Source organism: Condylura cristata, unplaced genomic scaffold, assembly GCF_000260355.1.
Source record: "Condylura cristata isolate star-nosed mole 26May11 unplaced genomic scaffold, ConCri1.0 scaffold00018, whole genome shotgun sequence".
NCBI classification, from domain to species: Eukaryota; Metazoa; Chordata; class Mammalia; order Eulipotyphla; family Talpidae; genus Condylura; species Condylura cristata.
This window is the reverse complement of record NW_004567119.1, coordinates 13,289,334-13,348,021: the sequence shown is the minus strand read 5'-3', so window position 1 is coordinate 13,348,021 and position 58,688 is coordinate 13,289,334. Positions and strand designations below refer to the sequence as shown.

Here is a 58,688-nt window from a genome sequence, read left to right as displayed (position 1 = left end):
ATAATTCTATGCTCCCCTTTGCACACTCACTGACTCCATTAAAGTATTTCCCATTTCACCTGCTGCTCCATTCATTACTTCCTCTGTGTGGTACTCCCCATTTTCATAGACTCCACACCTTACATTCATACTGTCTTCACTCCAGACATATACAGGTTAATCCAACTTCTAATTGACATGTTGAATGTTTGAAGTAGTTGTTAGTTCCTGGTTATTGTCTCTGCACAAGACCTCACTGCTCTACCAAACTGTGACCTTCTGGACCACAGCGACTATCTGTGGTCCTCACTGTATATCCCCAACTCTATTCACTTGGAAAATTTAAATAATAGTAAAGTGCATCATATGTTTCCCTCATTGGAGATGTGGTCTCATTCTGACATGGCCATGGGAACTATGGTGGAGATTTAACAGGGATCAACATCATGAGAGTAGTGTGGTAGAATCTAATTCCAGAAAACTGAAAAGCAATGTCCAAAGTGATAAACGAGCTATTTGATGGGAATCTGAATCCTATTCAAAAACTACTGAAGTCTTTGCATGTGAGTTGTATGCATGCAACACTAGTCTAACCATGAAACCATACAAAGATGTCCTCATCAAAAATAAAGTGTACAGTGATGCAACAAGTTAGGATGCAGCACTGCAGCTGCAGCTGTTTCAGGGCGAGTTGGCTCCAACCAGAGTGACCCACATGGTGCAGCAGACCTCCCCTGACACGCCCGCTGCTCCCCTCAACAGTGTACTTCGTTGTTCTGCCTGTTCCGCTCCCCACTCTGTCTCTGGTGAATCCTCGCACCAGAGGATTGAAATTTAAGTATAATAAAGGTGAGGAATAAAACTGAATAAATCATAGCAGAAATTCAAAATTATAGGTCACAGTAAAATACATGATTAATTTAAAAGTATAGGTTACATTAAATGCATGCATTAATTTCTAAGGCATCATTCAATTACTCCTTTCTTTGACACTTATGATTTTGATACAGTGTCCTAGGTTCCAGCACATTATGTGACTATTGAAACTATTAACACATTAGCATTTAGAAACTGGAAATTGCTGCTAAAGGACAAGAGAACCAAATCCAAGTAGCCCGGATAGTGCTTCTGCCACTGTGTGAAATGGTGAAACGTGCAATTGATGAATATGAAAGCATTATTAAGTATTTTATGTAACTTCAAAGATACTACATTTACCCAATGGTGGATTCAATTTTTGGTATTTTATATACTACTTTAGCCAAACTAAGATAAAAAAATGTTCTATTCTGGAAGTTTCTTAACCTTAAAATGAACTTGTGTGATTCCTGCATAAATATATAAGTTGATGCTTTTACTTCTCCAAAGGGAGAGAAAATGATGGCACAGAACTAGATTCATGTCTCTAAAACTACACATTGCCACATCGGAAATAGCAAGGGCACACTGCATTGACCCTGGTAAGAAAGGCATCCACGAATGTGACTCAATTACATCCTAAGGATACCTTTGCAGTAATAACTTGTATGCACAAATGCCAACTAAATAAACTTGTTAAATTTAAGGTTAACGTGGAAGTAAAAACATAGTATGCTGGATGGCAAGATAGGCTTCTACAGCATGAAAGAGATGTTCCAACCCAGGCAATCGTATTTAACATGTTAATACATCAAAGTTTACATTCAAGTTCAACCTCGTGGCACCTAGAAATCAGGCTGGTTGATTACAAGAGTCTACAAAGTCTAAAACAGGAACCAAGAGTGGAAGTCGTTTCCTGGAAAATATTTTAAGCTCAAACCATATTAGCAGTTTTCAAACCTTAAAAAGAGAATGCTCACCAAAAAAAAAAAAAAAAAAAAGCTCAAACCATATTAGCAGTTTTCAAACCTTAAAAAGAGAATGCTCACCAAAAAAAAAACAAAAAGTGCTATTGTGCACAGGTTACATCTTATATATCAATGATTCTGTTTACCTTTAGACACTCTTGAAGGACAAAAAATAAACTATGTTGTCAAGAAGAGAACGACCTTCCTGATGATATGTTTTGAAGCTGTGAGAAACATCAGTAAAAGAAAGTAATAAAGAGGGCGTATACAAAATCTATTCCAAGTTGAAATTTTGTCATGTAAAAGGATTTGATTTATTGTCTATAATTCCGCAGAATAGAACTGGGATCATTGTATATTGGGGGGGGAGGATCTTGATTAATTATGCAGAATAGTCATAGTACTTACAGCTGCCCAATAATGGAACACTGATGTGTTCAATCTCTTTGACTGGAAGTGTTCAAACAGATGTTTTTACATACGATTTTCAAGGGGATTCATGTTACAAGAATTATAGCATTTCTTTGGTGCTCTGGCATCTAACTGCCTTCTCACAGAAGTAGCACAGCTTCAACTAGACAGCAGAGCTCTCTAAATGAGACCTAATGTTCTTAAACTGCTCTGTCTACAGGAAAGTCGTCTAAAACACACTTGAATTTATATTTTAAAATTGATACTCATAAGTCAAATGCAAAATCATGAACCATTCCAACACTCTCTCACTTCATCTAAAGCACTGAAATTTTATTTTCAAAAGAGTGAGTTCATACTTTCAAAAGATTTAGATTTTGCACTAGGAGTACTCTGGGGAAAAAAAAATCAGCCTGTAATATCTAAAAACTAACATCATACTTTTGAGATGTCAGGAATTTTAGCCAACTCCTACACACACCCCAGACACCCAAAACTCTGAACTTGAAAAAAACTCAAACACAACAAAAACAGGAACAAAATCCAGTTTATAGGAAACATTTGTCTAATCTAAAGGATGTAGTATTGGCTTCAAAAAGGCTTAATACAGGAAGAAAAGAAACATTGTCATTTTTAATGCTGGGTAAAGAAGTCTGAGGTTTTAGAGGATAAATTCCTTATTCTTTTTTCCATAATAGAAAAAAAAATACATTAGCTCTGGGATGCAAGAACATGCTATTTTAAAAGGAAAACATGATAGCTGGACGCAGGCCAAGAAGTAAAAGCATCAACATATATTTACACTGGAATCACACAAGTTCACTTTAAGGTTAAGAAACTTCCAGAATAGAAAAATAGAAAAGTTTACTCTAAGTTTTGCTAAAGTAGTTGTATATAAAATACCTAAAATTGAACCCACAATTGGGTAAATGTAGTGTCTTTGAAATTACATAAAAGATTTAGTAATGCTTTCACATTCATCATTGCATATTTGCAAATGAAAGGACTTTAATTTACATTATTTTAATATAATATATTAACCTAATGGATTTAAGAGAGCCATATTAAATAGGATCTTCCTAATGCTAGTAATAATTTATAGAATTAAGGAAATTTGAAATGTTTTATTTTTACCCACAGAAGAATATCATCAGTTACATTTAAATAATTGCTCTTACTCTTAGCCTTATCTCCTTTAAAAATTGAAATGTGTTTTTATTTAATATCTAGTATTTAATTTTGACATATAAGAAATTGTTTTAAATGGATACAATAAATACAGCTGCACAGAATAATAAAGAATAAAGAATATAGAAAACAAAATCGCATTTTGTAAGGGTGCAATAAGGGTATCTAACGAATAAATTAAGTGAAAACTAATCTTATGTCCATGGGAGTGTATCCTGTAAACACTTTTCAACAGGCATTGTGGCAATAAACATGAAGTCAATTAATGTTCATGTATTTTGATTCAATGATTCCATCCATTAACAAAATGAGGAAATGTGCTGCAAAAGTTAGTCACAGTTGCTCATTAAAATTGTAAGCAGGGCCCTCCCTGGTGGCGCAGCGGGTTAAAGCACAGCATTGAGAAGCTGAAGCCACTTCTGCATGAGTTAGATCCCCACCTGCCCCGGAGGTGACCACATGGTGTGGCAGACCTCTCCTGGCCCCGTCCGCTGCTCCCCTCAGCAGTGTACTTCGTCGATCTGCCTGTTCTGCTCCCTGCTCTGTATCTGGTGAAGCCTCTCCGCTCTGTATCTGTACCCCTGAGCCTCTGACCTGTACCCCAGTTCTGTATGCATAAATAAATAAATCTTAAAAAAAAAAAGGTAAGCAAGCTCAAGGACCATCAATAACAGTTTCAAAACATGAATAATAATGCAAGCATATAATAATGCACACACCACTTTTGATTAGCATGAAAAGATTTTCAAGTGAAAAGACCAGGTTATAGACAAATATGAAAACAGTCTAAGTGCCCAACAACCTGAGCACCCAACAACAAATGAATGGATATGGAAAATGAGGTATAAATACGCAATGGAATATTACGCAGATGAAAAAAAATCAATAAAATATGGCTTCTTGCCCTTTAAGAAAATGTAGGTGGAAATGAAAGGGATGATGATGTTAGACAAAGGAAAGAAGGAAAATTACTATGTGATTGCACTCGTGTCGAATAAGAGGGGAGAAAAGCAAAGGAACACACAAAACCAAAGCAAAACAAACCCTAGAAATCTCACTGCTAAATTAAGGTTACCAAATGGTGAGGGTGTGGGTGGGAGGCACATTGGGGAGGAGGTCCCCTGGACTATGGTGGATTTCTGTGGGTGCCTAGGTAGTGGGCACACTGTAGTTGCCTATGCCTGTAAGACCTGTACAATATTATAAACCAACAAACCACAATTAAAACGTTAAGTTCTAAAGGAAAGACCAAATTATATAATAATGCATGTAATATGAACATTTGTGCATAGAAAAAAATATATGAAAAAAATCTTTAAAATGATGATGGTTCAGTTTGGGAGAATAGGAAAAGGACTGGAGGAGAGTAGCTTATAGAAAGTCTTTGAAAATATTTATTAAAAGCATTATCTTCTCATATTAAGTGACTTTCTAATATAACGAAAAAGCTGATAATTGAGAAAAGATGAAATGATTTTTTTAAGTGGTGTATTCTTTTTTATCATTGTTGTAACTAGGTTAAATTTTTTCACCAAGTGCAACATTTTTTGTTCTATTTCCCTAATACGTTTTGCTATTTATATTCCACAGCTATGTGCAAAATCCAGCATCTGCCTTTCATTCCCCACGTTATTTCACTTAGCATAACAACATCGAGGTCCTTCCACTTTGTCCCAGTGGAATGTTTTCAGCCTTTCAGTAGCTATATAGTATTCCATCAAGCTCATAATCTGCAATATCTTTATCTGCTTGTCCGTCAGTGGGTACCTTGGTTGGCTCTATGATTTGGTTATTGTGGATATTCCTGTTATGAACATAGGAGTATAGAAGTCTTTTTACATCAGCATTACCACTTTGGGGGAGGGATATTTAATAGCAGGGGCCACATGGGATTTCCATTTTCATTGTCTAAAGAAATCTCATACTTATCATTTTCCATAAACTCTACCCCAATTTGCATTTCTACCAACAGCGAATGGGAGTTCCATTTTATCCACATGCTGGCCAACATTTATTATTTCCATTTTTTGGGGTAAAGATCATCTTAACAGCAAGGGGATATTTCGTGTAGTTTTGACATGCAGTGCCTTTATATTAATTGCTATTGAACAAGTTTTCATGTTCTATAAGCCATTTTTCAATGCAAGTTTTAATTATGCTGAGCAAAAGCAACAGAAAATATTATGCTTGAGCTCTATTCCCAGGTATTAAGTTCTTTGTTGCCATCTTGTGGAAGTTGGTTACTAATGCATGCCATGGAATTTCTTGCCCCTTCTGAAAAAGACTTTTCCAGAGAAGGAAATGACAGTTGCATTCTTACAGGACTGCTATTCTAAACCAGAATTAGTTTATATATAAAATGTGGAAGATTTTGTTCCATCTCATCACCTATCACCATGGAGCTCTTTCCTTGAAAATTCTAAAAGGCCCATTTCTATAAGGAAATGCCCACTCAGTGATGTCTCGGATTTTGTCAACACTGCATTTATTCTTTTTAATTGTATTGATTTACCATTCATTACAAAACCATATAACCTAGGGGGTCCAGATTCACACCCCGCTATGTGTATATGATTCACTAACCACCATCAAACTCTGGTACTGTCACCCTATCAAAATGACCCTCTGCCCACTGAACCCCTTTCTTTCCCCTAGGATAACATCACATTTTTCATAGTTTACCAGCTATTTTTTTTTCGTTTTTCCAACATTTTGTTCACACACACACACATACAAAATCATAAAATGTAAAAACAAATACATGTTTATTTTCTTTTTCAAGTCTGAGACCAGATTTGTCTTAAAGAAAAAGGAACACAAAGCAAGAAGGTGAGAGCAGTTCCAGGACAGACGAAAGGTGGGACCACGCAGGGAAATAAATACTTTATGGGGTGGGGTGCTCGACTGCTAGGCCAGTGCCAGTTCTCCTCCCTCATAAAAAGCTGATAAGCGCTTTCAGCCAGGTACTTAGTGGGGCGTGGGTGGCTTTCCTCACAATCCTGACATTTCCCTCTAATAAATCTCTTGTGGGGCCCTCCCTGGTGGCGCAGCGGGTTAAAGCACAGCACAAAGAAGCTAAAGTCACTTCCACATGAGTTCTATTCCTGCCTGTCCCAGAAGTGACCACATGGCGCGGCAGACCTCTCCTGACCCGCCCACTGCTCCCCTCAGCAGTGTACTTCGTCGATCTGCCTGTTCTGCTCCCCACTCTTTCCCTGGTGAATCCTCTCACCGCCCTTGCATCTCTGGCATGTACCCCAGTTCTGTACACATAAATAAATAAATATTTTTTAAAAATCTCTTGTGGTTTCTACCCCACAAGTCGGCCTCAGTTGTGATAAATGTACAGTCACACAGCATTCACTCCCCTTCACTTCTGACAATGCTTCATGTAAGCGCAGTCTTTATCGTTGACCCCCCGTGGAGGTTCACTTTTAGTGCCCTTCTCGAAGTGCTGGACAAGTTTTATTCAAATGGACAAAAGGACAAGATCCTTTGTCCCTAGCTTGTACGGCACGATTTGCCTGCCCAGGTGATGTCTCTTCTCACTTGCTTCTAATTGGAAATGGATCTTCCCACTCCCTGTCACCCAACAGGGAGCACTTTCTGAACACAGCACCGTGGCTCTCCGTTCACCCACTTAATCCCACAGTGCAATGGGTGCCATGTCCTCTGTTTATAACAGAGTTCTGATCCTTCCTTATAATCTAAACTTTTAATCAACTCAGTCATCTTGTGACTTTCTAGGGACGCCAGGGAGAACTCGCTGCTCTCTTGAGAGATTCCCACTTTGTTCTTCTACAGGTAATCATAATATGGGGTCATTGTGTGCTAACTCTCCTGGCTCTTCTGATCTGTATTTTCCATAGACAGGAATCTATACAGTTTACTTCTGAACTCCGGGAGTCTGACCAAGAATGTTATTGATATAGAATGAATGAATGAGTAAATGAGTGAGTGAAGCTATTGTTCAGAAATGAAAGGGTATTAAACTGAAAAAAAAAAAAGTTTGCTAGAAAATGTAATATAAGTTAGTGAGATTTTGTGTATTGAAATGTTTTCTATTTTTAAGGCAATATCTCATAAGTTAATTCACTAAGAAATATATTTACTGCAAACTATGCATTTAAATAACGTACTACTCATTCAAGTTTTATTTAATATTGTGAACACATTATGCTGAAACAACCTGAAAATATTAATAAAGTGAAAAATATTCTGTTGTTTAAGAAAAAAGAATAGTAGAAAGACACTATGCTTTAGGTTTTATGGACACAGTAACCATACGAAGATCAGAACTTCACCTTAAAGAAGCAGAACAGGCTTTCACTCCAGTGAAGTTATCCCTTATGTCCCAGTCCTTTGTGAAGGAATTATATAAAGTGTATCTAATATCGACTGAATGCAATCCCAGACACTCCTGCAAGTATTTTACCTGCATTATCTCATTCAAGAGTCGCAGCAACCCTTTAAAGCAACTATTATTATTATTGTCCCCCCACCTTTTTTTTTTTTTTTTTCAGAAAAAGAAACTGAAGCCCAGAAACTTTAATTTGCACAATATCACGCCATCTGGGACGGGCACAGGTAGGCAAGCTAGGATTCAAATGAGCACTTTGAGCCCTGAACTTGCACCATCTTACAACTGTCCTCCTTTATGAATTCACGATTCGAATTCACAGAACTGCACGTCGGAGATGGCAAAAAGATGAATGGAATGCGCTTTGGCTCGCGCAGCATCTGCAGATAAACACCATCCCGCCACTTGACAGCTTGAATTCCTGGCGTCAGCGTGGAAGCTGGGCGGGTCCTGTCTCTGAATCAACGGCTGAAGCACCCGCAAAGGGTATGCCAACCTCTCCCGAGACTCGGGGGTCGACGTCACTTCCTCCATCTGGGCAGTTGCCCCAGCGACGCCTGGTGCCGAAAAGCGGTGTTGGGTACCCGGGAGTCCCAGAGGTAGAGAAGTCACTTCCTCCCGAAGACGCTGTTTCCTAGCAACCTCCTCCCACCTCCGCCTTTAGCCCCGCCCCCTTGCTCAGCCCTACGCCGGGTGTCGGGAGCTGCCAGGCCCGGACCATCCGGGCCCTGGGGTCTTCCCAGTGGCCAGCCGCCAGAATTCAGGGCCGTGGAGAGACCGCCGCGGGAGTAGCAGGGGTAGGTAAGTACAGAATCGCGATTGGGGTGGCGAAGGAAGGGCCGCGATGGCGCTAGGTGTGCAGCGGCCTGGCGAGAGCACGGTGCTGGGCGGGGCCCGGGCGCCACCTGGCCGGGCTGGGAGGGTCCCTCTGGCCTGCTCCGCCGCAGGAGGGGGCCTCGGCCCGGGACTCGGCGCGAGCTCGGAAGCGTCTACAGGCTTCTTTGTGAGTGATATCAGAGCTACCGGTCATCGTTTTGTTTGATCAAAGACTATTGACTCTTGCGAGAAGAAAGAATGACCTGAAAAATTATTGCTCTTTGTAGATGAGCATTATTGCTATTTTTCTTTCTTTCCCTAGCATTGTAGCATTTTTCTTTTTTGGTGATGCCCATAGTGATATTTTTATTCTTTCAATCTTCTTGATTGTCTCTTAAATCCACTATTGTAGTGCACGGTGTACTTTCTGAATGGAAGAGAGAAAGTAAGATGTGTATTTTAATTAGCAGCATTTTGTCATAATAACCTGTTGTACTCATCCCTTTGCTCATAATGCTTAAGAATAATTGCAAAGCTATCTTAGAAGAGCTTCAGTTGGAAGTTTCTTTTTTCTTTTTTCCCTGAAAATAAGCTCATGGTGAACATTTGATATTTCTTTACAAATACTGTTTAGATTTTAAGTGAAGAGGTAGTTCAGAGTTCACAGGAGATGCTTTTCTTTTTCTGAGGGGCGGGTAATAAGTGTTGTAATAGGGATACATAAATATGCCAAAAAACATCATTTGTGTTTTGTATATTTCAGCCACCAACAGAGGTTGAATCACCTTTATCATTTACTAGCTCTTCTATACAGGTAAACAATAAAAAAGTAGTAACCGTAACACTATGTCTGACGAGGTTTTTAGCACAACTTTGGCCTATACGAAGAGTCCAAAAGTCACGAAAAGAACTTCTTTCCAGGTAAAGTATTTTAAATCATTTTTATTGTGAGTGATGTGTTCGTGGTAGACTCTGTATGAGGAAAGTTAACTTGAAGTGATTTTAGGAACAGTTCTAAGTAAAGCTGGAGTAAGTCTTCCATTCCTTTTGAGGTTTTGCGGATGATCCTGTTTATGCTGAGTAATACAACTCATCTCTGTGGCGGTAAGACTAGCAGACTCACCTTAAGCCCAGGTTTTTAACCATGTTAAAAGTTAAATCAGCTTTGACAAGTGAAATCACAACTTTGATTTGCTATTTTCACATAAAATTTTTTCAGTTTTTTTCCCTCTGTTGTAATATAATGTCATTTACATTTGTCCATCCCTGCATTTTAAGCTTACCCTCTAAATCTGGAGCACTGATAATATCCTGTAGCTTGGTAAATGCCGAAATAGAAGAGCCTAAAGATCTGAGTTTTTTTTTTAATGCCATTTTATAGGGACTCCTGTCCATACTGAGTCTCGTTGGTGAATTTACTTGGTAACGTCTTTCTCTTGTAAGCTTCAGGAGAATAGGGGTGGGGGTCTCGTCTGCAATCTTCTGCCTTGGGTCGAGGGCCAGGGTGTGTGGCATTAAGATAGGTTTCCCATGGATATGTGTTAGATGAATGAAACCTGACTTTGTAAGCAGCTGTTAACCAGTTATTCTTTGTTTAAAAGATGGTTTCTGAACATGAGACCTCTGTAGTTGGGTGGAAATTGATTTTAATTATCTCATTTCAGGATGAGCTAATAAAAGCAATTACAGCTCGCTCAGCCAGACAGAGAAGTTCTGAATACTCAGATGACTTTGACAGTGATGAGATTGGTATGTGAAAATACAGACAAGTAAACTCCTGTTTTGCTTCCTTAATTCCAATTAATAGCCCGTCCAAAATAATCTCTTATGTAAACTAAAACCTATGAATTTGTTGGTTTTCGATTTCTAACTCTAAAGTCACTTTTTCACTTTTAAGAAGTTGGTTGATTGTCGTTGGTTGCTTCTGAACGTACGTATGAAAATATTCATGAGTCAACAGTAGGATTTTGGTAAAGGGTATCAGTCGTAAACCCCACTGGAGACCATATACCATTAAGGTCAACCTTCAGGACCCTAAAGCTAGATCTAGAACCTGGTGTATATCACAGCCACTTTTTAGTGTTTTTTATAAACCAAATTTCCTGGTTGTAATAAGAGTTCAATTTTAAACCCAGTATATCAGTACTGGTATTTAATTTTTCATTTCTGTAAGAAGTTAATACCTTAAATTTCAGGAATAAGCATAAAGAATACTATTTGTGGCCCTCCCTGGTGGCGCAGCGGGTTAAAGTACAGCACTAAGAAGCTGAAACCACTTCTGCATGAGTTCAATTTCCCCCCTGCCCAGAGGTAACCACATGGCATGGCAGACCTCTCCTGGCCCACCCACTGCTCCCCTCAGCAGTGTACTGTGTCGATCTGCCTGTCTGCTCCCTACTCTGTCTCTGGTGAAGTCTTTCGCCACCACTGAGTCTCTGGCCTGTACCCCAGTTCTGTATGCACAAATAAATAAATCTTTAAAAAAAAAGAATACTATTTGAAGACCACTGTTTTATACTTAAGCATTCCATGAATATTTCTTAAGTTCTCTATAAAAATATAATCAGAAAAGTAGTTAAATCATTGCTTTGTAGTTTTAAACTGGCAGTCTTTATGATTCTTCATATAATAAAATCTAATAATCTGATCTAGATAGGTTGTTGTTGTTGTTGTTCCAAAATTTTCATGGAAAAAACAATTACCAAATAACTTGTTAAATCTTCCATTTACAAGAGTCCTTGATTTTATTCAGTGAAATTGCTTGCAAAGTTTATTGTCCACAATCTAATTTTAATGTCCCAGAGTTGATTGTTATTTTTAGGAACCTCCAGATGACTTCCCTCAGAGCAAACACAGAACTTATACTAGTTTTGCTCGATAAATATGTTTTTAGAAAATTAATAAAACTGAAATTTTTACTTCATAAATGTCAATTTAAAAACCCTAAATTAGCTGCTTTCTAGAGCAAAATTTTCGACTTACCAGATAGATCCAAGTCAATTCAGAGTTTTAAATGCATTTCTAGTCTTTCAGGTGACCTTTGTAATTGATGTAACCTTCAATACTATAACACAGACCATTGGAAATATTTTTTTCTTTTCCATTTTTCAGTTTCCTTAGGTGATTTTTCTGACACCTCAGCAGATGAAAATTCAGTTAAGAAAAAAATGAATGATTTCTATATATCAGATGAAGAAAGAAGTTCCCCAAAACTGTCTTTTTTGAAAACCAAGAAATCAAACAGTGACGTAACAAAAAATGGGCCTTTACTCTCCAAAAATGAGGAGCTGGTGCCTCGTGGTCTTGAAGACATGGTTGCAAAGCCCACATCTGAACCTCAAAGTAAAAACCAGGAAGTTGAACAGGAGAAACTTGAAATGAAGCCTAAACCTAGAATTCTTTCTATCAAAAGCACACCTTCAGGTAAATTTTTAGAGTACCATAATTATATTTCTTGGAGCCATTATTTTAAACGAATCCATCCCCATGTACCTTGAACTGGTAGGTAATAACTGTTGAAGAAAAAAAATCAGACTGAGCTTTTCAGTCTTATAAATATAAACCTAGAGGAAGTTGACGCGCTCTGTTTGGGCCTCGCCTCTTCTAGGGGCCTGAGTGAACTGAGGGGGCACAGTCCACAGCTGTGGTGCCCGAGGTACCTCCACCCAGCCCTGCCATGGCCCATGAACTTCAACTCTGCCTTTAGGGACAGACTACAATGTCATACTTTCTAATCCACCTCACATCCAGAGAGTGGACTGATGGCACCATTGGAACTTGTCCTTAAGTCAGTTCTTCCCATGCCGCCATTTTCCCAGAAACGGGAAGGGAGAGAGCTGCATTGTTGCTGGGGGTTAGGCCTCCTGGTGTGATCTGGGATGACAGTAGTTTTCTCCCCAGTTCTGCTGAGCTTCAGTTGCAGTGGCACCAAGGTGAAGTAGGCAGACACTGACCTCTCCAAGGTCCTGGACCACCACACAGGGCGTGGAAGGCTAAGGCTTGATGTCTTCCAGGCGCCTACCTTTTTCTGTTTACATTAAAACACAACATTTTTATGGGACCCTAAATAACAATCTCTTTCCTTTATATCATCAGTAAATACTGTGTGGTTAATATTCCGTGCTTTGCATATTAGAGATCACTGGTAATATCAGACAGAAGGTTCAGACATGATGGAAACCACTCCTCTTCCCCTCCTCCTCCACCCCAGAGTCCCATTAACTTTCAAATGAACAGAACAGGGAAAACTGGAAAAAAATAACCCCCTGCATATTAATTGTGTGTGACCTCAGCAAACAGGGGAAACCTTCCTGCCCTCATGAAGAAGATAAAACCTGTTCTTCCTGTCCTCCAGATTTGTTCTGAGGAGACATGGAAGCATGTCATCAACTGTAAAATTCTAAAAGAAATGTAAACATGAGGAATGATGAAACAATTCACTTGCTAAAAATATGTCTTCCCAGGGTACTAGATAGAACAAAAAAATGGAGAAAAGGAGAACACAGTTGAACTTGATAGCTAACGCTAGAGCTCACCATCTCCAAAAGTACAGTCCAGAGGTCATTCATTGGTATTGCAAGGAAAATACAGATATCTGGAAAGTGTAAGCTGTTTCTTTTAGAAAGAGAGTTTTGGAGCCATTAATAAGGACATATACACAGTGAATCTGCAAGGACAGAGTGTGCTGTGTTGCTCAGTTTCAGCTGAGCTTAGAAACCATTTTGTGAATTAGTTTGCTCTAGTTTGCCTTGATGCTGAAAAGATTGTCATTAGGTTAATAGAAAAGTGTGAGCACATTGGTCTGATATAGCTATTAGTAGATAGTCAGACCTTTACTGAGAGTACCTTTTTTGGAAACCTGTGACAAGTTATTGATAAAATCTGAATAGAGAAGATGCTGTTTTAACCACAAGATGGCACCAGATTTCTAAATGCTATACACTGAATATGCAATATTATATTTTCAATCATTGGCCATTTGCAATTTAATATAAATAATGACAAAACTGCTAAAATAGGTAATCCTTTCCATCAAGATTATAATACAAAGCATTTCAAAATACTTTTTTCTTTCTGAAAATTAGGCAATTACTTCTAGGAGTAAGATTTTGCTAGAAAATATATCAAAGAACCTACATATAGGTTCTTCACTAGTATTGAAAAATACTAGTGATCCTAAGATAATGCTTGGCATATAAAACTTACTAAATATTTGTATATATCAATGAATGAATAATTCATTCACAAGAGAAGGAATATAGTTCTTGAACTTCACTTTATCCTCTACGTTTTTAGATGTAATTTTTTTTTTAGGATTTGGAACTTAATTTTTTCAAGGGGATCTCCTGTTGCTAAATAGAAATCTACATTATATAAAAATATCAGAAACTGAACATTTTGTTCCTGCTTGTCTTTGTGAAAAGTACAGTAATAAGCCTGACCTTACTGAGCCATGGACTAGTGATTTTAGAACATAATGTTTATGGAACATGTTGTTTTCATTTTAACATGTTTTATATTAACATTTTACTTAACATTTCGTTTTATTTTGACATGTATTTTAACATTTTATTTTTAATTCACGTTATGAACCCTGGAGTCAGGCTGTTCCTGCTTTATCCTAAATACTAGTTTGTCAAGATGGGTTTAAGATTAAGATCTCTTTGTTCTTATTTTTATTCATCTGTAAACACAGGGATAATGGTAAAACCCCCCAATAGGGATTTGAGGCAATTAAGTGAGTACATACATTGAAGTGCTTAGAGCAATCTTGCGTTAATTTAAGTGTTCTACAAATTTTTTATTATTGACTTTACTATTTAGCATTTGTTGGAGATATTTGTGGTGAGGATACACTGAAGTATGTCACTAACTATAAAATTCTGAAAAAAATGTAAGCATGAGGAATGATGAAAATTTCATTTGCTAAAATACAACTCCCCAGGGTAGTAGGAAGCAAATCATTTTATCCACACATTTATTACAAATACAATATGTTTGATACTTTCAATCACAACAGTGGTACCTAAGATCATGACAGTAGAAAGGCCTGTGCCCTCCAAGGCTGTAACAAAATACCACTGAACAGGTGGCTCCATAAACAACAGGAATCTATTTCTAGAAGTTCCGAATACTGAAGTCCTGGGAGGCTACAGTGAACAGTCCTCCACCCCCTTGTTTCTTCCCATGTCCCAAGGGGCCAGGAACTCCAGGCACTTCCTGGAGCTTCTCTTTTATAAAATCACTAATCCCATTCATGAACCAAGGTTTCCACAATCTAATGACCCTTCCTTCTAATTCCATCGCCTCTGAGATTAGACTTTCAACATAAGCTTTGAAAGACACAAGTCTCCAGACCATAGCAAAAACCTTACAAGTTAGTGGCTCAGTATATAAAAGGAGCAGCAAAAATCACAGAAAAAGTGGGCACCTACAGTTACCCTGACCCCTTAGGGACCAGAGAAGCCCTCCTAAAGGAGATGCCACTGGTAGCAATAACCAGGACAGTAATAGTAGCTGTTGTCAGGACCTTTGGTTCAAATGACACAGCTCAAACACCTTTCAATGGGAAGAGGATGTCAGCAGGCCTTGCTAAAGGGCTGGTTAAATTTATAGACCCAGGACTTTTCAGTCATCTGGATTCTCTCATATCTTCTCGTCTGCCCTCCCTCCCTGCCCCCTCAATCACCTCCTGCCCACCGCCCCCCTGGTCACGCCATCCCTTGTCCTGTCTTTCTGTCTGTGTCTCCGAGAGGCCTTTCCTTGGCAGGGGAGCAAGACGGTGGCAGTCTAACTGCGTCCATCAGGCCTCATGTTAGAGGTACATCCTCCAACTCCATAGAGAAAAATACTGGCCTCTTGGACAGCAGAAATGAAGTTTCTGTGATCAGCTGGCGGTGGAGAGCTATGGGAAGTTTCTGCTCACTCTTCTTTCTAAGTATGGGGAAGAAAATTATTGATCTACCCGACTTGCATGATAGGGCAGAGGAGAAACTACCCCAAAAAAAAGAGTGATAGGAAAACTCAAAAAATGAAATGTTTATCCTAATTTTTCATGCTCATGGGGTGCTTGCCATATGTCAGGCCCTGTGCTGGGCACCTCATATGGTCTAAATTAAGTCCCACTGGCCTCTTAAGAAATACTCACTGTGGCCCTCCCTGGTGGCGCAGCGGGTTAAAGCACAGCACTGAGAGGTTAAAGCCACCTCAGTATGAGTTCCATCCCCGCTCCGGAGGTGACCCACATGGTGCGGCAGACCTCTTCTGACCCGCCCACTGCTCCCCTCAGCAGTGTACTTCGCCACTTGGCCTGTTCTGCCCCTCACTGTATCTCTGCTAAATCCTCTTCCCACCCCTGCACCTCTGGCCTGTACCCCAGTTCGGTCTGCATAAATAAGTATTTAAAAAATATGTAAAAAAAAAAAGAATTACTCACTATTTACCACTATTTCCCATTTACCAATGTAAAACCAAAGTATGCGGACAAAAGATTTATATAAGGTCACAATACAGAGAAGTATTCAAGCCACAATTCAAATAGGAGATACCTAAAATTATCAAATTCAAGAAACAGCAGTATGGGGGTTGCCAGGGGTAGAGGAGATGGGAAACCCTAACTCAACAGGTATAAAAATACTGTTGTACAATGAATAAGTTCTAGAATCTGCTGTACCTATAGCTAATCAATGACATTTGTGCACTTAATTTGTTAAGAAGTAGACCTCTTGTTACATGTCCTCTTCACCATTAAAAAATTTGACTTCACACCTTCTTTCAGGCATTATACAATATTCTGCTTAAACTGAGGCCCGAAAGCAGTCATTTGTCAGGAGGAGAAGCAGGAAGCGGACATTCTAGGCAGAGGGATCAGCTTGGGTAAAGTATGGTAGCAGGAGGGGAAAGAGCTGCCGAGCTATTGTCAGGCCAAACTCTCAGGAAGGCGGGCGGGGCTTGGGGGTCCCCCCACGGGCAGAACAGGTAGGCAAGAACAAGACCAGGAAAAACTTGTCTGTTCCAAGGCAAGGCAGTATCTATGCTACAGGATGGTGTGATGGGGAGCCATAGAAGAAATGTGTGGAAAACAGCCAGGTGATCTGACTATAAATATCCCTGAGGGTAATCTAGCAAAGAGTGAATGAGGAGTTCAGGAGTTGACAAAGGGGAACAGAGGCAGACCCCAGGTGAGTACTGGATTTTGGGTTGAGTATTGGGTCAAAGTTTAGGGTCTCGCACAACTGGCAATGAAGTGTTCCTAGAGATATCAGTTAGGTATGGTTGTGGAATATTCTAGCAGCATTCAGCACTAGTCCAGTTTTGGAAATGTAACAGAAGACGGCATTAGTAGAACAAAGGAGAAATGAGCATGTCTAACATAAAGTCGCTTAAAAGCTTATGGATGAAACTTGCACGCAATGTTTTAGGGGCTTGAAGTATAAGTAGCAGTATGCTTTTGTTTTAAACTTTGGAGTAATGGAAGTAGGGACGGGGGAATTTGAGTAACTCCTGGAGAAGTTTTACAGACTCAAGAATAGTAACTACGGAATCCTCTAGCTCTTCACCCCTTGCTCTGGTCAGCTAGCACTGACCGCAGGGACGCCATCTTCACACTCCGACAGCGTTCACCTTTAGGGCGTGTATGAGTCTTCTTGGTTTACGTCCTCTTCTTCCTACACAGTAAAGTCCTTGGCAGGGTCATTGTCACTCTCCGACTGTCGGGCCTTGTGCAGAGGGGCTGGGAGCAGATACAGCAACTGGCTTGGTTTTGTTATATGTGTGTGTGTGTGTTTAAGTTTTCTGAATACTTAGACGAGATCATAAAGTTAGGCTTGTGAAACCAGAGTATTGAAGTCATGTCCAGAAAAACAGTTCTTTTTAAACTGTGATTATGAATATGGTTTATTTGTGTCTCACTGGAGCTCTGTGAAGAACAGGACCTGGGCTTCTTCTCCAAGACAGAACCAAGGTGCCTGGGAATGGGGGTGGGGGAAGATGGCAGTGCCATGGGTGTAAATAGTTAAGGCCACATCAGCCTTACCGCATGTTATTTTTAAGCAGAAAACAGAAGTGTGGAAGCGGATAACTACGTAAAGCCCTCACCTCGACCAAGGAGCTTGCTGAAAAAGCACAGTCAAAGGGAGGAGAAAGATGGGCTGGAAGATAAAGAAACTGCCCTCCCTGAAGAATGTAAAGCATGGGAAGAATTAGTCACACGTCCTGCACCTCTGCCCCCGCCAAGGCTGAATGGCGGACAAGCAGAAGCTGAGAAAACAACATGCTTGGAAAATCCTGATCCTGAGGTTAGCACCACAGCTGACCTACTGAATGGTCGCTTGGATTCGGGCCTTTGTATCTGATTATGGGGGAACCGGGCGGAGAAGGAGGGAGAGAATACCTTGGCGCTGTGAACACACGTTTTCCCTATTCTCTTCAGTAACTGATGAGAAGTAATGTTAAGGCTTTTTATGATATACTGTTTACACTGAATCTAAAACTCCATCATTAAGATATAACGTTATTTTATATACTGCTGAGAAGGAAGAACACTGCCAACTCAGCAATGTACATTAATAAGTATAAGAAGCATACAATTTCAGAGAAAGTAAAATACAAAAGAAAAAAAAAATCACCATTTTGAATTATATGCAATTCCATATATCTTTAATCCTAAGAATTTATTTTTTATATTTTCCTATTTTTGAATTATGATTTATGGTTGAGGACAGTAGTCAGAGTCAAGTGCACAGCATATTCATGGTATATTCTTTGGAACATACATAATGGGATGAAATGTAACCCTTTAAGACTTACTAGAGGAGAACACTTACATGGTAACTATCTTTTAAAAAAAAAAAAAAACAGGGTCCACGGTTAACAAGTTTATCATCATCATCTCTAAAAGAAAGTCTCGAAGATTCCTTTTCACCAGGATGTGGAGAAAAACCATCTATACAAGGTAATTGTATTTTGTTTTAAGATTTATTTTACTTATTTATGCATACAAGAGCTGGAGTGTAGGACAGAGGTGCAGGCATGAGAAGATTCACCAGAGACAGTGCCGGAGCAGAACAGACAGATAGACTGAAACACAATGCTGAGGGGAGCAGCAGGTGAGGCAGGAGAGGTCTGCTGTGCCTTGTAGGTCACCTCCCTGGCCAGGGATTGAACTCGTCAGCAGAGAACAGACAGATAGACTGAAACACACTGCTGAGGGGAGCAGCAGGTGAGGCAGGAGAGGTCTGCTGTGCCTTGTAGGTCACCTCCCTGACTAGGGACTGAACTCGTGCAGCAGAGGCTGTGGACAGCTTCATAGTGCTGAGATAATCCTTTGTACCACCAGGGAGGTCCTGTATCTTATTCTTGTATCTTATTTTTAAACCCTGCATTGCTTAGGAATCATTTGTTATAGAATGGGCATTTTACATAGTTACAAGATCAATATACATGTGCATTTGCCTGAGTTTTAATTTAATATATAATTACTATACAGTTCATTGACCCTGCAATTTCAGATTCATGGTTTCGCTTAATCTTTCAGTGTCTCATTTTCCCCCAATTTTAATGAGACCTGATCTCACTAGGCTGGTGTGAAAATCAAGTGATACTATGTGTTTTCATTTCTAGCCCATTCCAAGCGCAAGTAGAGTGATCACTATGGTAACCTTGCAATGCGTGTGCTGCCCCGATGTCTGCAGAGTCCTCTTAACATCTTGAAAAGGTTCTTGCAGCTTTAAGCAGAACAATGTTTAGCAAACCCAGGTCCTCAGATAACGTCATCTCAGTGTGGGCCAGGATTCTTTCTTCTCATCAATGTGATGATGAAACACATTGAACAAAACTACACTATTTGAGGACTTTCTGTATCTGCAACATAAATTTTAGATGCACTTTTAAAGTGAGACTAAGCTGGAATTGAATCCAGGTACCACTACATAAACAAATTAAGCAACCTCTCTGGGTCTGTATGCTGATATTTAAAATAGAGGTAATAACAGTAAATGACTTCATGGGGTGGTGAGAATTAAATGACTTAAGGATGCCAGGCACCATGATGTGTACACGTTGGGAGCCATAGTAAACGCATAGTCATGTGAGATGCGTGTCCGGAAAGTTGTTTCATTCCTTGGTTCTCTGATAGGTAGCTTAACGAGGGCTAAAAGGCATGGCTGTCTCCTGGACTGGGGTGGGTCACTCACGTTTATTAAGTGCTTGCTTCATCATATAATTTTTGTCACTGCACAGATGAGAAAACCTAGCCTGGTGATATTGGGAAGCACTCCGAGGGTCGAGGTGGAGACGTATTTGAATCTGTGGCCCCAAAGTCCATGTTCTTCTCATGGCCACGCTAAAGAATCCCAAGAAAATTGGGGTTGTGAGGCCCTGTCAGATGTGAATGTTTAACTGTGAACTGTAAACCCTCACCTCTACGCCCTCATGTCAGCACTGGCTCTTAGCAGAGAGAAAACGGGGCTGACTCTTCTGCGTGATGGCCCTGCCCAGCGTACGTGAATTCTGGGTTTTTGCTGATCGCTGCCACACGACAGCTGTACTTCTAGTAAGTTCAGCAGCACAGAAACACGGGCTCAGAAGGGAGAAGGTGCTGCCCCACCAGGGTCCACTCAACATGTTTTCTGTGTCCTTGATGTAGGGCAGTTACTCATCTGATTTATTAACAAAATGGGTCAGTGTTCAGTATGTCAAATGCTAGTAGACTGAGCTGCTCTATTCTTTTATAGATCACTTTAGAGGTTTTACCAATTTATATATGATAGTTTTCATATTTTACTTTGTAAGAAACAAGGATTATAGATAGTCCTCCTTTAGTTTAGTGTAAGCTAATAAACCCTTAATTCAGAAAGGGTAGGGTGTGTGGTTAATGCTGTAATTGTGTCTCAAAATAGATCAGAATGAAGAATTCGCTGAAACCCAAAATTCCTTGAAATCAAGTGAAAATGAAGAGAATTCATCCTTGCTAGACGATGTTACTATTGCACTTGAGAAATCCAGTGAAAGTCAAGTGACTGTTGATGACCTTGAAGAAGAAAGAGAGAAGACTGAAGTGAATGTGAATGACTTAGCTGTTGATGGGCCGGTAGTGCAGTCTCAGAGCGTCTCACCCTCGAACAGTGCAGCGGAACCCACCAAGGTGAGTTATCAAATCATGCTTAAAACTTGAACTAAAACTGAAGTATTTTAACTTCTATATTAGAGACTGCTGAGCCATCTGTGGAAAGCTTATTTTTTTAATAGTGATATGCTTGTATCAAGCAATTCTTATTTAATTCAGTAGACTGTTAAGCTCAGGGAAGGTTTGCAGGGAATATAATCAAACACTATTTTTCATTAGCAATTATGAGAAGTTTAAATTACCGTATTTTTTTTTCTAATAAATCAAATAAATATTGATTTAACACTGGTTTACAAGACTGTCTGTTTACAAGACAGTCTCAGCTTCAGGAACAAAGCTCACACCTACCACCTTAGTTCTGCTGCCTTTTACCACCATCAAATGGATCTCAGTATACTTTTAAATATCTCAGAAATACATTCCCATTTCTGTTATGTATGTATAGGTCTTCATGGTTAAAACTGTGGCTATCTGAAACAGTTAGTGGCTATCATTTTCAAAGGTTTAAAAATTTTAATGATAATCTTCAAGAAACATTTATCAACATCCATGCTTGTTTAAAGGGATGGACAGGCTTCTGACCTTGAGAACCAAATTTGTGGTGTATGGAGTTACTTGTCTCTACACTAAATTGCAGCAGAATACTATACTTTTTTTTTTTTAATTTTGGTATAGTATTTTTAATTTTTCTTTCTCCTGAATGCAGTCTCTATCGCTTTTGATGTCAATTAGCTGGAGGCTACATGTATTCATTACAGGAGAAGACAACAGTTCTAGCTGAAAACTGGTTGAGCAGGAATCTTATAACATAGAATATTAATGTCTAACAGAGGTGATTCTAAGTGACAACAGAGAAATTTGACTTTTAATTCTGTGCTGTATAATCTTTCTTAAATATGAATCTAATCATTCCTCTGCTAAAGTCTCTGTTGGAATCAAAAGGAAAACAGGTTTTTTTCTTCTTCCAAAAGATCTCACATGACTCTTCCCACGCCACATCATCCTTCCCTCTCTCCACCCTCCACTATGCCTCGGCGTCGTTCATCATCTTTTTCCTTTTCTCGTAATTACCAAGCTCCTCCCCTTTCAGGCTCTCAGTGCTTTCTGTTTTATTGATTCCAGCGACCTTCATGTGGCCACGTGCCGCTTCTCATTCTCTTGCTCCATGTCAGGGCCTCTCCCCAGCGCCTTCTCTGAGGTGCGCTTGGACCCTGGGCCCTCCCCCTCTGTCACTGCACCCTTGTTGATCTCCTTCCTGAGGCACATTTGTTTGTGGGTGTAGTACTTCTGGTCATCGCCTCTCTAAAACGGTGCCCTTAAAGGTCTTCTCTTCTTTGTTCCCAGTGACTACTAGATGCTTAAACATAGTTTACTATCAGTTTTGCCTCTTAAGTCTCACTGGGGTCATTATAGGGAGTAACCTATTTATGGCTTTCTCTATTTAATAGAAAACAATTGAAGATAGAAATATGAAGAATAAAAAGTCAACAAATAATAGAGCATCCAGTGCATCTGGCAGGTAATAAAGTTATCAGGATCTCTCGTTTATGGGGTTCACATTCCAACAAAGCCAGTCCTAACTGAATGTCCTTAAAGTAAATTTAATTTGTGTTACTTGATATTCTCTCCATCTCTGTCTCCTGAGATGCATTAGAAGAGTTGATCTGCTGATTGAATTCTTATAAAAAAAAATGATTGATTAGGGATTCTTCATGCTCTGCCTTGCTCCAAGGGTAGTGCCTCCTCCTCCTGTTTTATCTGAGACACCTGACAGAAAGCTGTCGCCCAGCAGCGACCTTTCTATTACATGTCATTTTCTAACACGTAAAAATTTGTGCTTAAAGTCTTGAGGTCCTGTGGACTAAGCTGTTTTTTTAAAATAAGAATCTATATAATCATTGCAACTGTGATGATAATGAATGTCTGATCCATAAATATTTATCAAAAGCTTCTGAATCTTTTAAATTATCATCAGCCAAGTGATCAGGAGACAGAACAGGGGTCAGCAAACTTTTTCTGTAAATTGCCCGTGAGAACATTGTGTCAGCTGCGTTCTCTGTTGCTGTAATAATTCAGTTTTGCTATAGGGGCGAGACAGGAGCAGGGCAATATGTAAATGAGTGAATCTGACTTCAGCACCATAAACTTTTATTTATCAAAAACAGATGGTACATCAGATTTCCCCTCCAGCCACGGGAAGGAATGACACTGTTCTTTCTTTATGTTTAGACTGTTTTTTATAACAATATGATACAAGAAAGAATTAAAACAGTTCATATTTCTTAAAAATATCCTAACTACAAGCACCTAAAAAGAGAAACCTCTCTGAAGCTATAAAACTTAGTTTTAAATTTTAAATTACGTTGAATGGGGCTCTTTGTGACCTATGACTACATATTTTTCCAAATTAACTATTAAGTTATATGTTATTTTCAAATACTGAGTTGCAAATTCTCATGGATCTTTGCTCTAATAAGTACAGTTGTAATATTTCACCCAGATTTCTTTGGGTCTTTTCAGATTAATGTCCTCTGAGTTTTTAAAGAAACCTGTAAGGAGAATTTCCTCGGCAACTACCTCTTCTCACTACTTAGGGACTTTGAAAGTTTTGGACCAAAAACCCTCACGGAAGCAGAGCACAGAACCCGACAAAGCAGACAGCATCAGGGCAGCTGTTTACCAGGTAAAAACATTTTTAAAAATTAGGAAAATAAATCTCATATATAAGGTTACCAGTTTGTCAGGGAATAAAATGATCTGGTCAGAAATGATTTAATACTTTAATACTTCAGTTAATTGGAAATGATGTTCCTTTGTAATATATGAGCAATCAAAGGCTTTCTCTATTGAATCATTTCCTTCTATATATTGCTTAACTAATCATAATTGTGTTTAAGGAAATAAAATACTGGGTCTCCCTGGTGGCCTAGGGGTTAAGTCTCAGTTCTACCACCACACCGGCCCTCCTCGGTGGCCTGAGTTTCATGCCCACCCAGGGAGCTGACCCACATGGTGCCACTCTGTCTCTGGTAAATCCTCTCAACCCCGACGGCACTTCTGGCCTACACCCCAGTTCTTCTACCAAAAATAAAATAAATAAAATCTTTTTTAAAATAAAAGAAATAAAATATACCATGGCAGTTTATAAAAACATACAAAGTAAAAATGTTATCTCGACATTTATATTTTTTTAAGTTTATACTGTTATGAACAGAGAGTTTTAAAATTTTATCTTCCCTGAGACTTTAAGTTTGAATTAGGCTTATACAGAAAAAGATTTTTCTAACTTTTTCCACAACTCTAATTTTTCTTATTTGTTGTACAGACTGAGTACATTTTAGAAAATTAGACATGTGAATTTCTTTTTTTTTTTTAATAAGATTTATTTATTTGTGCATACAGAACTGGGGTATAGGCCAGAGGCCCAGGTGTGGCGAGAGGCTTCACCAGAGACAGAGCGGGGAGCAGAACAGGCAGATCTATGAAGCACACTGCTGAGGGGAGCAGCGGGCAGGCCAGGTGAGGTCTGCCGCGCCATGTGGTCACCTCCGGGGCAGGCGGGAATCGAACTCATGCTGAAGTGGCTTTAGCTTCTCAGTGCTGTGCCTCAATTCCCTGCGCCACCAGGGAGGGCCTGGCATGTGAATTTCAAAGAACACTAACATATATAGCTGTCATTACAATTTATCAGACTATTTTCAGAAAAAGAAAAATGATATCAATTCATGTGGAATTTATAAGTTACCTTTTTTTGATATTTTAGTTTCTAGTCACCTATTTCACTAACAAGAATTCTAAGTCTTTTGGGAAACTTTAACTATCATCTACTTATGTTTCTCACAGGAGTGGCTAGAAAAGAAAAATGTGTATTTACATGAAATGCACAGAATTAAAAGGATTGAAAGTGAAAATTTAAGGATCCAAACTGAACAGGTATTCTGAAGCATCAAAGTGAAAAACAGTCTAGATTTTTGTCAGTAAACTATCCCTGAATATTTAACATTTCTAAATCAACTGCTTTTTAAAATAACAACCTATCTTGTCTGTAAGTGATTTGATTTCTGATTTGTTTTATTTCTCTGGTACCTTATACATTTTTAGTATGTAGTAAATCAAACTATTTTACATAAAAACATGGCTTTTTGTGTGTTATGGCTGGTACTATTAAGTAGGTACCACTACTTAGGAGCTGCGTGTGACTATTACCGCCGTCGCTCTAAAATCTGGCTTCAGTCTTGCAGCTTAGGGAGGTCTGTTTCCCTCTTTGGTCTTGAATTTCGTTTCACTCTTTGCACTGTATCCTTCTAGCTGAGGAGCTGGACTCTTGTTTCAGCTCCTCCATTGTTCAGTCTCTACCCCCCAACTCCTTTCTTTTCCCCTTCATTCTTCATTTTTATGCAATGTGTGCACTATCACCTTGGGTGTAGTCCCTGTGAAATTCCCAGCACTTAGTCACCCCTGCACCATCCCCATAGTCCCTTGGGCTCTTCCCTCCCCTATTTAGATCCTACTCCCTCCTCCCCGCCTGCAGAGTCTCTGGTTTAAAGTTGCCTGTTGATTTGGTCTTTACTTTATTATAATAATTTTTTTTTTCCTTATTTGGATCCCCTGCCTTCCTCCTCCAGCTCCTACTTTTAGATGATAACAGATGACAACATGCCCAGTGCTTTTTCATTTTCAATAAAAACCCTTGAAAACATTACTTTCATTGTGCTTGTTTAAAACCAAGTTTCCCAAACCCCCAGGCCACTTGCTGTAAGGAGCAACCGCCAGGGGGCGCCGGTGTGCCCCCCAACCCCTGCAAGGTTGGCAGGTTCTACTGTGATCATCCCACACCTTCTCTTTTTAGCTTCACAACTAGGTGACTGACTCGGTGCTTTTATTCTAACTACGTTATCACCATAATAAGATTCTCTATCATTTAAAGTTATGAAGTTATGCAGGCAAATATAGAATCTTAAGGATTTAAGGTTGAAGTAAAGCAATAAGGTACCTGCTACAACCCTCTGGGTCTTCTGTGTGACATATTCACTACAAGTAAGAATTTCACACTTTGATGTCAGTCACAACTCGGGTGTGAAGCAACGGTCTGGGGCTTACTTGTGTGACTTGGCCACTCTTGCAACTTAAGCTTACTCTGACGTTAACTTTCCTGTTGTTTTCCTTTTACTGTAATATTTTATTATGAACATCTAAAAGTACCACTCAGTTATGACAGTTTGTTTTGATGACATTTGTTCAGTACACTTCAAAAACACTGACTTCCTTCCCCTGAATAGTGGTAGAGACGTGTCCAATAAATGCTTTTAGAAAAGAACATTTTAAATGGCAGTGTATAATTCAGATAGCATCTTTTTAATCAATTAGCCTTTCTAAAGCATTGTCAATATATTATCTGCTTTCAAACTTAATGCTATAAATGGTGATGAAGGGAATGAAAGATGTATGTGTACATATTTGTAGCTACCTATATTTGCCTGTTTATGTAGACTTACAAAACTACTGTTTCTCCAAAATAGAAAAGAGCTGCTAAGAGAGAAGAAGCATTAGCATCATTTGAGGCTTGGAAGGCTATGAAAGAAAAGGAAGCAAAGAAAATAGCTGCCCAAAAAAGGCTTGAGGAAAAAAACAAGAAGAAAACTGAGGAAGAAAATGCCGCTCGGAGAGGAGAGGCGCTCCAGGTGTGTCTTGGCTGGTCTTTCCCAACTATTACTTAACATTTGGCTTCAGAATTACCAATTAGTGTACGTTCGCTTCTTTTAGGATATTCCCATTAAACAAATTCATTCTGAACTTCTCCAGGCTTTTGAAAAATGGAAAGAGAAAAAGATGGAATATCTTAAAGAGAAAAATAAAAAGGAGAGAGAATATGAAAGAGCAAAGAAACAGAAAGAGGAAGAAACTGTTGCTGAGAAAAGGAAAGATAATTTAACTGCTGTTGAGAAATGGTAACCCAGAACTACACCAGTTGTGGTAGATTTTAAATGAACATCACTAACTTTTATAAAATTTATTTACTTGTAATTTACTAATGCATCTCAGTCTCATTATTGCAAAGGTCTATTAGGAAAGCTCTACTCTCTATTCCCCTTTAACTTTCCAGTCTTTTATATTATCTTACATAGGAATGAGAAAAAGGAAGCCTTCTTCAAGGAAAAGGAAAAAGAGAAAATAAATGAGAAAAGAAAGGAAGAACTAAAAAGAGCTGAGAAAAAAGATAAAGATAAACAAGCTATTGACGAATATGAAAAATGGCTGGTAGGTATTGTTTGCTAATGAATGCACTTGTGTCTTTCTAGTGCATTTTTGGGTGACTTTTCTATCTCTAATTTACCTTCCCTTTGTCCTGTTTCCACCTGGAAGCTACCTTGTTGAATCATTTCGTTCCCATGTACACTTTAGATGCTTTGATTTACTCATTTCTGTGAATGACCCTACAACACTCAGGCTTAACACTCGAGTCGCGATGTTCTCCCTGACACGCGTGCTCACAGGTAGTCACTGCCTGCAGTGCCTGTCTCCCATGGCAGTTATCTAAAACTGCCACAGAAAGCTGACAGCTGTGTTACTGATGGCAGTCAGGTTATTTTACAACTCACAATAACATTGAAGTTAATGGTGAGAAAGTTTATGCATTTTCATGTCTCTTAATCTTTCCGATGACCCCCCAGGAGACAGTCTTGTTTAGGTGTTTTTTAACATCGTCTATTGTACAGTCAAAGTAAATGTGTTTTGTTAACTTTTGAATAAGCAATGCCTGCATGTCTATAGGTGCTTTCTGTGAGTAGGTGACATGTCCCAGGGATGTTAACAAAGGCACATGACTCAACCATCCAACGTGTAAGTTTCTGCTGGGCTCATGGTTTCTTATTAGACTCTATTTGGACTCGTCCCCCTGCTATAGTAGAAAATGCAATCCGGAAGTCTTGTAGTTATGTTTCTCTGGCTGAGACTGAGCCTGGGCATCTTTTCATGTGTCTGGGAGCCACTTGTATTTTTTTTTTTTTTTTCATCTAAAGCACCAATTCATAGATGTTGTACTGTACATTTCTCTATGGTCCTTTACTAATTTAAAATAACACTTGCTTTCATGTACTCTGAATATTAGCCTATCATTCTTGATATGGTTTAAATATATTTCCCATTATATGGGTAGCCTTTCAACTTTTCTTACAGGATTTTATGCCAACAAGAATCTAATTTTAGTTTGAGGTGTCAAATTTATCAATCTTTTCTTCTGGCTTCTAATTTTCAGTTATAGTTGAAAATGCCTTCTCCATAATTTGAGGTTAAACAAAACACTCCTACTTTTCTTCTAATAGCTTTGTGATTTCAGTGTCTTCACATTTGATCTACATTATTTATCTTGATGTATAGTGAGAACTAAGACTCCAAGTCATATTTTTTCCAGGTGTGTCATTTATAAGATAGCTGACCTTCACCTGCTGATTTGAAGTACTGCTTTTATTTATGCATTCCTCACTTTTGGGGTCTCTTTCTTGAGTCTCTGCCTCATTGGTCAGCATCACTATGCATGTTCCATTACCACCCTGTTCCCTGCCACGGCTTTGTATCTGCTGAGGTTAGTCTCCTCCTGCAGTCCTTCTAACATATTTCTGACTATTATTCATTTATTCACATAATGTCTACAATCGAAAGTAGCTAGAGAGAGACAAATGATACCCAAAGAAGACTATTTCAAAGATAGTATTTGAAAAAAGTAAGACATTTAGGAATAAACTTAAGAAATGTGCAAGACCAATATGAAGAAAACTTTAGAGCATTCCTGAAGGATACTAATGAAGACTCGAGAACATGGAACACTATTGCTCTTGGATAGAATCACCCAATCTTATGCTGATGTTATAAAAATGTTAACTTTCCTGAATTAATTGCAATTTAAATGCAACCCTAATAAAAATACCAACAGAATTCATTGTTGTTTGTTGATTCTAGTACTGCTATCTCCTAGGTCCACACAAAGTAATAGTAAGAAAATAAGATGACAAAATTTGCTCAGTGGTTTGAGTGAGGAAGGTAGGAGCATTTTGTTGTAATTTCCTTGGAGTAAACTCTCAAGTACTATTGTACTGAGAAAAATTAAAGGTCTCCTTCTGTTATGAGGACTTCTCTTGACTGTGCTAGTATTATTTAGAGTAATTCCTACATCTCGGTTTTCTATTTGATCTTCACATTCTCTTGAAATTAAGATAGAATTTTCTAAATGACTAACTCACAGGTCCTTTTGTTTTAATATTGCATTTTGTCACAAATACAGTGCTGTTTATAAAAGCACCATATACAAGATGTTATGGACCTCCTCCCCATATTACCAGTTTCTTACTGAAATTTCTTTGCAAACAGAATGAAAAAAAACTTCCCTATACAGAAGTAGTGTTACATTTCAAAATTTTGATATTCATTCTGGCTTAGGTCATGAACATCTGATGGATAATTATGTTAGAGTAAATGTGTAGCCAAAGATCAGGTTAGAATGTCTTCTTCATGCTCCTTCCCAGATTAATTTGTAGTTATCTTTAATAAGAAAAATGAGCAAAAGATTCTGTCTTCAGCAGACAACAGAAGTGCTTCGCAAGCTTCTGCTAATTATTAATTAAAATGACAATGATGCATGTTAATTGATAGAAAGGTTGAAAATTAATTGCTCTCCTGGCTTTGTAGCACCCTGCCAGTAAGATTAGATGAGTTTAAGACTCTCTCTATGTTAAATTAATGGACAAAAGAGGGTTGTTCAGTTAGCTTTGATGGACACAGTCCAGTCACTACCTTACCTCAGCCTGGCTGTCTGCTCTGCCTGCTTTCAAATACTAAAACAAGTGACAGATTCAATGACAGCTTTTCTCAAGTAGGATTTTGAAATTAGGCTCCTGCTTTAATCGGAGTAGCAAATGTGCAAACATCCTAGTATCATGGAGCTGGATGTTAAAATGAGAAATACTGTCATGCATCTCTTCCCTGCTTTGTCATATGTGAGTCACTGCATGCTAATGGAAACTGTCCATTACCATGTCATCCGTGGCACCCTGACCCACCCCACAGATGTCCTGATAAAGAGGCCTGGGCATCTAATGGCTTAACAAAATGTGTCCCTCCCAAGCCATCCAGACTGTGGTGACAGTGCTGTCCAAGCATCTAGTACCTCTGCTCTGTGAGGAAGTCACCAGTATGAGGAAAGCACCAGACTTAGCAAGCCTGAAAGACCTGGGAGACAATCCAAACTGCAGGATGGAACGGTCAAGCGCTACTAAATCATCAAGTATCCAGAGATTACCGCTTAGACTTCTATTCATCCTCAGACCCTTTGCCATCTCTGTGAAGGGAGTTCGTGCAGAGGAACAAAATAATTGTAAAATCTATGTTATGATAAAAATGTGAGAATATGGAAGAGACTGTTCCCCAAATAAGATGAAGTAGAACCAGTCACATCAAAAAATAAAATATAAATCTACCAGCCCATGCCTGTGAATACGTGTTCTTTAAACCGGGCTAATTCCCATCACAGACTGTCCTGCCAGAAGCTCCCTCTGCTCCCCCTTGCAAGTCAGCAGCAGCTTCTCCGACCATCCTCTATCTGAAGTGACTTTCCTTCGCTCCACTTTCCTTTGCAAAATAGTTCTCCCTGTCATTCTTTTTCATTCACCACAGTTTATGTTTATGTTTCATAAAAACATAGAAAGTCACACCATTTGTTGTTTACTTGTTATGAGCAGTTCGTTTTGAAGGTTTCCTGAGGGGCAGTGCTCGATGTGTTTGGGTTTTACAATTGCTTGTGCAGGCTGCCCAGTGCCCGGCTCAGCCCAGAGAAGGAGCTCAGTGCCCACCATCGGATGCATTAACACAAAGCAAAGCAGTGCAGTCCCAGGAGAATAAAAGATCCTCAGAGCCTGACACATGAAAGAACTTACCATGCAATAAAGCCACACAAATCAATGGATACAGATGAGAGTGTTTCTATAACACTTAGGTAAAAATCACTTCAAAGAATTCCCTTATGGTCATAGGAATTCCAAAGTGTGAAATGTGCCAACCAATAGAAGAACTGAAAGAAAATTTATTATTTAGCAAGTCTCATGAGAATTACCGGTTCTTCTAAACCTTAAAGTACATAGGAAATTATAAAGAAAATTAGACCAAATTGAAGCCATTAGTACATGAAAGTTAGTATAGTGCTTACTGCAGGGAATATTCTTACTGCTCTTTGGAGAATAATTGTCTAGTTAGCCCAGCAACCACACAGCCTATGCTCAGTGACTGTGCTTCTGGGTCTCGACATGGAGAAGAGGTCTTGGTTCAGGCGCATAAGGGATCGTCTGTATCTGGAGCACAGTTGTCTTTGATAGAAAGGAAATGAAGCCATCATGTCTTCAATAAAAAGAATTACAAATCATGGTTTGCTTATGTGCCGGGATTCTGAACCCGAGCTAGCGCTCAATACAGGGAACTGCAAAATACGAATTTTAAGAAGGAAGCTGTGAAAGATGACAGCATGATACTTTTTTTTTTTTATATGATTTCTAAAAATCTGCAAAACCAAATAACTTGTGGTTTAGGGGTACATGCATAAGCAACAGAAGTACTAGGCAGTGCACTGAAATGTGCATCAAATTCAGAGGCAGCTTCCTGGGTGGGGTGCAGGGAAGGACGGAGTAGTAGGGGGCTCTGAGACGCCCTGCCTTCTTATTTCATAAGCAGATAACGGGGCACAGGTTTTGGTTATATTATTCTTTAAGCTGTAGTCTGAAATGTCTCCTAATACTTTTCTTGTAAAAACTAACCACTAAAAAATGTAATATAGATCAAATGTTTGCAGCAAAGGTAATAAATACATGGAAGTATTCAAATTGCTCAAAAATGTGACAGCATCAATACCTATGCAGTTAGATGAGCCAAATAACCAGAAAATTCACCAAAAAAAGACTGAAAAAGGAAAATGTGCTCAAGCTCAGTAATAAAGGAAAATTTTTCAACTGCACAGTCTTAGTGTCTCTGCTCTCAAAAGTCATCACTGAATTCTAATAATTATTCTTTTCAGTTATGGAATTATGGATCTCTTTTCCCTATTTCACATAATTTTTAAACATTCTTAGTATGAAAGGCGTAAGTGTATATTAATGCTTGTTAGCAAAATACTTATAAATTAGCAATATTCCCCGGCTGCTCTTCCTTTATAATCCACAAAGCTAGGAAATAATATTTGAATATCTGACTGTTTTGTTATTCAGCAAGTGACTTAATTTGGAAATAATGCTCATATATGTACATAAACGTGTGACTCTCTGTTTTATCTTTAGGAAAAGAAAGAAAGGAAGGAAAGAGTTGAACGAAAGCAGAAGAAACGGAATTCCTTTCTTGAAAACGAGGCACTTCCTCCGTGGAACCCTCCAAGCAGAACTGTGTTCTCAAGGGTCTTTTGATAATTCTTTATTTTTACATCATTTAGTTATCATTAACCATAGGTATAAAGCGATTTGTGCAATTATTTACACTTAGAAGAGTCGATCATAATTGAATGTCAGCACTTGTACTGACATTGAAAAAAGACACATTTGAGTTAATCATTGAAGCCTTTTTTAACTATCGATAAACTGCCTCAAATGAAAACGACTAGGTTGCTCTTCGCATTACAATTCATAACCCTCTATCATGCCCTGATCATTCTTACAGCCTATGAGCTGTGATCAATCCACTACATTGTATGGGTTACTTAAGTAGGTTTATTCCCAATAAGGAAAAGAAACGTCCATCTAGGTACCATAATCATAAAAGTAATTAAATGTGTGAATGCTTGTTCATTTAGATCATCTAGATAATGGTTTTACCACAGATGGGTGCTGAGGATTATACATAGATTATTTTAAGATAATTTTTGACTCAGACCTCTTGTATTTGTACTGTGCTAGTTAAGGCTTCAGAACACGGAAGCAGTAGTTCAGTAGAACTCTAATCAGTAAATCATGTTGCTTTATTTAAGAACTGGCCTTAGGTTTTAACAAGTGAGTGGATTTATTTCCATCGCAGGCTTCTGTGACAATCATAAGCACTTTCTAATGAGCTGGTCTCTGAAATTTATTTTTCTAAATTTTCCTAACATTGTTTATTATTTCAATGATACCAAAAGATATTCATTTCACAACGATGATATACTTGCACATTAATATGAAAATTCCACAAGAGTTCAAGGTCATTGTCACTACTGTTGTTTTCTGAACTAAAGCCATGAAGGTGACGAAGGCAATTTTCCTCTAAACTTATCCAGTCTTCTAGTTAATATTTAGGAGTCAGCCGTATGGGAAGGTAATTTGTAAACAGCATCCAACGACCCTTTATTTATTTGATTTCTCAATGTCTTTATATTAATTGTACTTATTCTTGAACTGGTCTGCTAGTTACTACAGATCAGATGTATGCTGTTGGAGTTGAAATGCTTTCGAGCCAACAGTGCAATGCAGAGGTAATAGATGTGAATAATTCTTACTTATTAAGAACCTATTATATGCTCTCTGCTGGGTCTTTACAAATGTCATTTCTTATCTCTACAACTACTGAAGGTAGAGATTATTATCCTCAGTTTGCCGATAAAAATACTGAGACTCAGAGTGAACAACTAGCTGTACATATAGCACGACTGAGCTGCCATCAGCCTTCTCCCCTCAGAATCCACACACCTTTCTCATGCTTTCATGTGGTCTAGAGAACTGCATTCTGTCCAAATCTCTGTGTTATACCAAATGTACAAACTTATCTTACCTCCTAGACCCTAAAATCATGCATCGTTGTTTAGAAATGATATATCCCTTAAGATGTAATTGTTATTAAAAATAGTGGATTTTATTAAATCTATAAAATGTAATAAGAATTCACAGTAACTAAGGAGTCAGTGAGACATCTCATTGCATATCTAGTATTAGAATGTCAAAAAACCCAGTGGGTTATGGACCATCATCCACAATGAAGATGGTCACTCAGAAGACTGCCCACTGCACCTCTGCTTTCTTACTGCAGTCTGTGCCAGATAAGAAAAACATCTTGGATTGTTTTGTAAGGTCATGTTAGTGTTACAGAGAAAAGACAGCTCATAAGCAAAACTGGAAGCCTTTTGATACTGCTAGAACTTGGAGAGTACTTAATGAAATCATCACCAGCAATATTATCAGCATGAGACTGTGAGTCTTTCTTATTTGTTCCTTTATCCCCTTAATACAAACACAGCACCTACCAGAATCCATTGGTAAGTGTTTATTGTATTGATTTAGTTATTTTCAGCTAAGAAGGTATTTGCAAATTCCAGGGAAGTGAAAAAACTTGGGGAAAAGCACAGCTCCTTTTAGGCAGGTCAGATACTAAAGGTGTGTCATTAATTTCACATCAAATAGCCTCTTACACTTCCAGATCATTTCTTCTGTACTATTGGGTGACTTCTTATTGCCTCTAGTTATTGTGCGACTTGAATAAATGCATTCATTTAAAACATATGGAACCTAATAAAAGCATAAAAAATGTTCAGTGTTACATATGGTTGTTAGGGATTACTGGTAATGGTTATTAAATATTACATAGTTTTAGCACCCAAGAAAAAAATTTCCATTTTCCTGGACACTCTAGGCCATGCCACTGAAATGGAAATGCAAAAGTAATCTATAGTAGGGCCTCTGAAAAGTAAATACTAATTGTTTAGTGTTGCTTGTGAAGCAGGGTAAAAGGGAAGCTGAGGTAGAGTCTACAAGTTTAGCTCCCTCATATGTTGATTTTTGTTTTATTATAATACCATATTATTTCCTGTTTAGAGCAATTGGCTGAAATTATCTAGTGGAATGAAATCACCCCTTCTCTTGGAGCAGAAATAAGGCTGAGTTTTGTGAACTGAGTGACAATTCAGGACTTTTTGTTTTCTGAGGTCCAAGGGAGAGAATCAAGCATATCATCTTGAATAATCTACTTAAGGAGAATGCACCCCCAGTTTCCTTACAAAGGTTTCCTTCAAATAGCTGTTTGTTCATTAAGTTGTGTTGATATGAGGGAAATTTAACTCCAGCTAAGGACACTAAAAACCTGTCAACTTGTGGATCAAACTTCTAATTTGTAAACCATATTGATCACCCAAAGAATGTCACACTTCAAAACAAAGAAAACAGGAACTTTAAGAATATTATAAAACACTACTGAAAGCAGTTTCTAAAGAAATTTTTAAAATAATAAAAATCTAAGTTTTTACGCAGAATTTAGCTTTCATAATAAATAATCAAGAAAATGAGAACATCACATAACTAAAAAGTATTTTAGATCAGAAGGTTAAAATTTTCTGAATAGATTTCCTGAATAAATTTTCTGAAGGGATAATATTCTGGTGGTTCTTATGGCATCATATTTTGAAAATGCTTTCACAGTTTGGTTTTAAATCATATTACAACTGATATTTTTACTGATGCCAAAGCAGAAACTGAGAGCGGTTAGGTATCACAGTTTGTTTAACTGTGCATCTGAAATGGGTTTTAAATAATAAGTTTGCTCCAGAATCCTTCTATGTCAAAAAAAAATCACCATCCCATGACTTTGACTTGTCAAAGCTCATGCGTCGTAACTGTGAGAAATCCTGAGTTAGGACTTGGGTTCCAAGCTCACCAGTTGTTCTCTACTCACCATTCCACCATTTTGATAATCACTTAAATTTTCACAGTAACTTTAGTAATTGTGCGCGTTAGTAATTTAGTGGATTTTTATTCTCTCATATATTCTCTTATTTCCTCCGTATGTTATGGTGGCCCAAACTATCGACCAGATCAAAGCTATTTGGGCACCTGTGGTTATCAGTGAGCATGTGGGGAAGCACTGAAGTTTCTGGACTGAAATCCAGAGTCCAGAACCTCTAAGTCACAAAAGAGGAATTTCACAAAATGGGAGAGATTGCATGTTAGTTAAAATAGTCCCTAAAGATAAACCACTCAAGAAACTTTTAATCTAGGCTATTCAATAGTGCTATGTTACAAAGTCTTTAAACCCATACACTTCCATTTGACGTAAAACTAGGGTATTACTGGTTTTCCTGCTTACTTGGAACATTGGCAGATAGATGAATAATTTCAATCTAAATGCTTAAATGGAGATTGTCTTCATTCATTTACTGTAAAAACTATGTGCTAATATTATTTTGCAATGTATATGTCGTATGTAATTGTGCAATGGGTAAATTGTAGACAAAGTTCTCGATATTAAGATGTTCTAAGTATTATCTGACAAGATGTACTTAATGTTTGCATTTTAGTAGCATATCTTAACGTAATGCTTAATTAAAGTGAGGAATTTAAGGCTAATTATATTTGGTCATGTTGCTTATTGACTGTGCCAGAATTTCATTTCATAATGTTAGGCAATGTGGTATGAGGTATGTTATTTTGGGGGTGAAGGGGAGGGGGGAAAATCTAAAGATAAAATAAACTTACTATGTCAATATACCCTTTAATAGAAATAACTGAAAATATGGATATAAAGCTAACTATGTAACGAAAAATTGCACAATATGCAAATGTTTCTAATTATTAAGTAATTGGAAAATGTAAAACAAAAGTTACCTACATTCCCATCTCCTAAAGATAATCACAGTTAACATATTATTCAGTATTCTTTTAAGTTTGCAGTGCATTTTCTCCTATTGCTGAGCATAAACAAGGAAAAAATAATGTGCCATTTGTCTCTCTCTACCGTGCTTTGATATGTGTGTATACATATATGTGTGCACATGTATATATAACATTATACACCAGTAATACATGCATATACATGCAAATCTGTGAACACATTTTTAATTTAAAATAAGAATGAGATCAGACTACCTATTTGGCAACCAGACTTTTTCCACTCATTATATCATGGATACCTTTCTTATTATCATTGATGCTGCAGTTACAAATTTACCTGATTAGAAGCAGTTTGTTTTCTTACAAATATTTACTAGAGTACTAACAAAAAGTCAGCATCTTTGTAGGTGGTATCATGGTTATTACCAATGGTGGACCTCTGCAAGCAAGAGAAGAGGACAGGAGTCTCTTGTCAAATCACACCAGGGCTATAGATAAATGAAAGCTATTTCATAAATAAAATTGGAAGCCTTGCCAAGTCTACAAGGTGTGGAATGGGAATCATTGAATGGCTAGTTTCAGCTTTGCAAGACAGGACAATTTCTGGCGATTGGTTACATGTTAGTGTAAATGTACTTAACACCTTGGAGTTATACACTTGAAAATGGCTAAGATGGTAAATTTTATCTTATGTATATGTTACTACAGTTCTGTAAAATATTGCCCAGTAAAGCAAATAGAAAAATGCTTATAGGGGAGCTACAGAGCAAACTTCTCCACTGATTATAAAATCTGACTTTTTTTGGTCACACTGAACCAAACTGTTCAGCCCAGATGACTCAGCGCTGATGCAGTTATCTTGCTCGGTGCCTGCCGTATACTGATGGGCTTAACTTGGTGTGAATGCTGAGGAAGAACGCAACAATCCAGCTAACAATATTCTTACCCACTTAATTATTTGAGGTAAGCATTAGGTTTTTTTTAAAGATAGAAGTTTGACTTCATAGTAGTGCAGTACCTTGCATAATAATAAAAGTGGCTGGTTTGAAATAATTATGATAAAACCAATCCTCTTCCAAAAATTAATTGCTTCTATTTTGAATGGATAGTTGTGCAGAAAAAAGAAAAATCAATAATGACTTTAGTGTTTCTTTGTAACAGTAAAAACACCCATCAAGCCATGGATGAAAGTGACATCCATTATTCAGACAGGCTTGAAGGTGACAGATTTGGGGCTGTAGAAGGCACAGTGGACCATAGATTTAAGGGAAATGGCCCTTGACATCTCAGAGCTTTGTAATGAGATTAGGGGAAATATACTGGTACATAAAAAACAAAAAATGCTCAACTTCACTTATTTAGGAAATGCAAATCAAAACTTCAATGAGCTAGCACCTTCTATGAGAATGACCTATTTCATAAAAACTGGATACAACCAGTGTTGGCTATGGTCTGAAGGAAAAGGGACTCTTTGTACGCCATTGGTGGGATTATAAATTGGTGCAGGAAAATGGTATGGAAATTACTTTAAAAAACTGAAAAGAAAGACTCCATATAATCCAACAATATTATCCTAAGTATTTATCTGAAAGATAAAAAAACATGAAATTGAAGATAGATGTGCACCCTATATTCATATGAGCCTCATTCACAAGACATGGAAACAACCTGTCCATCCCATCCACAGATGACTGGAGAAAGTAGTTATAGATAGAGCTACTCAATGGAATACTACTAAGCCATCAAAACATAAAACATTGGTTTATAACATTGTATATGATTTAAAGGTATAGGGTCATACCTGTCATGTATGGAATTTGAGGTGATTAAGACAAATCAGAAAGTTAAGGATGACTACTGGATGGGTTTACTCTTCTGTGGATATAAAGAACCAAAGTAAATGACTTAATAACAAAACACACAAAAATAACTCAGTGAGACAACTCTACAAAAACTGCAGTGGTTATCAGAATAGTTGCAGTTGATTTCTTAATGAAACGGTACTGGAACTTTGCTGTTAGGTGCAGGAAGCCAAATATCAGAATATATATCAGGAGCTTTGAGGGGAGGAAAGATTCAAGAATTGGGAATTTATTTCAACTGTTCAGGAGAAAGATAACAGCTGTGAAGGCGGTGCCAGGTGATCAAATTCTCTATGTTCTAGAAGGAGATGCCACAGGACTTAACTGATGGGTAACAAGGGAGAATGAAGAATGATGAATGGTGATACCATTTACTGAAATGGGAACATTGGGAAATGGTGTTGGGAAAGAAACAAAAAGCTCTTTTCTTGAAATGTTAATTCCAAGAGAATTTATCATGTTTCTCATTTGAATATTCAGATCAACAGACAGAGGCTCAAGAAATATAAATGTGGTTGCCAGTAGCATACAGATAGTGTGGGACAAAGTCATGGGATTACATGAAACCACTAGACAGAGTATTAAGAAGAAAAGGGGGTCCCGACGAAAGCCAAGAGTGATCCAACATTTAGAGGCAAAGAGAAGAAAGGACACACACAGCACAGGAGTCAGGATGCAGGCCAGTGTTGCAAGAGGAAACCCACGAGAGCTGTAGTTTCTGGAAATGAACAGACTAAGGTGTTTCAAGGACAATGGCACACTGAATCGGATCTCTGATAAGTCAAGTCATCAGCAGACTGACAATTGACCTATTCAGTAAAGCAAAAGTCAGTGGTGACATAAAAGGGGATGAAGAACTGATTAGTGTTACTAAAATAGAAAAGGGCATTGGATGAGAAGAATCAAACATTCTTTCTATATGCTTTCTGTAGGCAGGAATCGGATAGGTTCTCATAGCCCAGCAGAGCGTCAAAGCTGAGCTTATTTGTTCCTGAGATAAATTTAGAGCTTATGGGTTCCTCCCTGGTGGCGCAGTGGGTTAAAGCACAGCACTAAGAAGCTAAAGCTACTTCTGCATGAGTTCAATCCCCGCCTGCCCCCAATGCTCCACATGGCACGGCAGACCTCTCCTGACCCTCTGACCCACCCGAGGTTACCCTCAGCAGTGACTTTGTCAGTCGGCCTGTTCTGCTCCCCACTCTGTCTCTGGTGAAGCCTCTCACCGACCCTGCACCTCTGGCCTATACCCCAGTTCTATATGCACAAATAAGTAAATCTTTAAAAAAAATTTAGAGCCTATTTGTGATAATTATTTAATAAAAAATTAAACAGAATTTTACCTCTTGTGTTTTTGTAAGCAGTAGATATTTTAGCATTGCAGAAATAAACTAATTTAGATGAGCATATCTATGCCATTCTGACAATAATGGTAGTATTTTCCCCTCAAGAAGCACAATCTAATAAAGAACAAAATATCTTGAGAAATAAAATGAATGCCTGAATATCACAGGAATGATTTGATGCCTGTGAAGGCTCTTTCAGGTTATTGTTACATGGTATTACATTCTATTTACCAATCATAAAAGTTGGCAATATTGAGTGCTTATTTGGAACAACCACAGACCAAAAAAAATGCAAGACATTTGATTACTCTAAGTAGCAAATATGTCTATTTGGAAATAATTTAAATAATTATTCACTTTGTATAAACATATCACAGAAAATGTATTAAGTAAATCTTTGCACTTGATTATTTTTTATGCTGAAGAAGTACTTGCAAGGAAAATAAATAGAATGTATAAATACTATGTCTTTATCTATCATATACCAAAATTTGTACTAGCTGTTGAATGTGTCAACTTAAGCTACCCCCACAAAAAATAAAAGAAACTGTCAAGTTTCAAATAAGTGATAATTACTATCATCCATGAATAATGACAGCAAGTGAAATCTGTCATAAATATAATATATAAAAGTAACTTCCATGTATTTTTTGACTGGAGGAAGTATATGTTTTATCTATGAGTCATATTGGAGAGTTGCTTAGTTAGAAAGCTCTGGTAAAATAAAGCAAAAGGAAGCAAATATTGTTTTCCTTGCCATTATGCACTCAAGATAAACAAGGAAATTGTTAGCTGGTAATTAAACATCAAAATTAGGTTAAACTGGAATTTAAAAACTTGAATAAATAAACCAGTATGTAGCAGCTTTACCACTGCCAAACTGGTATTGTTAGTTTGACCCCAGAAAACTTTTATATGTATTTTCTCTTTTCTTTCCCCATCATTTAAAAAGTATTTCTACATGTCCCATTTGTCTTCACCTCTGTCCACTGTATGATAAACAAGAAACTGAAGTGGTTTTCAGTATGCCACAGATGAGCATCCTTATTTCTAAATGTTGCTTGCGCTAGGATCTCTGCTTTATCTGGATATGACTCAGAAGGGATGGGACCACCCCTTGATGTGCTTGAGGGTTCACATCGCTCTAGTCCCTTTCTGCCTTCTGCTTTCTGTCACTCTCTAGAGTCTCTCTATGCTCTCTGGTGTCCTGATAGGCACTACTGCTCGATACACAATACTATCCTTTAGTTCTACGTGAAATGGTATTTGGCTAGATGTTCTCTTGATTCTACAGGCTTGTGACTGACATCAACTTTTTACCTATTCAGCAGTCTTACTCAAAAAATTGGACTCCTACTTATAATAGCCAAGACATAATATGTTTATACAAATTGACTTCCAAGAAGGTTCTCAAGTCACCAAAAAACAGTAAAGCAAAATAACAATGATTTGTCTTTACAACGTTCACATATATCCTACAGTCTAATTAATAAAAAAAAAAACAGTAATATCATAAATAATACTAAAAAGTGTGGGGACTAGGGTGACTTTTCATCATAGTTATAAGAATATGGAAGTACTGATCACATATACTTAATGTTCTTTAAAGAGAAGTAGACTTGGAGTCTCTAGGCATGCCTAGGAACCCCAATTCTGATTGGCCCTCCATTGATCAATCATGAAAGCCAGCCACAGAATCTTCATTAAAAATGAACTTCCTCACAGTGTAGGTGAAAGTGAATTAAAACCTAAAAATTGCTATAACATGTAAGATAGTATTAGTTTAAATGAATGAGAGTTTCAAGTCATTGTGAATATTGGGTGGACCAAAGAGTATGAATAAAATATTATCTGAATAAAATAGTCTCTCTCAAGCTATCTATGTATTTACATGGCGCCCATTACTACTTGATTAAATGCTAGAACAGACACATCAGGATAAATTAACTACCCAGGAGTTGATGACAAGTCATCATTTTTCTAGACGTACTATAATCATGAGGGAAAGTATTCTTTCACTCTTCATATGCACTCTGTCACGAAAGAGGAGGGGTGACCAGGTAGCAACTTATGAAAACTATGGTATCTACCTCAAGTCAGAGGGCTGAAGGCACCTTGGACACTTAAGCTGTCTCTAGCAGGACCATGCTTCCTTTTAGTTTTTGTCTCCCCAGAGACACAGCCAAAGAACACCCGCTCAAGACAAAAAATCAAATCAGGTTGCCTTCTATCTACTCAATTTGGAGAAAAACAGAGTGGGAATTTAATCCTAAAATAGTCTGGTTAGGGTTTAGCCAGATTTTTATGAAAATTATCATCCAAGAATTACTTTTATTTTCAAAGTTGATGGTTTCAGAGGTACATGACACCATTAGCCACCTAGTTGAAGCCCTTTTGTGCTTGGGAGCCCACTAAGAAATACTTTAAAAGCCTGTGAAATATGCAGATTCTCAAGCCACTAGAGACAGGCTTGACAATGACCTAGCCTAACAGCCATCTCTTAATCACATTCTATTTCCTACAAGCCACACTTTCAAATATCTGTCTTAAAATATCTCTTGAAAGCCCTCCCTGGTGGCACAGTGGGTTAAAGCACAGCACTGAGAAGCTAAAGCCACTTCCGCATTAATTCAATCCCTGCTCTGGAGGAGATCCACATGGCGAGACAGACCTCTCCTGACCCGCCCGCTGCTCCCCTCAGCAGTGTATTTCATCGATCTGCCTGTTCTGCTCCCCACTCTGTCTCTGGTGAAGACTCTCACCCTCCACATCTCTGGCCTGTACCCAGTTCTGTATGAATAAATAAATAGATCTTTTAAAAATATATATCTCGAAGACTTTCACATCACTCTCCACCCCCATGAGCAAGAACAAGACAGTGACAAGGTGACGCTCGTGGTCTCAGTCAACTCAGCATTATATGGCATCATGGAAACACAGCAGTCTCAGTTGAGTGGACCTTGGTCAGTAGAGGGGCTTGGGTATTCATCTTTCAAAAGAAGATAGTCTGAATTTTCTGAAGTATTCAGAATAAATTTGAGGTTGAAAGAACAGAAAAGCAATGACAGTTTTCAAAGGACTGAATCAACTTATTGTTCTCTAAGAATCTGAATCAGCCTCATGATATAAGTACATGAGAGAGAAGAGAAATGAATTATGAAATAATGTAGACTGTACTACTTTTAAATGGTAATCATTTAATCAAACAAATCTATTAAGCAAATGACCAAAACAAGGTAAAAGAATACATGTTCCATTAAATAATTGAAATTTGGTTTTTGGTTTTAAATAATGGAAATTTTGGTTTTCTGCAAGTGATCTCATTCTCAAATGGATGAAACTGATTGAGCTTATAAAACCACAACAAGAATAATAAAATGTAAGTAAAACAGTTCATCTTAATGTTGAAGTAAAAATGAGTAATTGATACAATTTACTTTTTACTTAATGATCTAAATGTTCTTTCCTGAAACGAACATTTAAACTAAAAAAAAATCTATGTAATAATTATTGAACCTCAAGAGAAACTACACTACATCAGAATAATATCTTAGAAGCTTTGTTCTGATATTATCATATCATGCATTGACTACACTTTCCATTAAAAAACAACAAGCAGAATTTAGGGTTTATTCCCCTACACCCAGGAATGAAAATTGAATAGTAGTAGCATTTAAAAGAGGAAAAAATTGCAAAGAATACAGGCTTTGGGATTAGAATGACCTAAGTTTACATGAAACTCTATAATCTTCTTATCTGTGAAATGTAAGGGATTTGTAACACTTTTATGTCTTCAATCTGCTGACAATGTGACCTTTATAAATCCTGGAGGTTTCCGAACCTCCATTTACTTGTCTATGAATTGAGGCTGAATATTTAATCTCCAGTCTCTTTTAGATAATTTATAAATTAAAAAATTTTGCAGGTGAATCGTCTATATATGGTATTCTATTGCTCATGACTGATAGAAAACCTTTGTAACATGTTGATCCTTACCTCTCCTGTAGAGTTTCTTGTTCTTATTATCAGAAAACACGAGGAACAATGGTTCTTAACACCATAGTGTCTTGTTGGAATTGAGCCCTTAGGAAAGAGAACGGATTTAAGTCAGTATAGCTCATTACGTTCCTGTTTGCTCCCAAAAGGGACAGACCGGCCCTTGCAGGGAGGACATCCATGAAATATCATTTAGCTGAACATTTTCTGTGAGTTATTTGTCCTTTTCAAAAAGAGCAATGAAGCATTCATATTCAGAGAAGGTACAAGTTTACTGCTGGGATTTACAAAAAGGTCTACCTGAAATGACTTTCTAATTCTGTTTTCCATTACATAAAAGAGGACTATTAAAGCTGTCAATACTTTCAAAAGATGATTGTTTAAAGAATTTCTGTCATGTTCTAGTGCATTTTATATAATATGTGACGATACTTTAACATTCACTATGCAATATATACATCTTACTCAGATGTGTTTTCCTACTTTTTGTTCTAGAAATACGTCCACATTTATTTTAGCAACTGCATATATAAAATGTCTATGTGGATGGGGAAAAACTTTAAAGAACCTAGTCTGCTCTTTTTATCATCATTTAGCATGACACACTTGCCAGTCTCACATCTAGAATTGTTCTTTACTGTATTTCTAATCAACACCATTTTAAAAGTATGCTTGCATCCAGATATGTTTTTAGACCCCTCCCAACCCACCAAGAAACATACAAGTTTGCCTGAACAATCAAGGCCGCCACTTGTCAATGATTCCACTAGGCAGATACTTAGAGGCATTGAAAGCAAACATCATGGAGTTTTCGGGAACACAGTTTTTATTCCTGCCTTTGACTCTGCTGTATGAGGTCCCATACTGGTAGCAAATAGTCATCTTAACAGCAAGAGGGACAAACCAAGAGGATCAGCAAGAACTCTGACTTTGTTGAGCTATTAATTTAACCCACCTTGGCAACTCATACGTCCAGACCTTTCATTATATGAAATAACATGTGTCTTTATCATTAAGCCACTTTGAGTAAGCTTCTCTACAATTTGTGCTAAAAGCATCCATAGAATTTCATGGGCTCCACCCACTGTCCTCAGGCAATCAGGGGTTGGTGAGAACTTTTAGTACAGGTTCTGAGCTCCGCAGAGGTGGGCCTGAGATTGTATTCAAATAACAAGGTTGGAGTGTAAGGTCATTTCATAGTAGTCATTAAAAGCAAAATGTTAGTGGAGGACTTGGGCATTATTTGACAAAGGAAACAGCACAGGAAATGCACCTAGTGCAATTTTGTTTTATACGAACAAATGTAAGGGCCATTCAGCTTCCCTATTTTTATTACAGAAAATTCTGTACTTGAAACCATTTTTAAAAAATCATTTCTTCTTTTTTCTTCAAAATCTGTTATCTTAAATGGATACTACATTAATATTACAAGATCTCAGAATTTTCCTGGAAGTCAAACACAGTGCTTCTATTCATATCTTGTTCACCTAAATTTAGTCACATAACCATTTACTACAAGGAAAATTAGAACTACTTTTTTCTGAGTGTAGATGCCAAACTAAAATTCACTGCATTAACTATTACTGAAAACCAAAGAATTACAGTTTCTGGGAACCTCTAATAGTTTTTGTCATAGAACCTTAGTGTGATGTGAAAGATTTATCTTTTTTTTTTAAAGATTTATTTATTTATTCATACAGAAATGGGGTACAGGCCAGAGGTGCAGAGGGTGAGAGAATTCACCAGAGACAATGTGGGGAGCAGAACAGGCAGATCAATGAAGTACACTGCTGAGGGGAGCAGCGGGCAGGTCAGGAGAGGTCTGCGTTGCCATGTGGCCACCTCCTGGGCAGGCGGGGATCGAACTCATGCAGAACTGGCTTAAGTTTCTTAGTGCTGTGCTTTAACCCGCTGTGCCACCAGGGAGGGCCCGAAAGACTTATCTTATTTAAGACTTCTTTCTGCCCATTAAAAATAGAAAATACCAAATTTTAAGTTTTACAAAAACTTAAGAAATGTAAAAATAATTATAATCCAATAAAAAGGCACTGCTAGCATTCTGAGGTCTGGCTTTTCAGACCTTTTTCATCCATTCATATGGTTTTCCACAATGACACCATACATACATATTGTCGGTAGTTTCTTTTTTCTCTCAGCAATGTATCAGAACTATCTTCCTCAGTAAGTAGATATTTATTGACAGTGCTGCTTTTGTGGATTCTTTCTTGGATCTGTCAAACAGTCACTATCAACTGTTCTGGTGGTGACAGTTTCCAGGAAGTGGCTATTATCTCTGATCATGAGGTTTATTTTATTTCAACCATCTTCATAGGAATCTAATTCCTAGAAGTGGAATTTACAGGTCAAAATATATTTTTTCTAATAATGCTGCAAAACTGCCATGTCACAAACTTCCCAGATTTCTATGTCCACACGTGGCTTGGTCCACATTTTAGTGGCTCTGGCATCCCCAGTGGCCTGCATTTAGCTTTCACTTTTGCTTCTTTTATGAGTACTTTATTTCTTCAAATTCTGCAATAATTTCATTACTTTTACCAGGTTAGAGGATGTACCTAGCTCCACAAGTAGGTTTGGGTTTTCTATGCTGTATGCAAGGCTGAATGAAATTTCTTGGCATGACTTTACAACTTGATGGCAAGAAAGGCATTAGATATTTTATGAGAGGTCTCTCAAAAGCAGTGCCACAATCCATCCTGAAAAAATAATGAATGAAAATATGTTGCTTTATAAGAAAAAAGAACTATACATCTTTTCCTTAATTTTGAATTTTCTAATTGTCTCAGTTAATTATTTATATTATTAGAAATACAATTCAAGTCACCATTCACTTCTTTTAGTGCCTAGAACCATATCTAATAAACACTAGGCTTTAAATAATCATTTGTCAAATGAATACACAGATGAAGAAATAACTCACATCAATTTTATTGTGAGTAGAATCTAATATCACTGAAAATTATATGAGCAAATTCATTTTTATCATTTTTGTGTTATTTTACCAGGATTCCAGTAGTGATAATAGTTCTCTACTTTTGTCAGTGTTAGCTAGAAAATCAGTTTTTCCTTTATATTTAGAGTTTTGCAATCGAATTTTAATGTGTGAATTAAATTGTAATTGTAGCAGAACAGTAAATATTAGCTGAAAGTATTATAATTTCATTTGGCCCTTCTGTGATGACTACTGATAAGAAATTTAAAAGTTTCTCCTTATCTTAATTCTAATGCAATTAATTCTAATGCAATTTTGCATATTATCTTACAAGCCCATGGTTTTATTTATGTTATATAACTGTAAGTTGACCACCACAAATGGAAGTTCATTCATTTATTCTCATCAATTCCAGCCACCAATATGAGCTCTATAGTGTTTGTTTAGATTCCACATATAGGTGAGATGATGTAAATGGCTTACTGTTTCTGACTATTTCATTGAGCAACATCCATCCAAGTTGTAAATTTCTACTTGCTTTTATGGCTGAAAAAAAATGTGTTTATATATAATATAAATATATGCATATGTTTATATTATTTATAATATAAACATACCTATGTAAATAATATAATATAAACATATGCTTATACAAATATATTTATGTGTTTATATTTCATCTGTATATTTTATATATAATAAAAGTTTTTAATATATGTAAAATAAATGAGGAGGAAGGAAGGCACTCTTGCCAACAGAGACAGAATTTGGGGCCAAGAAATCTGCAAACTCCTTGTTAAACTAAACTGTATCTTTGTAATTGATTCTGTGTCATTTAATATCACCAGTCCAAACTCTTCAGTTTGCTAAGTCTTCATATTTTTCTCTTTTCTTGGGCTACAATGTATAAAAGCTTCCTTCACGGGCAACCTACTTCTTCATGTCTTCATTCTCTTACGGAGACTCCCAAGGACCATAAATAGAAAATATGTATGTTTTTCTACCTTTCATCTCTTTCTCAGTTTAATTTTCAGGACTGGACAGGAAGACGAAAAGTGTCCAGGAAAACTGTCTCCTACAGCATGACGATGGTTAAAATAATCTACACCTATGGCAAAATTGAGTAGAAATAAGCACAGAAGCACATATAAGTTCTTGTGGAATCTGAGTAAATTAGGTGGATTATAACAATGTCACTTTTCTGCTGGTGAGTCAATCGTGTATTTATGCAAAATACTACCTCTGGGGAAAAACGGATGGTACCTGCAATGATTTGTATAATTTTTTACACCTACATGTCAATTTGCAGTTGACTCAAAAACCATTAATGTAAAAATATTTAGATACATGATTTTTTTTTTCTTTCAGAGTGAACCAGTAAGTGGCATATGTTTTTCTGATTCTACATGACTTTGTTATTTTTATCCTTTTGGACATCAAAAATGTTTCCATCACTAGATGATAAATGTTTCATATAAAAGAGTTAGCAAGCAGTTGAAATTCATTAATTAGAAGATTGAAATTATGAAAATGAATCAGTTCAAAATGGAAATATTTACTCTTTGTGTCTGGAAAATTTCTCTACTTCAGCTAGACTTTGTTTGAAATGATTAAGTTCATAACCAGATAAAAGCCAAGTTTTCCAGAATCCTGGCACATCAGAGGCATCATTCCTAGATGGCAGTGGCCTTAGGGGTTGTCATACAGATGTTTAATTTTTTCTATAAAGCAATAGGCAATGATATCTATCTCAGATATATTTTAAATAAAATATTATTTTAAAATAGTGTAAGATTTATAATAGACTTTAAAAGCTGATATAGAGAGCTTCTACATACCCTCTGCCCATCTTAGCAACATTTTATATTATTATGGCCTATGTGTAGCAATTAATAAGCCAATGTTGATACATGATTATTAACTAAAAATCTATGCTTGGTTCAGACTTTCTTACTTTTTACCTGTTCACTGCACTGCAATGCTTTGTAAAGACTAACCTATCAAGTGCCCATATTGAGCAAAATATTTTTGCTACTAAAAAAGACATAATACATATGTCAAAAAATTTAACTTCCTGTGGTTCCCAAAAGAAATCTTGCCGCCTATGCTCAAAATCCCACCCATCTCTCAAAACGAACAAAATATTCCAAGAGTTAAAGCCAAGAAGAAAATAGGCACAGAAACTGAAATAACCCACCTACTCTGCAGACATATATAACACCTTTTACCTAAAGTTATAAGATTTAATTTTTTTTTTCGTTCCCACACATATCTTTACTAGCACAAAAGAATTAAGCTGCAAATAATTTTTCGAAAGCCATATATAACTGTTCCAAAATGAACAGCTGACAAATGACACGCACCAACACTCACAGCGCACGTGTCCCTGCCATCCCCAGGAAGCAGTCCTGAAGGCAAAGCCACACTGAGGATGCCGGGAGTCAGTCAAGCTCAGCACCGGCACCCTGCCTCGACCGGCCTCTCATGCAGAGCTGGGCAGACACCGCCTAAGAGCTGTTCTCATTTGCCGTCTCCTCTCCATCTCGGTGGGCTCATCTGGCTTTGCCGTTGGCCACCGCTCTTTGTCCAGATCTTCCGCACGATAATCCAGGCTTTGCACAAGCATGAATGTGACATTTCTCATTGGTGGCTCCTCATGGCTAATGATGGCAAGCCCAAATGACAGAACTCACATACAGGCTCTTCCAAGGTCTGGTCTCAGCCTGCCCTTGCAATGTAAGTGTTTGCTGCCTACTGGTCGCATAGAACTATGCTCACTCATCTTGAAATATGCACGGTTTGCTTCATTTCTCCTCCATTTAGACAACCTCTCTTTAAGGGGTTCACACAAGCAGACCTCTTCTGCGCATTCTCTTGGTGCCGACATCAAAGGCATCTGTGACGTCCAGGCTGAATTCCTGCACCTCGCCTTGTTGACTGAAGGCCGCCCCCACCTTCCCCAAGTCTTATTTTATTGCACATAAAAGAAAACAGACATTAATGAACTATCATGTAATTATCTCTTAGTTCTCTAACTAGACTGTGAGCTGGGCAGGTATTTTATCTTCTGCTTCTTTTATTCCAGGTGCATTCTGCAAAGTCTGCTACATAGCATAAGGTTCATTACTTATTGGCCTAATTCACTGAGATGTTAGTATTCAGATCACTTAAAATATGTGCCAACAAGTTTGAAATAGGAATTTGTGAATCCAGGACACTATGATGTACAAAGATTCATAGACACAGAAGAAGTAGGATACAGTTGCTGTAAGATAGAGCTTAGGGCCTCCCTGGTAGCGCAAGAGGTTAAGTTACAGCACTATGAAGCTATCGCAGCCACTGCAGCATGAGTTCGATCCCCTGCCAGGGAGCTGACCCATATGGCGTGGCAGATCTCTCCTGCCTCGCCCGCTGCTCCCCTCAGCAGTGTATTTCAGTAAATCTTCCTGTTACAATGCCCACTCCATCTCTGGTAAATCCTATCATCCCCCACCCCCGGCATCTTTGGCTTGTACCCCAATTCTTGAATGCATAAATACATAAATCTTTAAAAAAAGGGATAAGAGTTTAAAGTGAAAAGTGGCATAAGTGAGAATGTGAAGCAACATCATCTGTGAAGACAGACTGTACTTTTGTTACACACAGGGAAGCTTACTAGAGTGGGAACTGTGGCAATGGGAAAGTTTGATCATCTACCACACTAACTCCTCAGTCCCCTCCTGGGTATATGTCTGTATTCAATTTCCAAGCACCAAAAAAGAAAAACTTGCTTACATCTAAAGTGATGACAATTCTTCTCCTACAGACCAAAGTCTGCTTAACCTCTCCCCCAAATGTGAAAACATGAAGTCTCAAAGACACTATTCCTATCTGCACTATGTTGACCATTTTATAGGTTACAATCCTGAGTATTTTATAACCTAGAGACTAAATTATTAAGTCTGCTACCATCCCAATTCCTTACAAGATACTCACTCAAATGAAGTGGGAAAATATATACATCAAACACACACACATTAAACATATATATGAAACAAAGAAAAGAAGAAGCCATGTACAGCTACTATGGCCATCTCTATGATAATGCAGGAGGCCAACAGGTGGCATTAAGTCTATGCCAGAAGCTAAAGCTCTTAATCAATAGAGCCCAAGTGCATGGATGGGCACAGCACATTTTTTTAATGCATCATTAGGGAGAGAACAGAGTTCATACACCATAATGCTACTGATATGCTGGAATGGGTTATTCTTGGTTCTAGGGAGCTGTTCTGTGCACTGTGGAATATTTATCTTTGTATTCCTACTGTAGATGCCAGCATCTACAAATCATACATTGCTAGCTGTCTCCTGGTATGGTGGGGTGGGGGAGGAGAGAGATGAGAAGAGGCAAAAATCACACCCAATCGAGAACACTGTGTAGAAGGATAAAGAAACCACTCCCTTTTACCCTTCCACCCTTCAGAGTATAGTTAGCAGAGGTCTGAGAAGTGGAGGTTCAGATACACATTAGAGCAGTGAGAGACATGTTGTGGCCACTGACTTGTGGGTCTGTCCCTGCCCCCCAGAAAAGTCTGACTTGGTCGCTTTAGAGGAGCCCAGGACAGGGTATTTTTGTTAAAAAACAGACATGTATTTCTCATGGGTAGTCAGGTTTAAATACCATTCATATAAGGATTTTTGAAATTGTGGAAGCAAATAAGGTCTCTTTTAAATGTTCATCAAATGTGAAAAGAATAAAAATCATAGCTTAGAGGATCAAAATTAAAAAGATTGAAAATTTTTAAAAGGATGTCTTTAGTATGTCTTAAAATTGTATGATTACCAACAAAGGCAATAAAAGGATAATAAATACTATGAAAAAAATTATGCCAGTAGATTTGACAGCTTATAACAAATGGACTTTTTTTTTTGAAAAATTCAACTTTACTATATCAATCCAGGTAGCTGCAGCTCTTTATCTAGTGCAGTTTTTTCCTTTTTTACCAAAATGCTCTTAAAAGAAAACTCCAGAGCCAGATAGTTTGACTGTTAAATTATATCAGAAACATTCAGAAGGAAACAACACTACTCTTGCATACTTGAATTAGAAGAGGTAGAAGAGGTAAAATAAATGCCTAACATAACACTGATATTGAATAGAATAGCCATTATTTAAAAACAAAAATAGTACATATCAGTATGTCTCATGTAAACAGATTTTAAAAGTTCTTTCAAAATTTTAGCAAATCAGATCAAGCAATATATAATCATTCATCAGTTGTCCCCAGAGCACAGAAAACATTGTTTTCAGGAGAAAACAATAAACAAAGTAACTAGCACCTACTACAATTGGTGCATATATAACTATGCATATTTTTATTAGGGAAAATGAACTTGAATTTTACAGACGTTATTTTCCCTTGAGTAAATGAATGTACCTCCATGAATATCAACAGAGAAATACCTAAGAGAGAGAAAAACTATCTTTCATTAAGAAGACTCCTACACCATTCGCGAATGGTAGAAATACGATCCTTGACTCCTGATTTTAATTCTGTAACACTTTCTAAGCTAACATAATTAAGTTTTCAAAAATGAGTTCTAAGTTCTATGGTTTTGCTCATCCTCTACTTTTAATGTGCACTTAATCTACTCATTTCAAATCCAGTCATCACGATCTCATTACTACACATATCTTGCTTCTAAGACAAGACACATTTGGATGATTTCTATCGTCTCTTTAGGATCTAATCATCATAAAATCGTTCTTACCATTACAAGTCTTTACTTATCTCTACTTTTAAAACATAGCACAGTCATGACATCTAAATATAGCAATATATAGACAATTAAGCCTACTGTTAGCAGAAGGTGTGAAGCTTTAAGAAATACCATCTTTTTTAACATTTCAGTTGCATCTAAAGTTTTACCTCTTGTGATCCAGCATTCACTTTCCTATTTATCCTTTGCACTTTGGGTTGGTATAGTAGATATTTAAATTAAAACCCCCATTTACTTGGTGAAGTACAGGTTTAATCAAGTCACAAACTTGCCTGGTCTCAACTTCTTTTTGTACCAAGTTTCAATCTTACCCATAAATTGGAAAGAAAACATTCCGTTGATATTTGAACACTTGGCTGGTCAGAACTACCTGTGACTATGCAGGTGCCTCTCTCTTTTCCCTCCTTTTCCTAATAAACCTGTCCTTCAAGGTGGTGGATAAGAACTATCCTGACAATCATAAATACTGGCCAGTAACAATAATGTGGTAGACTACCATGGCCCCTGACAGACAGTGAAATATATACCACATACAGCTCTGTTTTCAAATGGTACTCAGCCACTCTCACTTTTGATTCCCTATCACCTACATTGTTTTTCTTGGGATGATAATCTGAACACCTAAAAACTGTATTTCGCACAAAGGCAGTAGCATCTTACACAGCTCTGACTAGCAACACATGAAAGCCATGAGGTGGAGTTTCTGGAAACACGATGTAAATCCACGCAGACTTAAACAACTCATGCCTTTCTTCCTTCTGGAAAGCACTAGTGACGCCAAAGGAACTGGGAGAGACATCTTGAAGCCACCAAGAGGAAGCTGGGACGTGACCGGACTGTGAGGCTAACGCAGTAACCTTCAATTATCAACTTCCTTATTTCCAGTCATACAATTACTAGGCATTTGCTCTCTGTTGGCAAGATTTCAATATGCTGTTGTACCTTAATTAAATGATCCAGAAGGTGAGATCGGTGTATGGTGAAACAAGTAACAGATCTCTAAGCACAGAACTGATTCTTAGAGAACATGCAGTGGTAGTTGATTCCACCCACTTTATTTCCTCTAAATCTTCTTGAGCAATAGAGTAACCAGACATGCTTTCCTCCTGATGAGTATCTAGAATCACTTTCCACATTACTTTTATTGCTCTTGGTTTCTATGTCATGAAATAGAAAAAGTGAGCACGACTAGGACGTGGTTCTGAGATGTTCTCATGTTGATTGACTTTATTAAATTGAGGGTTATAGCTAACTCTCAGCTATTTATCCTTTAAACCACCTTCTCAGTCAAGACATTACAAGGTCTCCACTGCTCTCCATCTAAGATACACTGATGTATCCCTGACCTTTCTCAAGCCTACAGTTTGCTTTCAAATTATTCAAATTATTCATTTGTAAGACATGTGTAACTGTGATGATTTCAGGTGAATTTCTAAAACTAAAAGCTAATCACATTCCTGAGGGAGAAAAAGAAAGACAGGACAATTCTTAGAATTACCACTGAGAGAACTATGCAGTTATAAGTGGAAAATGTCAATTCTTGCATAATAAACTTTTTGAAAAAAATACTTGCAATATTTCCATACCTTGAGCTTTCTAAACAGATTAGCTTGATAAGTGTTTGTTTTTTTTTTTCCACATGTGTAATATATATTTGACCACCTGGCTTCCCATTCCTATGTTCTTCTCTCGTTGCTAATCAAGTGCTGCTAGACAGTCAAGGTCATGGAGTGATCTCTGGTCAAGGTCATGGACCTCAACCTCTGAGTTGAGTCACACTTTCAGGAAAATCACTACAAAAATAGCTGAGTTCGGTGTTTTCTGGGGGTAACTATTGTATGCATTAAGCTCTTCAAGTCATTAATGAAGTTGGTCTCAGTATGGGCATCTTAAGGGATGGATGACAAATGTCAATGTAGAGGAGTTCTGTTAAGAAAGAGAAAATATAGGTTGTCTAAAAATGATGTTGATTCAAAATTGTCTCTGAGAGAGAGAGAGAGAGAGGACACTCACAAGCTGCACTGGCCCCTATGCTGCCACAAAGGACACTCCATGGCCACACCATTTCTAGAAGATTGAATTATCTTGAGTTGTATTTTACATTAAAGACAAAATTCCATTTAAACAGCATTAATAGTGATAGATTTCTATTTCCAGAAATGGTAATCTTTTTCCTTCTCTTCCATGAAAAAAAAAAATGCTAGAAAGCAGTTTTTTTTTTTTAATATATTTTCTTTTTAAAATACAGCCATCTAGCATAAATGGAAAGTCAGTTCAGAGGCAAATAAACTCACACACAAGCAAGGGCCCAAACCAAAGGAAATGGCAAAGTAAAAGCAGACGTGTGGGCAAGCAAGTGCATAAACAAGCCCACTGCTGTCCTGGGGGATTTCTGCAGCTAGACACAAACTTTCACTGTGAGAGCAGCAGGAGAGGGAAATGCCGTTAAGCACGTTAAGGAGATTATAAGTAATGTCATCCTTGCAGATGGAACTTCAATGTCCTTAAGCTTTAGAAATAAAACCACTGTGCAAAGGAACACAAAAACCCAAGCTGGCAGCACTGGGAAATGCTGGCTGAGAATCGGAGTCATTTTATCATCCCCAGGGACTGTCAAAACCGAATTCAGACTCCATGTGTGAAAAATAATCTAAACAAATAGTTTTAATTAAATGACTCCAGGACAGTAATACTCCCGGGGAAGTAGGATTTTTTAAAAGGCAACTTCTCTCTGCAGGAAGAGATTTTCATCTTAGACCTGAAAAGATTGCACAGGGAAAAGCTCGGGACCGTCACTGGCTCCGTAAATGACAAGGAGGGGTTTTACCAGAAAGGCAATGAGGACCTCAGGTCCAAGTTTCTGGGAGTGAAGGAAAGTTTACAGTGATGTCAACATACAGAGCTGATCTTCCCATGAAGCAGAAAATAGTAGGAGTTGAATAAAGTTTTAGGTATTTTCACATGATTGGGCCAAGGAAGTGGAGCGCTGGTAATCCCCCAGAGCACACAAAAGCAATCTGTGTAAGAGCGGAATAGAATGAGACCAATACGTAAGATACAGTCAAAACAGATCAACCCCGTTATTGAAACACTCCTATCTCTGCTTCCATTATATGCCAAAAGAAAAAGCAAATCTTCCCTGGAGAACAATACTGTCTTCTGAGGTCTCAATTTAAAGCTCTATTTTTTTCAAATGAAATGGCCTAGCAGTCAAACAAAATAAGAGAGTATAGAGAGCATGCAAATATATATATATTGGATAACTATGAGAAAAATATCCAAATTGGATAACTATGAGAAAAATAGATCATATAAACATCTATAAGATATAAGATGGAAGTAATTTCAAAAAAGAATAAAAACATTAGAAGTAAAGAAGTAAAGGTGTGAAAAGTTTTAAGTAAATATCCATAGACAGTAGATACTGGGCAGTCAACATTTCACATGGACCATGGGGGAGGAGTTTGGGTTGTGGTGGGTGAAGTGGGGTGGTGGGGTCACATACATCTGATGAAGTGTGAACCTGTACCTCTGAGTCATATACAGTGTTACAAATCGATGTTATTTCAATTAAAAAAATAATATTTAAAAATATTTTCAGATTTCTGTGGGTTTCAGTAGAGAAGAAAAATCAAGTTGGTGATTAAAATTAATGTGATTCTCCTTAGATGACAGCATTTCTTAGGCAAAGTTGATGAAGCAACTATGTCAGAATTCTTGGAAACGGTGTCATTCCCAGAGACACTGAATCAAAATATGTGAGGGTCGGTCCCTGGACACAGCATATGTTAAGCACCAAATCACTGTATCATACACTTTCCTGTTTAACATATACGGAATCAAAGAGGCTTGGTTATATTTCTAGGGTAAGTTTTTACCTTCTGTAAGTAGTAAGAGTAATGCTGACTACTGCACACACGTGCACACACAGGCACATGGCCAGTTTCATGCCTCAACACAGCAAGGTGGGTTAAGGTTTCCTCCTTAACTGCAGCTGACGGTATCCGAGAATATTACAATAAAGGAAATGCTTTCTATCACAGATTAATAACTCTAAAGTCTGGTAATTAATAACTCTAAAGTCTGACTGAAATGTCTCTTACTGTAAATTATAAACTTTCCCCAACTTAGCTGGAAACAGAAAAATTCCTATGATCCTTCTTAATAGATTCTTTAAATTTTTAGAGTTTGGTATTAATTATTGCAGCTCTTAAATATCTTTTATCTCTTAAAAGATACTAACATGAGAACTGGAAGAAGAGAGAGATAAAATCTCAAAGGTTTTAGAACCCAGGTGGAGATGGATGAGCTACATAAACAATTAGACTCTGGCCATTTTAAAAATGCTTTTGAGATTTGTGGCAAAGTCGCAACTCCATGTTCTTTGAAATTGCCCTCCAGCCCAGTAAGGGTTAATCACCCTCAGTTTGATGTATGTTCTTGACTCCCCTGTGCTCCAGTTCACTGAACCAGGAATAACTATGGTGAATCTCTAAACCACAGACTCATTTGAACAAACTCATTTTGATATCAGAATGGCAGCAAATTCTGTATGTCTGGAAATGTTTGTAACTTCAGCAACCAGGGGCTGTTCAAATGCAAGCAGGTTACAAATACAAGCCTCAGATCTGAAAAGCAAAAGTACCAGGCCTCATGTTGTGCTTCCTAATTCATCAGGCAAGAACTTTGGCATGTCGGCACTTCCTCTAGTGACTCACCAATCTCCCTCCACCAAATTTTAACATCAAAATGGCATAAATGGTAGTTAATCATAGCACTGTGTGGGAATAATGGTCTGACCATAAACTCCAGTTCCGCAGTTGATACATTTTGTGACCGTGGTCATGTATATGAATTCATTCACTGTGCCTCATTTTTCTCATATGAAAAATGGGGATAATAATTGTAATTATCTTGAAGCATTGTCACAACTGGGTTGTGGGGTATATATGCAATGAAATGCTACCCATTTATTAAGAGAGATGAGATCTGGCCTTTTGTGACAACAGGTGAAACTTGAGGTGATTACGTTAAGTAAATGCAGGAAGTCAGAAAGTGGCAAGCGACTCTCAGATGGCTTTATTCATATATGGACTATAATACCTACAGCTGACAAGTTAGCAAAACACAACACAAATATACCTGGGGCTAGATGAAAATTGTCTTAAATTTTAAAATCAAATGTCCATGGTTTGCATGGTTCACTTTGGTGTCTTTGTTAATGAATTTTGGCCATTGTTAGTTTTAACAGTGATAATTATTACAAAGTCCTTTATTTAGCCTAATTCCCCATATTATATAACTATCTCCTGAATTCATTTCCTTTCTTAGTGGAATACATCTTAGATTTCTAACAAAAAATACTGGTGTGAGATATACATACTTACAAACCCATTAGAACTGTTTCATCTAATTGAAACCCAAAGTGGAATTTAAAATCATGCATCTGGAAAAATAGGACTTGTTCTAGGAAGCCAACATCAGAGAGTTACGCCAACATGATGCACCAATGAATGTTCTCAGCGTGCTCTGGACTGTCAACATGTTTAGGTGTGAGGCTGTCGCTGTCAACTTCGCCTTACTACACTCCTTTAAGGTCTCCTCTGCAGATATCAGGAAGTCACTTTCCAGAACCTCCTTCTCTGCATAATTTCAGGCTGGAGCTTGCCAATGAGAAGACCTTGCACAATTTTACAGAGTAGACTGGAGGAGAGGTTTATGTCCCAGGGAGGTTGTGACAGACAGATGCCCTGACTTCAAAGATTTCCTCACATTTCTTACTTGACCAAGACCTTGACCTTTCTGAAATTTGACAGAGGCCTCAGCTTCCTGGCAAATTTGTGAAAATGGCTTGTTTCCAAGTTTCAGAGAGACGTCATCAGTGACTGCCCTGATGCTCCACTGTGATTCTCCCTGACCTTTGCTCACCCAGCTACTGTTACATTCTATAATAGTCCTATTCACTTTAATTGTCCTTCATTATAATAATATTTAGAATAATTTTATTTTAATGACCAAACCAAGATTAATAAAAATAATTTAAAATATAAAAATGTAGGAATAACTGTTCTTCTGCTTAGAAGACATCAAACAAAATCTATAAATAACTTTAGCAAATGGATACATTCATGTAAGTTCAAAAATAAGATCATGGTTTAACAGAAGAGGCCAGGACATTAAATGACTTTGAAGAATTAGAAGGGAAGAGCTTAAGTGAGCAATACCTGTAATGATACACACATCTACATTTTAAAAAATGAGTCTTTGTATTTCCTGCAAAATAATACAGAATGATAAATGTCCTATACTACATTTAGGATAAAAACAAATGGTATCTGTTCATACTACCAATAGCCAATTAGAAAGTGAAATTTGAAATAAGACGCTGCTTTATTTTTTTTTCAAGATTTTTATTTATGCATCTAAAACTGAAGTACAGGCCAGAGGTGTGCAGGGTGAGAGGACTCACCAAAGGCAGAG

At 37.6% G+C, this 58,688-nt stretch overlaps 1 protein-coding gene across 4 annotated transcripts; it reads left to right on the top strand.

Moving 5' to 3' along the window:
* Positions 1 to 8,442: 8,442 nt before the first annotated feature.
* MAP9 (microtubule-associated protein 9) lies at positions 8,443 to 34,224 on the top strand. 4 transcript variants are annotated; one of them, XM_012726912.1, is made up of 14 exons: positions 8,443 to 8,561; positions 9,344 to 9,501; positions 10,245 to 10,329; positions 11,692 to 12,003; positions 17,635 to 17,876; positions 18,439 to 18,532; positions 20,478 to 20,722; positions 22,153 to 22,223; positions 23,225 to 23,387; positions 24,548 to 24,637; positions 26,224 to 26,385; positions 26,507 to 26,652; positions 26,830 to 26,962; positions 32,017 to 34,224. In XM_012726912.1, the coding sequence occupies exons 2-14, from the start codon at positions 9,427 to 9,429 to the stop codon at positions 32,137 to 32,139; spliced, it is 1,941 nt and encodes a 646-aa protein (XP_012582366.1). In that variant the 5' UTR covers positions 8,443 to 8,561; positions 9,344 to 9,426; the 3' UTR covers positions 32,140 to 34,224. The 4 variants fall into 4 exon arrangements, with proteins under 4 accessions (XP_012582366.1, XP_012582367.1, XP_012582365.1 ...); XM_012726913.1 differs by having other exon boundaries at positions 8,443 to 8,565; positions 9,382 to 9,501; XM_012726911.1 differs by having other exon boundaries at positions 8,443 to 8,565.
* The last annotated feature ends 24,464 nt before the right edge of the window (positions 34,225 to 58,688 follow it).

What these genes read in the sequence shown, in the direction of transcription:
- MAP9 (XM_012726912.1), top strand. Translation starts at nt 9,427, where the DNA reads ATGTCTGACGAGGTTTTTAGCACAACTTTGGCCTATACGAAGAGTCCA. An exon ending in TGGAAAATCCTGATCCTGAG is followed by an intron (nt 17,877 to 18,438) that starts GTTAGCACCACA and finishes AAAAAAAAACAG; the next exon opens with GGTCCACGGTTAACAAGTTT. An exon ending in AGAAAAACCATCTATACAAG is followed by an intron (nt 18,533 to 20,477) that starts GTAATTGTATTT and finishes GTCTCAAAATAG; the next exon opens with ATCAGAATGAAGAATTCGCT.